At 43.4% G+C, this 72,089-nt stretch overlaps 2 protein-coding genes across 2 annotated transcripts in view; one reads left to right on the top strand and one right to left on the bottom strand.

Annotated features, from left to right (window-relative positions):
- Window positions 1–18,143: 18,143 nt before the first annotated feature.
- On the top strand, window positions 18,144–41,659 carry aadac (arylacetamide deacetylase). The gene is made up of 5 exons (XM_036965261.1): window positions 18,144–18,612; window positions 31,077–31,305; window positions 35,757–35,826; window positions 39,549–39,720; window positions 40,014–41,659. Exons 1-5 carry the CDS (start codon window positions 18,472–18,474, stop codon window positions 40,632–40,634), a joined length of 1,233 nt encoding a protein of 410 aa, XP_036821156.1. The 5' UTR covers window positions 18,144–18,471; the 3' UTR covers window positions 40,635–41,659.
- A 20,027-nt stretch (window positions 41,660–61,686) lies between these two features.
- LOC110507284 (succinate receptor 1) overlaps window positions 61,687–72,089 on the bottom strand; it is a 10,645-nt gene continuing 242 nt past the window's right edge. Inside the window, exon 2 of the mRNA XM_021587167.2 lies at window positions 61,687–62,876. Within this exon, the coding sequence (XP_021442842.2) occupies window positions 61,923–62,876 (954 nt within the window). The 3' untranslated portion in view covers window positions 61,687–61,922. The remainder of the gene's footprint in view (window positions 62,877–72,089) is intronic.

Raw genomic sequence — 72,089 nt, 5'->3', positions numbered from 1 at the left:
TGAGAGGTATTTGGTCTCCAGGGTTGTTTTGACTGTACTATGTGAGAGGTATTTGGTCGCCAGGGGTGTTTTGACTGTACTATGTGGGAGGTATTTGGTCTCCAGGGGTGTTTTGACTGTACTATGTGGGAGGTATTTGGTCTCCAGGGGTGTTTTGACTGTACTATGTGGGAGGTATTTGGTCTCCAGGGTTGTTTTGACTGTACTATGTGGGAGGTATTTGGTCTCAGGGGTGTTTTGACTGTACTATGTGGGAGGTATTTAGTCTCCAGGGGTGTTTTGACTGTACTATGTGGGAGGTATTTGGTCTCCAGGGTTGTTTTGACTACTATGTGGGAGGTATTTGGTCTCCAGGGGTGTTTTGACTGTACTATGTGGGAGGTATTTCGTCTCCAGGGTGTTTTGACTGTACTATGTGGGAGGTATTTGGTCGCCAGGGCTGTTTTGACTGTACTATGTGGGAGGTATTTCGTCTCCAGGGTGTTTTGACTGTACTATGTGGGAGGTATTTGGTCGCCAGGGGTGTTTTGACGGATCTTGATGAACTCACAGATGTTGTTTCAGACTAAGTAAACTTCTGTGTTGAGTCAGTAGAATCTTCCTTAACAATATGCCTTGGCTATCAAAACATCTAAAATCACTACTTGATAGGAAGAAGGCAGTTTATGCTGAGGGTGATAGACAGACTTTAAAAGATGTACAATGTGAGATCAGTTTATGCAGAGGGTGATAGACAGACTTTAAAAGATGTACAACGTGAGATCAGTTCATGCTGAGGGTGATAGACAGACTTTAAGAGATGTACAACGTGAGATCAGTTCATGCTGAGGGTGATAGACAGGCTTTAAGAGATGTACAACGTGAGATCAGTTTATGCAGAGGGTGATAGACAGACTTTAAGAGATGTACAACGTGAGATCAAAAGACAGATACTGGTGGACAAGGAGCCATACAAGAGTGGAGAGGAGCCTCTCCTCAGGAAACACAAGGGTGGCCTGGCAAAGGATTAAATCCATGGCTAGTATCCCCCACATAGGCAGGGGAAAACCAGTGCTGACCTTGGGAGATATGATGGCCAGAACATGGCTAATGAACTGAACGTTTTCTTCTCAAGATTTGAATCAGACAACTTTGTGTCGGAGGTAAAACAATTGGAAGCATGATTACAAATGTTTGAGGGAGTTGTTGTTCAACAGTCTGATGTTCTTCAGTTGTTCAGGAGATGTAACACATACAAAAGCCCAGACTAAATATTTGGAACTGTGCTAAAGCTGTGCTGAACAATTGGCTGGTGTTTTAACAGACATTTTTCAATCCGCACTCAACCAGCAACATGTGCCAGTATTGTAGAAAAAAATCAATAATTATATCAATTCCTAAAGCATCTAATCCCTTTGTGTTGAATGACTATCGCCCTGTCGCCTTGACATCCTTAGTAATGAAATTCCTTGAGAAACTTGTGCAAAGTCATATTCTCAGCATCACCCAGAACCTTCCTGACCCATTTCAGTTTGCCTATCAGCCAAGCAGAGGAGTTGATGATACCATTGTTACCCTCCTTAACATGGTCTATAGACATCTAGAGGGGGCCAAATCCCATGTTAGGGTTCTGTTGGTTGACTTTTCTTCTGCCTTCAACACAATCCAGCCCTACATTCTGGCACAGAGACTCATTCGGGACTTCTCCTTAGATGGGGGGCTGGTTTTGTGGCTGTTCGCTCACAGAAAGTACGCTCACAGAAAGTCAAAATAGGTCCCCACGTGTCGGACATACGCCATACCAACACAGGCTTTCCTCAGGGATGTGTTTTGTCCCCACTCCTGTACATCTTGTACACTAATAGTTGTACTAGTTCCCATTCTGACAGACACCTCGTTAAGTTTGCTGATGACACTACCTTGATCAACCTGTTTCATGATGATGAGGAACACCATGGCCCGGACCTAGATGACTTTGTAGAGTGGTGTGAGGAATCACACTTGGTCCTCAATACCAACAAGACGAAAGAGATGTGCATAGATTTCAGGAAGTGTACAACACCTACCTCTGCAACATCTATCAGAGGTCAGAATAAAGAGACTGTAGAGGAATACAAGTACCTGGGTGTCCTCTTGGACAATAAGCTTCAGTGGAGTAAATGTACAGACCTGATCTACAGAAAGAGCCAACAAAGACTGTACTTTCTCAACAAGCTGGGATCTTTTAATGTAGACTGTACTATACTGACTCTGTTTTACAAATCTCCATTAAGAGTATTTAAACTTGTTGTATTGTTTGTTGGTTTGGCAATGCCACTGTCAGCAGAGAAATATGCCGAGAAGGATTATCACCACAGTGTCATGTCTTTGGCTATGCCGGATTAAGTGATATGACATGCTATTCTAAGATAATTATTTCTCTGTAATTAATATTACCTGATTAAGCTAATCAGGTAAATGTAATTAACTAGAAAGTCGGGGCACCACGAAAGATTGTTTATAGAGCTGTTTTCTTCTGAACCTAAGACCTAGGAATCTTTTACATCAGTAGCAGTCAATATTTAATCATCACTTTATTCAATCTCATCTGAAAGTTGTAAATTCTTGGTTATCTTCACGAACCCTGGCTAACAAGTTGAATCAGCAATACAAATGTTGGTTTAATTATTTATTTACTAAATACCGAAATAATCACACAGAATTACATCTACACAGAATGGATCATACATTGATTACAAATGATGTCATAAAGGAAAACGTCCCTGGCGGACGGAACAGATATGACGGCTGATTACACAAAGAAAGGGGGTTGGGTTTTGAATGAAAGAGCGGGAAGACTGAGGAACAAAAATATTTTGTGTCTCTATCTTGCCGTAGGCAGCTATGCTATCGTAAATAAAGTATCTCATGCATTCTAAATAACCGCCCATTTGAAAAAGGAAAATGCAATAAATATTTACTGTGAGCTGCACTTCGGTAGATTGGTTGTAGATAGAAGGCCGGGTTGTCCAGCATGGATCTCTTGTCCTCTGAAGAATGTCTAATGGTGAACTGGAGCGTGGTAGAATACATACTCTGTCTGTCCTCTCCTAGCCCAAGTTTACAGTTGCTGTTGCTAACACAACGGCTAGGAGATATCACTTCTTTAGTGAATAAGAATTCAAAGTTCATACCAAGTTGCCATACTTTAAGCTCATGCTATATTCTGGCTGGTATAGTCGAAATTCATCCTTTCGGTGTGTTGATCGTCATCTTCACGTTGAAATTCGATGCTAATTTAGGTTATTTTCGTTCAACCAGAGCTCACGTTGAGGTTGGCTTAGTTCTGTTGGTGAGCTTGTCCTTTTAACCTGGGGACCGCCGTCATCTTGTCCTTGGAAAAGAAAGTTGAATTTTCGTTAACAGGTTTATATAGTTGTGAAAGAAGGGCGTGTTTCATAGTTTACAACCAATGTCTGTTCACTTGGGCGGGGCCTCTGAGTGAGCAGAGTTTCTCTACAACAACCAATTCTCTCCTTTAGAAGCTAAAATTACATTTCATTATTTTCACAAAATAGTTTCATATTTAAACATTTAAATTGCACAACAATTCCATGTGAATCTGATAACTAGAATGTGTAGACTTTCCAAGATACAGTTTATGTCATCCTGTCATTAGTAATATTGTCTCGGACAACAACTGATCTGAGATCATATTCATTAAGTTCCAACGCATATTTTCAACTGGTTGGATGACCGAAATATGGTTCTGTTTCCCACCTTTTGATGTTACCAGACTCTCTATGTTAACAAATGGATTTTCAATAGTCACATCGGTAGAGTAGAGAGAGGAAAAAGGGGAAAGGTATTTATGGGGGTCATAAACCTCCCCAAATGGCCAACGTCATGACAACAGCAAGCAACGTACTTGGAGTCAAACAGACAGGCCTGGATGAGGTCATTAACGTCTGGGCCTCCACAAGGCTCAAAAAATAATTTTTTGAGCCTTAAAGTGGCGTTTAAATACCCAGTATTTAAACGCCACTTTAAAAGTGTACAAGACACTGCAACAAAATTTCCCCATGGGGACAATGAAGTCATTAAGTAAGTAAGTAATACAGGATTAGTCTCCTGCTCCTTGAAAGCGGCAGCTGTAGTCTTCAGCTCGGTGCGGATGTTGCCTGTAATCCATGGCTTCTGGTTGGGATATGTACGTACGGTCACTGTGGTATACTCCTCAAAGACATTGAATGAATCTCGGAATATATTACAGTCTGTGCTACCAAAATAGTCCTGTAGCATCTGTGTCATCTGACAATTTCCATATTGAGCGAGTCACTGGTACTTCCTGATTTAGTTTTTGCTTGTATGCAGGAATCAGGAGGATATAATTATGGTCAGATTTGCTAAATGGATGGCGAGGGAGAGACTCTGTGTGTGGAGTAAAAGTAGTCTAGATTATAATATTTTTTTGTTGCCCATGTGACACAAACCAGGGCGCCTGGCACCTACTACCATACCCCGTTCAATTTTTTGTGTCTTTTCCATTCACCCTCTGAATGGCACACATACACAATCCATGTTTCAATTGTCTCAAGGCTTTTTTAAACCAGTCTCCTTGTAACGACGTTCGTCTGTAGAAGGAGAAGCGGACCAAAAAGCAGCGTGGTGGTTACTCATGTTCTTTAATGGAAAATGAACGATACATGAAATAACTTAAATCTACAAAACAACAAACGGAACGTGAAAAACCTATACAGCCTATCCTGTGACAACAAACACAGGGACAGAATCACCCACCAACCAAGGACCAAGCGGCGTGGTAAAAAACAGCGACGGCAGCAGCAGCAACAACAACAGCGGCCGGCTTCACAGGACTACACAACTCGGGAGGAGGTAGACAGATGGGCCATCGACCCAGGGAGAGTGCCGGAGCCCGCCTGGGATTCGATGGAGCAGTGCAAGGAAGGTTACAGGAGAATGAGGTTGGCGAAGGCAGCAGGGCAGTGCGACAGGTACGAGAGACAGCCCCAATTTTTTGGGGGCGGGGGCACACGAGGGGTGGAGCTAAGCCAGGTAGCAGACCTGCGCTCACTCCTCGTGCTTATTATAAGCAGCGCGATACTGGGCAGGCACCGTGTTATGCGGTTAAGCGCACGGTGTCGCCAGTACGTGTCCATAGCCCGGTGCGCTATAGGACAGCCCCGCAAGAGTGTCATGCGAGCGCGGGCATCGAGCCAGGGCGTATGGTGCCTGCTCAGCGAGTCTGGTCGCCGGTACGCAGTTTTTGGTCCAGGGTATCCTGCGCCGGCTCTGCGTGCTGTGTCTCCGGGGCGCTGGGAGGATGCAGTGCGTCCTCTGCCTGCGCTCCGCTCGTACCGGGCGACTGTGGGAATGGAGCCTAAGGGAGAGGTGCGTGTAGTAAGCACTAGATCTCCCGTGCTTACCCACAGCCCGGTTCAACCTGTGCCTGCACTCTGGAGGGTCCGGGCTAGAGTGGTTATCCAGCCTGGGGAAGTGGTGCCAAGGTTGGGCACCAGAGCTCCAGTGCTCTCCCACAGCCCGGTCCTTCAGGTGCCTCCTCCTAACCCCAAGCCTCCTGAAGGTCTCCCCAGCCTGGTGGTTCCTGTGGCAGCCCCACGCACCAGGCTGTCTCTCTGTCTCCTCCCTGCAGGTGGTCCTGTCTGTCCGGCGCTGCTGCCGGAGTCTCCCGCCTGTCCGGCGCCTCTGCCGGAGCCTCCCGCCTGTCCGGCGCCGCTGCCGGAACCTCCCGCCTGTCCGGCGCCTCTGCCGGAGTCTCCCGCCTATCCGGCGCCTCTGCCGGAGCCTCCCGCCTGTCCGGCGCCGCTGCCGGAACCTCCCGCCTGTCCGGCGCCGCTGCTGGAGCCCCTCTGCCCAGAGCAGCTGCCCCACCTCTGTCCCGAGCTGTCCCTCTGTCCCGAGCAGCTGCCCCACCTCTGTCCCGAGCTGTCCCTCTGTCCCGAGCAGCTGCCCCACCTCTGTCCCGAGCAGCTGCCCCACCTCTGTCCCGAGCTGTCCCTCTGTCCCGAGCAGCTGCCCCACCTCTGTCCCGAGCAGCTGCCCCACCTCTGTCCCGAGCTGTCCCTCTGTCCCGAGCAGCTGCCCCACCTCTGTCCCGAGCAGCTGCCCCACCTCTGTCCCGAGCTGTCCCTCTGTCCCGAGCAGCTGCCCCACCTCTGTCCCGAGCAGCTGCCCCACCTCTGTCCCGAGCTGTCCCTCTGTCCCGAGCAGCTGCCCCACCTCTGTCCCGAGCAGCTGCCCCACCTCTGTCCCGAGCTGTCCCTCTGTCCCGAGCAGCTGCCCCACCTCTGTCCCGAGCTGTCCCTCTGTCCCGAGCAGCTGCCCCACCTCTGTCCCGAGCTGCCCCTCTGTCCCAAGCAGCCCCTCTGTCCAGTGGGGTCATTGAGTAGGGTGGCCATGGTGAGGAAGCCACGGAGGCGGACAGTAAGGCGGACTAAGACAATGATGAAGTGGAGTCCGCGTCCCGCGCCAGAGCCGCCACCGCGGACAGACGCCCACCCAGACCCTCCCCTATAGGTCAAGGTTTTGCGGCCGGAGTCCGCATCTTTGGGGGGGGGGGGGGGGGGGGGTACTGTCACGTTCTGACCTTTATTTCCGTTGTTTTGTATTTATTTAGTATGGTCAGGGCGTGAGTTGGGTGGGCAGTCTATGTTTGTTTTTCTATGTTTTGGGGCATTTCTATGTTTTCGGCCTAGTATGGTTCTCAATCAGAGGCAGGTGTCATTAGTTGTCTCTGATTGAGAATCATACTTAGGTAGCCTGGGTTGTGGGTGATTGTCTATGTTGATGGCTTGTTTCAGCACAGTCCATATGATTAGCTTCACGGTTGTTATTTTGTTTACTGGTTTTGTATAGTGTTCAGTGTTCACTACTTTCTTTATTAAAGATTGACCATGGACACTTACCACGCCGCGGATTGGTCCTCAGATCCTTTTCGCCTCTCCTCTTCAGATGAAGAGGAGGACGACCGTGACACTCCTACCCTGCATCTACAATGATTGACACCAATAAGGGATCATAGCTTTCACCTGGATTCACCTGGTCAGTCTATGTCATGGAAAGACGTTTAGGGACTACGAAGAGACCTTTAGTTGCATGCCTTGTGAAATATTAATGTCTGTCAGAGCCTCCTGTGTCCTGCACTGCTGCCCAGCTGCTCTAGTTGTAGGTCTTTCCAAAAGCATTTGAAGCTCAGCGGATGAGTGCTGACTGAGGCCGATAGATAACCTGCTAATTATACTGACTCTGCTTGTCTGGATGTGAGTCAGATACACACTCACTCAGCAGGAGACTCTCTGTCTGTGGGAGTCAAACGCACTGACTCACTCAGCAGGAGACTCTCGCTCGCTCGCTCTCTCTCGCTCTCGCACGCTCTCTCTCGCTCTCGCACGCTCTCTCTCGCTTTCTCTCTCTCTTTCTTTCTCTCTCTCTTTCTTTCTCTCTCTCTCTCTTTGTCTGTGGCACTCAGAAAGTCTCAAGGATTATTTTCTCATCTTGCCAAACATTCAGACACTTTTCGTTTTTCTGCCTGAGTCATTGTGTTACGTACACACACACACCCAAAAATAAACACAGGGTGTCGAGCCTCGTGTCGCAGCCTAAATAGAGTTACTAGCCCGGCAGATTTACACACTGACAGGTCCCCTGCTGACAAGGCGCAGGAGGAAGAGAGAGTGGAGAAGGTACATAAAAATATAACACCCTACGGTCAACATCTATTTAGCATAATACAAATATCCCCATAAAAATCGTTCCATTTAAGCTCTCAATCCGCTGTATCCGCCCGCCTATGTTGTACTTCCACATCTGCAGTGAAAGGTGACAGAGCCAGGGCGGTGTTTGTCAGACCATGAGCCTATGTTGTACTTCCACATCTGCAGTGAAAGGTGACAAAGCTAGGGTGGTGTTTGTCAGACCATGAGACATCCCGAAAATTGGTCTTCTCACAAAATCGTCTGACCAGTCTACAAACTATTTAAGACTTCCCTTATGAGACTCTCACGAACATGGCGGTGTTCTCCGTTTTGCTCTACGACCCCCCCAAATGCGTCTTGGGATTCGTCTGAAGTCGGTACAGCCGATCTGTCAACTTCTGTCTGTACTGTAGCATCCGAAGAGTTTGAGCTACACACTTATATGACTCCTCTGTGGAAATGTCAGTTTTCTTCCTCCACGGGGCTCATAAGACTCATCTGACGTTGTATGTTTCGTGATCTTTCTTACATCTATCAGATACAGACACTTTAGAATAAAAATCCTTTAGATTTCTGTTATGGGGACTACCTGTTGTTCCATGTAGTGAATGAATCTGTTATTCAATGTGTTTGTATGGACAAAGAAAAATCAAAGATCATCAAACAATTTATTTTTAATTTTTTTGATACTTCAAGGGGTCTTAACTGTCAAAATCAAATACCAAAATGATCCTTGGTCTGACCTTCTGAAAACAATTCCATATAGCTTGGTAGAACCCTCCACCGGCTTAGACAGGGCTAAATAGGTTTCTGTGAAGAAGCAGAGACAGACAGCATGTAAGGGGCGTTCCGAGCAGACAGAATCATTCGTTTCTGAGACAGCGGTTTCACCAAAGATGTGCTGTATTTATTATTGTACTGTATGGTGTAGGTCCTTTTTTAAAGGTGCATTTATAACGCAATACAAGCTCAATACATTTTTCAACAAAAAATGTCAATTCTAACTGTAACCATGCCCGTTTGCATGACAATGTATTGTACCCCAAAATTCCGTAATGGACACAGCCCCCTCCTACTCTCCCTGCCCCACCCTCCTCCTCTCCTAGTGGTTGAGCAAGGCTTGATCTCTGATGGCAGCAGGCACGTCCCTTCTCCCCCGCACCGTCCAATTACTGACTCCTACTCTGGGTAAGATGGAGAACAGCGAGTAGGGAAGAACACTCTCCGGGCGCCAACCTTCACACATGTCCAATTATAGTACGATTTGACACACACAGACAGAAGCATACCCACGCCAAGAGACAGTCAGACTCAAACATTAAAACACACACACACAGACAGAAGCATAGCCACGCCAAGAGACAGTCAGACTCAAACATTAAAACAAACACACGATCCAGATGGGAACCAAACGATTGTAAAAGACGGATGCAAAACATGTAAAATCCTTAAGAATAACTGATGTGCACAATTTGTTACATAGTAAATTCAGGTATCCATGAAAATATGTGAGTGTGTTCTCTAGTGGATCAGTAAGTAGCTTACTGCTTGACTGCAAGGACTTATCAGGCCTCACAGTAATGCAATTCCACTGGTATGTACACATGGACTGAGGGAGCGGGACCATAGGGCTGGGACAAAGGTCAAAGTTCAAGTTGAATGGCATGCATAAGGACAAATAGTCCTTCAAACAACAGAAGTTGTCTGTGACAAACTGTAGAAAGTGTGAAAAAAAACCATGAAGGATGATATTTTGGTTTCAAAAATAATATGCTGTCTGGGATAAATTAATGTCCATGAAGATTTCATCTGAGATTGTCCCTTTAGGTTTTGAAAGTTTATAAGTTAAAATACACTATGTATAAATTTGTATGTGGACACCCCTTCAAATGAGTGGATTCGGCAATTTCAGCCAAACCCATTCCTGACAGGTGTTTAAAATCGAGCACACCACCATGCAATCTCCATAGACAAACATTGGCAGTAGAATGGCCCTACCGAAGAGCTCAGTGACTTTTAACGTGGCACCGTCATAAGATGCCACCTTTCCATCAAGTCAGTTTGTCAAATTTCTGCCCTGAGCTGCACCGGTTCACTGCAAGTGCTGTTATTGTGAAGTGGAAATGTCTAGGAGCAACAGCTGCTCAGCTGCAAATTTGAAGGCCACACAAGCTCACAGAACGGGACCGTGGAGTACTGAAGCACTGTTCGTCATGAGCTTCAGGAAATGGGGTTCCATGGCCGTGTAGCCGCACAGAAGCCTAAGATCACCTTGCGCAATGCCAAACGTTGGCTGGAGTGGTGTAAAACTCGCCGCCATTGGACTCTGGAGCAGTGGAAACACGTTCTCTGGAGTGATGAATCACGTTTCACCATCTGGCAGCCCAACGGATGAATCTGGGTTTGGAGGATGCCAGGATAATGCTACCTGCCCCAATGCATTGTACCAACGGTAAACTTTGGTGGAGGAGGAACAATGGTCTGGTACCAACGGTAAACTTTGGTGGAGGAGGAACAATGGTCTTTGGTGGAGGAGGAACAACAGCCGTTTTTCATGGTTCGGGCCCCTTAGTTTCAATGAAGGGAAATGTTAATGCTACAGGATACATTGACATTCAAGATGATTCTGTGCTTCCGACTTTGTGTCAACAGTTTGAGGAAGGCCCTTTCCTGTTAAAGCCTGACAATGCCTCGGTGCAGAAAGCGAGGTCCATACAGAAATGGTTTGTCGAGATCGGTGTGGAAGAACTTGACTGGCCCGTATGAATTCCTAACCTCAACCCCATCGAACAACTTTGGGATGAATTGGAAGGCCGACTGCGAGCCAGGCCTATTCGCCTGACCTCACTTGTGACTGAATGGAAGCAAGGCACCGCAGCAACGTTCCAACATCTTCTGGAAAGCCTTCACAGAAGAGTTGAGCAACAAAGGAGGGACCAACTCCATTTTAATGATTGAATGATTTTGAAATGAGATGTTTGAGCAGGTGTCCAAAAACTTTTGGTCATGTAGTGTATTTTAAATGGGGAAATAGGATGACTGTGCAGGACATTCATTTCTTTGGACTAATACATTAATGATACGTGCACATTGATTATTACAGAATATAACTTAAAAATGCCTCGTGAGCTTAGTTCAACTGTTGGACACCATCAGAACCCAAAATATAAGCTTGTTTTACTCCAAATGTTTGTAAACAACATACATGTAAACAAACACCGTACAGCCTCAAAACATGGTTACAACTGTAATGTTGTTTTACCTTTATTTAACCAGGCAAGTCAGTTTGAACTTGCAACCTTCCGGTTACTAGTCCAACATTCTAACCACTAGGCTACCCTGCCGATATCATGGATGGGCAATCTTTCCATCCATAGGCATTAATTTGAGAGGTCATATCTCTCCAGCCCTAAGACTTATAGCGAAATAGGGGCAGGAAAAAAACTTTGTTGTTTGTTTCAATTAAAAGGTTCTCGTTTTAACAAAAACATTCAAACAAAACATTTAAGAATAAACATCAAGCATTATACAGATAATCATATATCAATGCAAAAAAATAACAAGTATATTATAGGGTTATATTTGTTGTGTGTGTGTGTGAAGGGAGAGAGAGAGTGAAGGATCAGAGAAATGCTCAACCAGGATAGGTTTCTACTAGTAAATCTTCCCCATTTAGCCTGGACAAGTTTCCTGAAGCCAGAGGCAGCAGGCCAAGTCACTCTCTCTCTCTCCCCATCTGCCTTTTTGCTTATGTAGGCTTCATAGTCTCGATAACCTGACCCTAGGCAACAGTGACTAGGCAACAGTGACTAGGCAACAGTGACTTAGGGTCTGGTTTCAATGACAGACTCTTTTGGCAACTTCGACAAGAAAATAAAAAAGATTAAGGTGGTTCCTCTTCAGACAGAAGTAAAAAAAAATCAAGCAGCCTGGCCTCAGAGCCATACGAAATATACTTTATGTATTTCTGAGCACCACCAAGACATATTTTACCTACTAACGGTTGATTGGCGAGGATGGGTGGGTGTAATCTGCGACAGTCTAGCAATCCGAAGGTGGCATGTTCAATGTCGCGTCTGGGACAACTGAAGCATTTTAGTTTACGTACAGAATAATACTAATTGTCCTGAGACCACGTTGAATCACGAGGTAGACATGCCAGAACGTTGTAATTTGAAACCAAAGTTTGCAGGCAAAACCTTTGCTGTGGTTATAGTGAAGGAAGTTGATGCAAACTAGGCACTATCGAAATGCACTCATTTAAAATAACCTCTGTGAGTTCCATTTCGCTAGCTACTATTTTGTATTGTTGTTTGTGGTCTGTTGGGTTGACTAGCCTCTTCAGTAGTCTCACCAGAGTTAGCTCAACTTATCCAGCTACTGTACCCTAGCTAAATGTCTGCTTTTACTGTAGCTGAATGACTGTTCTTCCATCAACTCCTCGTTGGTGGATGGTGTGGGAAGAAGGCCACAACCTTGCAAATGTAGCTAATGCAACGCAGAAATTGACTAGCTCCAGCATAGAACTGCAGGTTATATGCTTTACAGTGGAACTGACTGCATTTTAACTACTTTGCAGATACGAAAAACAAACAGACAATCATAATATCAGTGAAAAACACAACATTCCCAGTTTATGCTTCAAAACCAACTGTATAAAAGGTTTTAAAAATAGGTTCTATATGACTCAAAATTCTATGACATAGAGTAAGCCATTGTTGTCAGAATAGATGGATGCAGTTCAATGCATGATTTAATATATCTAATGAACAAATACATTTCTTGGTGGTTTAACAAATATTGCTATCAGGCTGTAAATCACAGCTGGCCTGGTACATTATTTACTGCCTCCATTCGGGATGCACTGTTTCAGTTTCAATGATTCGATATTTTGGATAAAAACGGACTAATGTAACTAAGGCTGGGAATGTCAATTACAATCAAACTAGCAAGGGGCAATGATCACAAGTCAGTCATAACGTGGCTAATATGCTAGCTTATCAATTTATGTAGCTACTTATTTTTGTAAGCAAAAAACATGGAGTCTAACGTCAGCTAGCTAACTAACTAGCTACTGTGACGACGTCATGTCATTGGACGAGTGTGTAAGTGGCCAACTTCTTTCCCCTATATCGTTTTTTAGTGGCTACTGCTAAAGTTACAGGTGTCATTTGGTTAGCTGGAAATAAATGTGAATCACTTTGCTAGCTAGCTATGCTAAACTTGAACAACAATCCACAGTTAACACATTTCTTAGTTGTCAATCAAATTGACGGCCAACTACAAACTGAAAACGAATATGGCTCCCGAGTGGCGCAGCGGTCTAAGGCACTGCATCTAAGTGCATGATGCGTTACTGCAATCCTTGGTTCGAATCAAGGCTGCATCACATCTGGCTGTGATTGGGCGGCGTACAATTTGCCCAGCGTCGTCTGGCTTTGGCAGGGATAGGCTGTCATTGTAAATAAGATTGTTTTCGTAACTGATTTACCTGGTTTAATTAAAAAAATAAAATATGCACATATTTGAATAAGATCAGATTTCATATGGCTAAAATGCTGCCAGTTCCACTTTAAACTGAGTCTACACAGCTGTCAAAAAGGCAAAGGGTGACTATTTTGAAGAATCTCAAATATATTTTGATTTGTTTAACACTTTTTTGGTTACTACATGATTCCACATGTGTTTCATAGTTTTAATGTATTCACTATTATTCTACAATGTAGAAAAGAGTAAAATGTAAAACACTGGAATAAGTAGGTGTGTCCAAAACTTTTGACGGGTACTGTAAGCATCCATACCCTTGACTCAGTACTTTATTGAAGCACCTTTGGCAGCGATTACAGCCACAAGTCTTCTTGGGTATAACGCTATAAGCTTGCCACACCTGTATTTGGGGAGTTTCTCCCACTCTTCTCTGCAGATCCTCTCAAGCTCTGTCAGGTTGGATGGGAAGCTTCGCTGTACAGCTATTTTCAGGTCTCTCCAGAGATGTTTGATCGGGTTCAAGTCCGGGCTCTGGCAGGGCCACTCAAGGTTATTCAGAGACTTGTCCCGAAGCCACTCCTGCATTGTCTTGGCTGTGTGCTTAGGGTCATTGTCCAGTTGGAAGGTGAACCTTAACCCCAGTCTGTGGTCCTGAGTTCTCTGGAGCAGGTTTTCATGAAGGATCTCTCCGTACTCTGCTCCGTTCATCTTTCCCTCGATCCTGACAAGTCTCTCAGTCCCTGTCGCTCAAAAACATCCCCACAGCATGATGCTGCCACCACCATGCTTCACCGTAGGGATGGTGCTACCATCACCATGCTTCACTGTAGGGATGGTGCCACCACCACCATGCTTCACTGTAGGGATGGTGCCAGGTTTCCTCCAGACGTGACGCTTGGCATTCAGGCCAAAGAGTTCAATCCTGGATTTATCAGACCAGGGAATCTTGTTTACCACGGTCTGAGAGTCCTTTAGGTGCTTTTTGGCAAACTCCAAGCTGGCTGTCATGTGCCTTTAAAACCTCTTAAGGATCAGATTCATTTTTCTTTTTACGCCTAAAATGACTTACCCAAATCTAAGTGCCTGTAGCTCAGGACCTGAAGCAAGGATATGCATATTTTTGATACCATTTGAAAGGAAACACATTAAAGTTTGTGTAAATGTGAAACTAATGTAGGAGAATATAACACATTAGATCTGGTAATAGATTAATGCAAAGAAAAATACATGAATAGGCGCAATTCAGATTTCGGCCAGCAGTGTATGTGCAAAGTTTTAGACTTATCCAATGAACCATTGTATTTCTGTTCAAAATGTTGTATCAAGTCTGACCAAATGTGCCTAATTGGTTAATTAATACATTTTCAAGTTCATAACTGTGCACTCTCCACAAACAATAGCATGGTATTCCTTCACTGTAATAGCTACAGCAAATTGGACAGTGCAGTTAGATCAACAATAATTTAAGCTTTCTGCCCATATCATATGTCTATGTCCTGCGAAATGTTCTTGTTACTTACAACCTCATGCTAATCACATTAGCGCACATTAGCTCAACCATCCCACGTGGGAGGACACCAATCCAGTAACTGAGGAGTGGCTTCTGTTTGGCCACTCTACCATAAAGGCCTGATTGGTGGAGTGCTGCAGAGATGATTGTCCTTCTGGAAGGTTCTCCCACCTCCACAGAGGAACTCCGGAGCTTCTTCGTTATCTCCCTGACCAAGGCCTTTCTCCTCTGATTGCTACGTTTGGCCGGGCGGCCAGCTCTGGGAAGAGTCTTGGTGGTTCCAAACTTCTTCTATTTAAGAATGACGGAAGCCACTGTGTTCTTGGGGACCTTCAATGCTGCAGAAATGTTTTGGTACCCTTCCCCAGATCAGTGCCTCGACACAATTAATTCAACCTCATGGCTTGTTTTTTGCTCTGACATGCGCTATCAACTGTGGGACTTTATATAGACAGGTGTGTGACTTTCCAAATCATGTCCAATCAGTTGAATATACCACAGTTGGACTCCAATCAATTTGTAGAAACATTCTTAAAGATGATCAATGGAAACAGGATGCACCTGAGCTCAATTTCCAGTCTCATGGAAAAGCGTCTGAATACTAATATATTTGTATTTTAAAACATTTGCTAAAATGTCTTAAATCTTCGTCATTATGGGTTATTGTGTGTAGATTTACGAGGAAAACATTTAATGGCATCCATTTTAGAATAAGTCTAACATAACAAAATGTTGAAACGGGTCTGAACTTTCGGAATACACCGTAGATCAAATGTGTTTACAACTTATATGTGACGACTGAGCAACTCCACAAATGTAACCCAGTCATTGGTATGCCTAGTCCTACTCCCAGTCTCAGTTCAGTGACAGTTCAGTGACAACACTTTCCCATGCCGTGCTCCATCGCCACACCAGTGTTAGGGGTTATCCCGAGGTTCTCTCAGTCTCAGAGGAGGTTATATATAAGATGTCACCCCGGCAGACCACTCTTCCCTGAGTGCTGCAGCAAAGAAATGCTGATGTGCTGCTCCCAATGATGTATATAAACCCTGAATTGCTGATGCTATGCATTGGCCAATGAGAGTCTTTGAAACCACCAGTCGGCCATATTGGCACTACCCAGAAGAAGCAGTCCTCTGTAGGATGAATTGAACCCTGTTAAATGTTAGGATAAGATTACATGTATTTAACTTGTTTAAATTTGTACATTTATTTATTATTATTATTTTTTTTTTTTACCCCAATTTCTCCCCAATGTCGTGGTATCCAATTGTTAGTAGTTACTATCTTGTCTCATCTCTACAACTCCCGTATGGGCTCAGGAAAGACGAAGGTCGAAAGTCATGCGTCCTCCGAAACACAACACAACTGCTTCTTAACACAGCGCGCATCCAACTCGGAAATCCAGCGCACCAATGTGCCAGAGGAAACACCGTGCACCTGGCGACCTTGGTTAGCGTGCACTGCGCCCGGTCCGCCAGAGGAGTCGCTGGTGCGTGATGAGACAAGCCAAACCCTCCCTAACCCAGACGACGCTAGGCCATATTGTGCGTTGCCCCATGGACCTCCCGGTCGCGGCCGGTTGCGACAGAGCCTGGGCGCGAACCCAGAGTCTCTGGTGGCCTTGCGCCATCCGGGAGGCAACTTTTTTTTTTAATTGTGGTATACTTTAAGGTCCAATGCAGCAGTTTTTTTTTCTCAAATATCAAATTATTTCTGGGTAACAATTAGGTACCTTTAAACAATGTGATTGTTTCAATTCATATGGTAAAAAAATAAACAAAAAATAACTATTTCTCAAGTAATGATTTTTCTAGCACAGTCTGGTAGTGGTCTGAGTTGGGAGGGGCAAACTGAAAAATAGCTGTTATTGGCAGAGAGGTTTGGATCTCTCTTTCTGGGTCATTAAGGACCCACCTCAGAGGAAGTTGCAGCACCTATTTACAGCTATTCCTGTCCTAGATAGGAAATTCTCATTTAGGTTCCACTGCCGAAGACTGAAGCAGACTGCTGATATATATTCAGGAATTGGGGGTGGGAAGGACGTGGTGATTTCCAAGGGTATCAGAAAAATAATAACAAATTGATCACTGACTGACAGCTGTCAGTGTAACTATTTAGCATGCTAAGTCAACCGTAGCCAACTAATGAAAGTTCTTTGAGCACCATTTCAGTTAGGACAGGCATACCGTAAATCAGGTGAACATTTTTATTTCAGAAAAAGAATACCTCAGCTGAACCCTGTCTGTACTAGCTGTGGTCTTGTTGAGGGTTGATGTTTGTCTGACTCTTGCCATTTGATAATTCCAGTGAAACCGTGTCGGATTCCAGACATTGTTCATATTTGGACATGCACACGGACATTATCAAATGGCTATATTTTTAGTTCTCTCTGTTATATACATCACTGCATAGATTACATAGATTACACAGAGATATATTAATGCATTATCTAAATTGTTCAGTGATATATTAATGCATTATCTAAATTGTTCAGTGATATATTAATGCATTATCTAAATTGTTCAGTGATATATTAATGCATTATCTAAGGTGTTCAGTAATATATTAATGCATTATCTAAAGTGTTCAGTGATGTATTCATGCATTATCTAAAGTGTTCAGTGATATATTAATGCATTATCTAAATTGTTCCGTGATATATTAATGCATTATCTAAAGTGTTCAGTGATATATTAATGCATTATCTATAGTGTTCAGTGATATATTAATGCATTATCTAAAGTGTTCAGTGATATATTAATGCATTATCTATAGTGTTCAGTGATATATTAATGCATGATAGAAAGAATGTTGAACGGTTTAGACTGAAATGTATTGAATTACATTGTTGTAAAACATCATGGTTCTGGCCATCATCTTTCAGCTCAAAAAAAAGGATTTCTACTTGTGTGGGCGTTTAAGGAAAATGTTTATAATTATATACACATCTTTTTTTCTTTGTTTAGCTCACATAATGCATACTTTAAAATTATATTAAGTTGTCATAAAATAGTAATAAACATGGAAAAAAACAAAATGTAGACATCAATAAATGCATTTCCATAGCTTCCAAAATATGTTTTATGATGTGGGGGAGGGCCAAGATGGAGGCGCGGCGGCTTCAAAACAGCGTCCCGTGTATCTCACCTAGCGTACATAAATTGTTGGCTGCGTCCATCTCGCCTGGGTGGAGAGTGCTGACACCACATGTTGTGCTTCGGGTTGAAGAATATGAATAATTGTGAAATTATTGTCCACCAGTCGGAATCCTTAACACTTTGCAAACTACGCCGATATAATAACCTGCAACCTGCGAACAAATATAGAGGGCGCCGCAGTGGTGAAAGTTGCGCCGTCGCAGCAAGTTTTCTGGCTCATGTTTCTCACTCCGCTGGGGACCAAGTGGAGTGAGGGAGGGGGGAGGGGAGGGGAGGGGGGTGCTATAACCCTTCAGTTCTATCGTTTCAACTCACTGGGGCACTTCAACCCACCGGCGCGCGTTAACACATTGTTCTATTTCCATGGGTGTGAAGGACAGGGAATCATACGACACAGCCGCCTGCTGCGCGCAGGCAGTGATAGTCACGGTGAAAAGCTATGATCATGCTCGCTTTTAATGATCAGATAACTCTTGCACGTGCTTTCATATCTGGCTGTCTCAGTTCCAAAATTAATACAAGATTACGCTTTGCTCAGACTTAAGTGACTTGATCATAAACAAAACTGACATAGTTTCTTTCTGCACCCTGCCATCAATAGTTGCGGACTCCTCGTAAAATGCAGTTGAAAGGCATATTTTTACTCCTGTCTTTAGGAGCGTTCACCTCTTATTATGTTTACCAGCCCATTCCAGACAAGATAGAGGAGAGATGGAAACTCATGTTGACCGACTGTTTCTTCAGAAGTCTCAGCCACCTGGTAAGAATAATGCAAGAATGGATTTTACAATGAGCTAGAATATTAGTTTTCTATTCAGAAAACATTTGATGCAGACTTATGCTGTTGTTGTGTTTTAAATATTGTTGTGAAGTTACTATTATAGACGGTTCGTACTCAAAACTGCGCATCTCGGGTGTGCGCCAGGGATTCATGCCTAAATATATATTTATTGGCATAATTACATGTATGGTTTTAAGATGTTATTTTTTGACTAGAATGACGTGGTTATTGGCCAGTCCTTTGGCACGGTAAATAGACTTGGTAAATAGCCTAGTAGGCTATAGCCTAGAAATGGATTCCGCTGAGATCGATGTGTACATGCAGACATGCTGAATGACAGTTACAGCAGATTATGTCAAACGGTAATCCAGGTATTGTAGTCTTGCTCACCTGTTCTAATTATAGACCCTATTAAGAAAAGCGATGGTGTATTTATGAACGGAAGAACACCAGACTGTTTATACCCCAGCATTCATGACACCAGAGGTGTTTATCGATTTAGATATGATATAATTCAACATCGTATTTATTATTTCAGATGATAAAATATAAAAAATGTGTTAAACCAGGCTAATTTCCTTCTAACTAGAATTATTCATTATTATTGTTCATTATAATTGCTCAATGTCCCCATTGTAACTGCTTATAAAGCAGACAATATTTCACTCAGTCCAAGTTAAGTGAGAGAAGTGAAACAAATTTATTTTGATCATGGGGGTCAAGGGGTGAACTTCCCCTGGTATTCAGTCACCTATTGTTATTCAATTTTGACAATTTAATTATCCACGATCATGCCTGTCTCTGTCCAAGAGCAAGGAACATGCCTTTTCTGGTGCATATTTGTCCGGTGCATGGCACGCATATAAATACAGTACCAACAGGCAGTGACGGATTTAGGTATAGGCGACATGGGCAGCCACCCAGGGCGGCATCTTGCCGGGGACAGCATGGGCCACCCAGGGCGGCATCTTGCCGGGGACAGCATGGGGCACCCAGGGCGGCATCTTGCCGGGGACAGCATGGGCCACCCAGGGCGGCATCTTGCCGGGGACAGCATGGGGCACCCAGGGCGGCATCTTGCCGGGGACAGCATGGGGCGCCCGCACAAAAAAAAACATCGGAATGGTGATATTTATGTGATCGGTTCTCTATCACTTATTTGCACGTCAGGTCAATGATATCATGTCACCGTGTGGGATTGTGGGTCAATTAACCTTGTCGGAGTGGGCGTTGTGATTCCAGTTTGTGAGCTAGGCAGGCTACTGCCTGGGAAGGTCTCCCGGAACTCAGAAGTATGAGATGGGGATGGGCGCGGGGGTAGGTTGACCTTGGGCCTCCCCACTGGAAGCCCGAGGTAGGGGGAGTGGGGGAATCTATCAAATAGCGCACCTCTAACTTTGTACAGTACAAATGCAATTAGTCAAATCAGTCACACTACAAAATGCTACCAAATGAACCACAATTCATTCATAATACTGTGAATATATAGTTTCACAGACATATTGCTGCATTTTTTTCTGGTTTGTGTGAAATGGTTAAGAATAGTATAAAACCAGTCTGCACACCACCAAGGTGAATTGGTTTAGTCTTGACTCTTGGTTGACAGTATTGGGGGATGGGTAATGTAGTCTTGACTCTTGGTTGACAGTATTGGGGGATGGGTAATGTAGTCTTGACTCTTGGTTGACAGTGTTGGGGGATGGGTAATGTAGTCTTGACTCTTGGTTGACAGTATTGGGGGATGGGTAATGTAGTCTTGACTCTTGGTTGACAGTGTTGGGGGATGGGTAATGTAGTCTTGACTCTTGGTTGACAGTGTTGGGGGATGGGTAATGTAGTCTTGACTCTTGGTTGACAGTATTGGGGGATGGGTAATGTATTGATGCTAGAATACCAAATCAACACATTTGTTTCTATTTGTATTTTTTTACTTCTTTTTGATATTTATATTTATATAGTTTAAAATGTTATGATCATTTATTTCTGTTGTTCCAAATGTCTGAATAAAAATGACAGTTATTTATTTTTTTGGTGGAGGGGGCGCTGGAGGGGGGCGTTTGCCCAGGGAGCCATACAAGCTAGAACCGCCACTGCCAACAGGGAACATTGATTGAATGGATTTATGAGGAAAAGTAGTGTAAAAACTCAGAAAATGCCAACGTCATTTTAAATCATCTACCCAGGTTTACTGGGACCTGGTTGCACGGATAGACACGCAAGACCCTTTCTCCTCCTGTACAAGCTCAGAGCAGAATAGGTCAGCTCTGAGACACCCTCTGGCTAGAAAGGTACAACATTATGCTAGACACAGAGCTAGCAGCTTACCCTCCCCAAACCCTTATACATAAGGAGGTACCACAACACTTTAAGATCAGTGGATTTAGGGGCGATATCATTCTACTTCTGGAGAGCACAGGGAGTGGATGAGGAGATCTCAGTAGTCAGCTGATTGGCCCCAGTCAACCCCTGGCCATTTTTCTATTGGTATTGGAATCATAAAGGATCCTATAAGACAAAACCATAAAGGATAAAATCTCATAGAGTCCAATGGGACTGGTTCCAAAATCTGGATTCTAATTGTAATCAAATTGGATTTTTGTTTCGGAATCCTATAGGTTCCTATCAGATGTCAATAGTTTTTTTTCTCCTATAGGATTTCTATTAACGTTGTCAATGGGAATCGTATAGATATTTACATTATATTCTAAGGGATTTATCTTCTAAACTTGGCTATACATTATAGTTAACTTGGCTGCTTAAAATATGAAGAACCCACCCTCCAAACCTCTTAGACAATTATTTATGAAGGTGAAACTTGAACTATAATAACATCATAAGCAACCAATATTGTACTGCCACCCTTGCCACTTGTGATGGTGACCATATTAGTGGGGAACCGCCGGCAATGTCCCCTCTACCATCCCCCCAAGGTCCAGAGTGGAGGCAGGTGGGGAGGGAGACGGGGTGTTACAATCCTGGAAGGGAGGAAGGGAGTGGGGGACGGATGGGGAGGAGGCGGGTAGGGCGGGAGACGAGTCAAGGTAACATTCTCTGTTCCTCTCCCTACATAAAGAGAGTCAAGGTAACATTCTCTGTTCCTCTCCCTACATAAAGAGAGTCAAGGTAACATTCTCTGGTCCTCTCCCTACATAAAGAGAGTCAAGGTAACATTCTCTGTTCCTCTCCCTACATAAAGAGAGTCAAGGTAACATTCTCTGTTCCTCTCCCTACATAAAGAGAGTCAAGGTAACATTCTCTGTTCCTCTCCCTACATAAAGAGAGTCAAGGTAACATTTTCTGTTCCTCTCCCTACACAAAGAGAGTCAAGGTAACATTCTCTCTTCCTCTCCCTATTCATCCCCCCTCCATTTGTTTTCTACACTGCTGCTACTCACTGTTTATCTTCTATGCATAGTCACTAAGGCCCTACCTACATGTACAAATGACTCTTCTTGAACTGCACTGTTGATTAAGGGCTTGTAAGTAAGCATTTCACGGTAAGGTCTACGCTTGTTGTATTCAGCATTTCACGGTAAGGTCTACGCTTGTTGTATTTTAGCGCATGTGACAAATACAGTTTGATTTTATTATCCTAACATAAAGATGGTAAAGAGGACATTCTCTTGTTTTGTATGCATAGTTTACTATTATATATTACATTAAATACATGTCTATATCTTTGTTTTACCGTACCTAAAAACATATTTAGTTATAGGCAATGTAAAGATGCTGTGCATTCAAAATATTGTGTTTTTTTTAACATTGATTCCGTTGAGATTGATGTGTACATGCAGACATGCTGAATGACAGTTACAGCAGATTATGTCAAACGGTAATCCAGGTATTGTAATCCTGCTGATCTGTTCTAATTATAGACCCTATTAAGAAAATCGATGCTGTATTTATGAACGGAAGACCACCAAATTAGACGACTGTTTATCCGCCAGCATGACACCAGAGATGTTTTAGTTATGTAGACACGATATACAGTGATACATTTAACACTTTCTGACGTGACCATCTCAAATCGTGTTTAAAAAAATAACACTTTTCATAGTGTTGATAAACTAACCCCCAAGAGTGTTGGGTCCCTAACGCCGTAAATTCCAACTTAAATGAACACTTTAGAGTTGATGCAATTCCACTTCCTCATACCACTGTGTTAGGGTAAAACTGGGATGTTGAAGTACGAGGTTGTCAACAAAAAAAGCTATGTATTTAAAAACAAAAAAAAAAACGTTTTATGATAAAACGTTCACTTAGGCAGGCAGTCACTTAGTGAAGGCTACAGGACTGAAAGCCATTGAATGTAACAATTATGTCTCTGTCACTATCAAACACAGCCATGGGCGGTACTGGCACCTCGGAAAATGGTGGTACTGGCACCTCGGAAAATGGTGGTACTGGCACCTCGGAAAATGGTGGTACTGGCACCTCGGAAAATGGTGGTACTGGCACCTCGGAAAATGGTGGTACTGGCACCTTGGAAAATGGTGGTACTGGCACCCTTTTAAATACATATGCTAATAAGGCTTTACACGCTACGGTGTTAAACAATACCCCTGAAAAACAAATTACTGTAACACCACAGGTGTTAATTCCCTAACACTGAAATCTGCAAGTCACAATATGCTGGCTTGCAAAGTGTTATGTAATTCCTATTGGAATCCAGCCAGAGATAGGATAGCCAACAATTTCAACTTTTAATCAACCCCAACTGCAGTTAGAGTGACTGCCAAGGTAGGGAAGGTTAATAAATGAAACGTCTTACCCATCTAAACTGGAACAATCATTTCATTAACGTGTGGAAAAAGTCCAACCATTTGCAGATAGGATCAGTTTAGAAAAATGTATACTATTTATCATTGTGTATTATAATATCAATGAATCGATGTGCATGCAGAAACCTATATATTAAAACCAACTGTTGTAAAAAGCAACCTGCAACAAAAGATGCTAGAGAAATATGTTACTGAGGCCTCTCCGATGTCTTTTTCACTCTGAGTTAACGGGAAATTAATTCAACACAGTCGAGTAACAACAACACCAGTCAGTGGTGATTCCACTGTGATTCAAATAACACTTAATTTATTCACCGCAGTTGGTGTAAATTACTATCCAATTGGTGTTAATCCAACTAGACTCAACACTCGGATATGACACTGGTGTTAATCCAACTAGAGTCAACACTCAGATATGACACTGGTGTTAATCCAACTAGACTCAACAATCAGATATGACACTGGTGTGAACCACACTAGACTCAACACTCAGATATGACACTGGTGTGAACCCCACTAGACTCAACACTCAGATATGACACTGGTGTGAACCCCACTAGACTCAACACTCGGATATGACACTGGTGTTAACCCCACTAGACTCAACACTCAGATATGACACTGGTGTGAACCCCACTAGACTCAACACTCAGATATGACACTGGTGTGAACCCCACTAGACTCAACACTCAGATATGACACTGGTGTTAATCCAACTAGACTCAACACTCGGATATGACACTGGTGTTATTCCAACTAGACTCAACACTCAGATATGACACTGGTGTTAATCCAACTAGAGTCAACACTCGGATATGACACTGGTGTGAACCCCACTAGACTCAACACTCAGATATGACACTGGTGTGAACCCCACTAGACTCAACACTCAGATATGACACTGGTGTGAACCCCACTAGACTCAACACTCAGATATGACACTGGTGTTAATCCAACTAGAGTCAACACTCGGATATGACACTGGTGTGAACCCCACTAGACTCAACACTCGGATATGACACTGGTGTGAACCCCACTAGACTCAACACTCAGATATGACACCGGTGTGAACCCCACTAGACTCAACACTCAGATATGACACTGGTGTTAATCCAACTAGACTCAACACTCAGATATAACACTGGTGTGAACCACACTAGACTCAACACTCAGATATGACACTGGTGTTAATCCAACTAGACTCAACACTCGGATATGACACTGGTGTTATTCCAACTAGACTCAACACTCAGATATGACACTGGTGTTAATCCAACTAGAGTCAACACTCGGATATGACACTGGTGTGAACCCCACTAGACTCAACACTCGGATATGACACTGGTGTGAACCCCACTAGACTCAACACTCGGATATGACACTGGTGTGAACCCCACTAGACTCAACACTCAGATATGACACTGGTGTTAATCCAACTAGACTCAACACTCAGATATAACACTGGTGTGAACCCCACTAGACTCAATACTCAGATATGACACTGGTGTGAACCACACTAGACTCAACACTCAGATATGACACTGGTGTGAACCCCACTAGACTCAACACTCAGATATGACACTGGTGTGAACCCCACTAGACTCAACACTCAGATATGACACCGGTGTGAACCCCGCTAGACTCAACACTCAGATATGACACCGGTGTGAACCCCACTAGACTCAACACTCAGATATGACACCGGTGTGAACCCCACTAGACTCAACACTCAGATATGACACTGGTGTTAATCCAACTAGACTCAACACTCAGATATGAGACTGGTGTGAACCCCACTAGACTTAACACTCAGATATGACACTGGTGTGAACCCCACTAGACTCAACACTCAGATATAACACTCATAATACTTTTTACCTCAACACTGAGATTTTAACACCCGCAAATTTGCTTAAGGAGGAGAAAGGGTCTGTGCCACGTGGTTTGGGTTGATGATTTCAAATGACTTAAAACATTTTTTTTAGTTCTTGCGCTACCTTTCCAAGTGCTGAGCGATTAACCAACATTTCTGTTATTTTTCATTTTTTTAAACAACTAATTGACCATGTCGGTTAAATGATTGGAATTCCATTTCATTCTGTTTTTTTCTTTGATCTCTGTACGCTGTTTCTCTAGAGATAAATCGGATCAAGGCCGAACTGTTCAATGTAGTTGGGAGTTGTAGTTTCCAACAGGCCAATGTTCTACATAGTTTAGCTCAGAAAATGTGGTAATTAACTACAATGGCCATAATCCATCCTACTTGTCCGGTCTGTATGCGGTAGACCAGCGAGGGAGATAAGAACTCATGATCAAGAGGGATAGAGAGGAATTGCTTTGCGAAGTCTCTCTACCTGACAATACATGATCTAAGTGACTGATCGGTGATATTCAGCAGTCATAAATGCCTTATTTACATTGAAGAACAACAAAAATAGTGGTTTTGTCAGACGGCAGAGAGCAGCTTTATAGAGATCAGATGATGACTTGGAATGAAAAATAAAGTAATCAAATAAAACAACTTTAATTTACACAAGACTGATATATTGAATTAAAGTAAAGTAATGATGGTTAATGATGGTTAATAAGTGATCAGCAGTAATCGTCAGTCACTACTTGTAACGCTCGTCTGTGGTGGAAGAAGGTGAGGACCAATGTGCAGCGTGGTAAGTGTTCATATTTTTAATAACGTAATGAACACTGAACAATAAACAAATAAAATGACAAACGAACAGTTCTGTATTGTGCTGAAAAAAAAACACTGAACAGAAAATAAGGCTACCTAAGTATGATTCTCAATCAGAGACAACCAACGACACCTGCCTCTGATTGAGAACCATACCAGGTCAAACACAAAAACACCACATAGAAAAAGGAACCAAGACAACCCACCCAACTCACGCCCTGTCTGACCATACTAAAACAAAGACATAACAAAAGAACTAAGGTCAGAACGTGACACTACCATCATGGGACTTGTATTAATTGATCTATTCTGTGCTGTAAAAGCATTCAACATAATAGTAATTTAATTTAATAATGGAACTGAAACGGGCCCGACTTCAAAAAGCATAAATTGTCAACGTTTCTTCCAAAATCAACCCAATCAACATTCTCTGTTGATATTTATATGGGTGCCATTCACCGGCCAAAAGGTTTCAGAAAAGGCTTGACCTTTTGCGAGACAGGCATGACCGTGGGTAATGAAGATTTAATACAAATCGCTGACTGAATACCTGAGGAAGTTTACCCCATGGTACACATGATAAAACATGACCGTGGGTAATGAAGATTTAATACAAATCGCTGACTGAATACCTGAGGAAGTTTACCCCATGGTACACATGATAAAACATGACCGTGGGTAATGAAGATGTAATACAAATCGCTGACTGAATACCTGAGGAAGTTTACCCCATGGTACACATGATAAAACATGACCGTGGGTAATGAAGATGTAATACAAATCGCTGACTGAATACCTGAGGAAGTTTACCCCATGGTACACATGATAAAACATGACCGTGGGTAATGAAGATGTAATACAAATCGCTGACTGAATACCTGAGGAAGTTTACCCCATGGTACACATGATAAAACATGACCGTGGGTAATGAAGATGTAATACAAATCGCTGACTGAATACCTGAGGAAGTTTACCCCATGGTACACATGATAAAACATGACCGTGGGTAATGAAGATGTAATACAAATCGCTGACTGAATACCTGAGGAAGTTTACCCCATGGTACACATGATAAAACATGACCGTGGGTAATGAAGATGTAATACAAATCGCTGACTGAATACCTGGGGAAGTTTACCCCATGGTACACATGATAAAACATGACCGTGGGTAATGAAGATGTAATACAAATCGCTGACTGAATACCTGAGGAAGTTTACCCCATGGTACACATGATAAAACATGACCGTGGGTAATGAAGATGTAATACAAATCGCTGACTGAATACCTGAGGAAGTTTACCCCATGGTACACATGATAAAACATGACCGTGGGTAATGAAGATGTAATACAAATCGCTGACTGAATACCTGAGGAAGTTTACCCCAATGGTACACATGATAAAACATGACCGTGGGTAATAAAGATGTAATACAAATCGCTGACTGAATACCTGAGGAAGTTTACCCCATGGTACACATGATAAAACATGACCGTGGGTAATGAAGATGTAATACAAATCGCTGACTGAATACCTGAGGAAGTTTACCCCATGGTACACATGATAAAACATGACCGTGGGTAATGAAGATGTAATACAAATCGCTGACTGAATACCTGAGGAAGTTTACCCCATGGTACACATGATAAAACATGACCGTGGGTAATGAAGATGTAATACAAATCGCTGACTGAATACCTGGGGAAGTTTACCCCATGGTACACATGATAAAACATGACCGTGGGTAATGAAGATGGAATACAAATCGCTGACTGAATACCTGAGGAAGTTTACCCCATGGTACACATGATAAAACATGACCGTGGGTAATGAAGATGTAATACAAATCGCTGACTGAATACCTGAGGAAGTTTACCCCATGGTACACATGATAAAACATGACCGTGGGTAATGAAGATGTAATACAAATCGCTGACTGAATACCTGAGGAAGTTTACCCCATGGTACACATGATAAAACATGACCGTGGGTAATGAAGATGTAATACAAATCGCTGACTGAATACCTGAGGAAGTTTACCCCATGGTACACATGATAAAACATGACCGTGGGTAATGAAGATGTAATACAAATCGCTGACTGAATACCTGGGGAAGTTTACCCCATGGTACACATGATAAAACATGACCGTGGGTAATGAAGATGTAATACAAATCGGTGACTGAATACCTGAGGAAGTTTACCCCATGGTACACATGATAAAACATGACCGTGGGTAATGAAGATGTAATACAAATTGCTGACTGAATACCTGAGGAAGTTTACCCCATGGTACACATGATAAAACATGACCGTGGGTAATGAAGATGTAATACAAATCGCTGACTGAATACCTGGGGAAGTTCACCCCATGGTACACATGATAAAACATGACCGTGGGTAATGAAGATGTAATACAAATCGCTGACTGAATACCTGAAGAAGTTTACCCCAATGGTACACATGATAAAACATGACCGTGGGTAATGAAGATGTAATACAAATCGCTGACTGAATACCTGAGGAAGTTTACCCCATGGTACACATGATAAAACATGACCGTGGGTAATGAAGATGTAATACAAATCGCTGACTGAATACCTGGGGAAGTTTACCCCATGGTACACATGATAAAACATGACCGTGGGTAATGAAGATGTAATACAAATCGCTGACTGAATACCTGAGGAAGTTTACCCCATGGTACACATGATAAAACATGACCGTGGGTAATGAAGATGTAATACAAATCGCTGACTGAATACCTGGGGAAGTTTACCCCATGGTACACATGATAAAACATGACGTGGGTAATGAAGATGTAATACAAATCGCTGACTGAATACCTGAGGAAGTTTACCCCATGGTACACATGATAAAACATGACCGTGGGTAATGAAGATGTAATACAAATTGCTGACTGAATACCTGAGGAAGTTTACCCCATGGTACACATGATAAAACATGTATTTAGGTTCACTCAGGACAGAGTGAAATATTGTCTGCTTTATAAACGATTTATACTGTATAATAATTTGGAGATAATATTTTTGTTGATTTTTCTAGACTGGACAAAATTTTTATCTGGACCCAGTTCAATGGGGATATTGAGCATTAAATAATTTATAATAATGATTAATAATTCTAGTTGCAAGCTTACAGCAGAATAGGTCAGCTCTGAGACATCCTCTGTCTAGAAAGTTACAACGTTATGCTAGACACGGAGCTAGCAGCTTACCCTCCCCAAACCCTTATACATAAGGAGGTAACACAACACTTTAAGATCAGTGGATTTAGGGGCGATATAATTCTACTTCTGGAGAGCACAGGGAGTGGATGAGGAGATCTCAGTAGTCAGCTGATTGGCCCCAGTCAACTCCTTGCCAAGCCCTGAGCCCAGTTGAATAACACAGCTTAACTGTTTCTCTTAAGGTTTAACCTTAAGTAATAATTATCCCTTACCTAAGAGAATACAGTAGTTTAAAGACATTTTATGCAACTGTGTCCTTAGCCTCCCCACCACAGCATGTGATGACTGGGCCTCTGGTGGACAGCTGGGGCTTCTGTTGGACAGCTGGGGCCTCTGTTGGACAACTGGGGCGCTCTGGTGGACAGATGGGGCGCTCTGGTGGATAGCTGGGTCCCTCTGGTAGACAGCTGAGGCCCTCTGGTGGACAGCTGGGTTCCTCTACTGTAGATTCTCTCTGGTGGACAGCTGGAACCCTCTACTGTAGATTCTCTCTGGTGGACAGCTGGGTTCCTCTACTGTAGATTCTCTCTGGTGGACAGCTGGAACCCTCTACTGTAGATTCTCTCTGGTGGACAGCTGGGGCCCTCTACTGTAGATTCTCTCTGGTGGATAGCTGGAACCCTCTAGTGTAGATTCTCTCTGTTGGACAGCTGGGGCCCTCTACTGTAGATTTTCTCTGGTGGACAGCTGGAACCCTCTACTGTAGATTCTCGCTGGTGGACAGCTGGGACCCTCTTCTGTAGATTCTCTCTGGTGTACAGCTGGGGCCATCTACTGTAGATTCTCTCTGGTGGACAGCTGGAACCCTTTACTGTAAATTCTCTCTGGTGGACAGCTGGAACCCTCTACTGTAGATTCTCTCTGGTGGACAGATGGGGCCCTCTACTGTAGATTCTCTCTGGTGGACAGCTGGAACCCTCTACTGTAGATTATCTCTGGTGGACAGCTGGGACCCTCTACTGTAGATTCTCTCTGGTGGACAGCTGGAACCCTCTACTGTAGATTCTCTCTGGTGGACAGCTGGTGCCCTCTACTGTAGATTCTCTCTGGTGGACAGCTGGAACCCTCTACTGTAGATTCTCTCTGGTGGACAGCTGGGACCCTCTACTGTAGATTCTCTTTGGTGGACAGCTGGGACCCTCTACTGTAAATTCTCTCTGGTGGACAGCTGAGGCCCTCTACTGTAGATTACCTCTGGTGGACAGCTGGTTTCCTCTACTGTTGATTCTCTCTGGTGGACACCTGGAACCCTCTATTGTAGATTCTCTCTGGTGGACAGCTAGAACCCTCTACTGTAGATTCTCTCTGGTGGACAGCTGGGACCCTCTACTGTAGATTCTCTCTGTTGGACAGCTGGGACCATCTACTGTAGATTGTCTCTGGTGGACAGCTGGGACCATCTACTGTAGATTCTCTCTGGTGGACAGTTGGGACCCTCTACTGTAGATTCTCTCTGAAGCTCACATGACTCAGGGGAAAGCCCTTTAATCCCCTGCTTGTTCCTCTCCTGTTTAGATTGTATCGTTACGTAATGATCATCTGATTCCCTCAGATTTCAAACAGACTCATTTTTCTTTATTTTTATCGACCCATATCCCTCTTTCTCGCTCTCCCTCTGTTTTTGTCCACCCTCACAGCATCCCACATAACTGTGTGCATTTCTCTCTATCCCTGCATCTCTCTCTACCTCTCTGCTCCAACATGCCTCTTCATCTCTCTCTGCAGGCAGACTTCAGTGAGCTGCTGGGGTTGAAGGACTACATGGGGGTGATGATGTTCATCACGTTTGCTGAGCGGGTGGTGCCCGTGTCAGACCAACGTGTGCACGTCACAGAGGAGCTGTTTGATGGGGTGGAGGTGGTGGTGTACCAGCCCAAACTGCAGGGCGGCGACACTGAGCTGAGGAGAGCAGTCATATACCTGCATGGAGGAGGATGGTGCTTGGGCAGCGCCAGTGAGTAGCAGTTAGGTGCTTGGTAATTGATTCATCTACCAAGCAAGCAATTAGTCAAGGCGTATACAGTATATTTATCCATCCATCCACTGATCCATTCACCCACATTCATCCATCCACTGATCCATTCACCCACATTCATCCATCCACTGATCCATTCACCCACATTCATCCATCCACTCATTGCTGTGTGTGATTATTTGATCCACCTCTACGCAGACGACACCATTCTGTATACTTCTGGCCCTTCTTTGGACACGGTGTTAACAAACCTCCAGACGAGCTTCAATGCCATACAACTCTCCTTCCGTGGTCTCCAACTGCTTTTAAATGCTAGTAAAACGAAATGCATGCTCTTCAACCAATCACTGCCCTCACCCGCTCACCTGCCCGCCTAGCATCACTACTCTGGACGGTTCTGACTAAGAATATGTGGACAACTACAAACACCTAGGTGTCTGGTTAGACTGTAAACTCTCCTTCCAGACTCACATTAAGCCTCCTTCACTCATGCTGCCAAATACCCTCATAAAGCTGACTATCCTACCGATCCTTGACCTCGGCAATGTAATTTACAAAATAGCCTCCAACACTCTACTCAGCAAATTGGATTCAGTCTATCACAGTGCCATCTGTTTTGTCACCAAAGCCCCATATACTACCCACCACTACGACCTGTATGCTCTCGTTGGCTGGTCCTCGCTACATATTCGTCCACAAACCCACTGGCTCCAGGTCATCTATAAGTCTTTGCTAGTTAAAGCTCCGCCTAATCTCAGCTCACTGGTCACCATAGCAACTACCACCCGTAGCACGTGCTCCAGCAGGTATATTTCACTGGTCATCCCCAAAGCCATCACCTACTTTGGCCGCCTTTCCTTCCAGTCCGAAATGAAATGAAAAAGTCACTGAAGCTGGAGACTGATATCTCCCTCACTAACTTTAAGCATCAGCTGTCAGAGCAGCTTACCAATCGCTGCAGCTGTACATAGCCCATCTGTAAATAGCCCATCCAACCATCTATTTCATCCCCATATTTGTATTTTTTCTGCTCTTTTGCAAACCAGTATTTATACTTACACATCCTCATCTGCACATCTATCACTCCAGTGTTCATTTGCTAAATTGTAATTACTTCGCCACTATGGCCTATTTATTGCCTTACCTCCTTACTTCATTTGCACACACTGTATACAGATTTTTCTATTGTGTTATTGACTGAATGTTTGTTTATCCCATGTGTAACTCTGTTGTTTTTGTCGCACTGCTTTGCTTTATCTTGGCCAGGTTGCAGTTGTAAATGACAACTTGTTCTCAACTGGCCTACCTGGTTAAATAAAAGTGAAATAAAAAATTAATAAAACAACTAATCCATCCATGCATCCACCCGTCCACAATGGAATGTGGGAGAGGTTCAGTTGGCTGAATGTCAGCTGGGAATCCAGACAAGAAATAACCAGAGGCCCAAGCGACATGGGGGAGGGGCTATAGGGTACATGCAAATTAAAGCTTCTATATGTCACTTTTTGGGCGACCTGACTGAATTCAGATAGAAATGTAAGTTATAGATCTGTCACTCTTATTGAAAGCAAGTCTAAGAAGTGGTAAATCTGTCTTATGTGCTCTATTAGCACCACGCCGGTAGCCATGGAGTGCATTGAAAGGCGGGTCATGGCTCACATCAACACCATCATCCCGGAAACCCTAGACTCACTCCAATTCGCATTCCGCCCCCAACAGATCCACAGATGACGCAATCTCAATCGCACTCCACACTACCATTTCCCACCTGGACAAAAGGAACACCTACAGTATGTGAGAATGCTGTTCATTGACTACAGCTCAGTGTTCAACACCATAGTGTCCTCAAAGCTCACGGGCCGCCCCCAGGTGGTGAAGGTAGGCAACAACACATCTGCTAAGCTGATCCTCAACACGGGGGCCCCTAAGGGGTGCGTGCTTAGTCCCCTCCTGTATTCCCTGTTCACCCACGACTGCGTGGCCAAGCACGACTCCAACACCATCATTAAGTTTGCTGACGACACAACAGTGGTAGGCCTGATCACCGACAACGATGAGACAGCCTATAGGGAGGAGGTCAGAGACATGGCAGTGTGGGGCCAGGACAACAACCTCTCACTCAAAGTGAGCAAGGCAAACTAGGTGATCGTGGACTACAGGAAAAGGAGGGCCGAACAGGCCCCCATTCACATCGACAGGGCTGTAGTGGAGCGTGTCGAGAGATTTAAGTTCCTTGGTGTCCACATCACCAACAAACTATCATGATCCAAACACACCAAGACAGTCATGAAAAGGGCATGACAACACCTTTTCCCCCTCAGGAGACTGAAAATATTTGGCATGAGTTCCATAATCCTCAAAGAGTTTTACAGCTGCACAATCGGGAGCATCCTGATCGGTTGCATCCCCGCCTGGTATGGCAACTGCAAGGCATCTGACCATAAGGCGCTACAGAGGGTACTGCATACGGCCCAGTACATCACTAGGGACAAGCTTCCTGACATCCAGGACCTTTATACTAGGCGGTGTCAGAGGAAGGCCCCAAAATTTGTAGAAGACTCCAGTTACCCAAGTCATAGACTGTTCTCTCTGCTGCCACACGGCAAGCGGTACCGGGGTGCCAATCTCCAAAAAGCGACTTAACAGATTCAACCACCAAGCCATAAAATTGCTGAACAATTAATCACATGGCCACCAGAACTATTTGCATTGACCCCCCCCCACCCATTTGTTTTGTACTCTGCTGCTACTTGATGTTTATTATCTGTGCATAGTTACTTCACCCCTACATACATGTACAAATGACCTCGACTAACCAACCGGTCCCCAGCACATTGACTCGGTACCGGTACCCCTTGTATATAGCCTCCACACTGACTCGGTACCGGTACCCCCTGTATATAGCCTCCACAGTGACTCGGTACCGGTACCCCCTGTATATAGCCTCCACACTGACTCGGTACCGGTACCCCCTGTATATAGCCTCCACACTGACTCGGTACCGGTACCCCCTGTATATAGCCTCCACATTGACTCTGTACAGTTACCCCCTGTAAATAGCCTCCACACTGACTCAGTACCGGTACCGCCTGTATATAGCCTCCACATTGACTCTGTACCGGTACCCCCTGTATATAGCCTCCACATTGACTCGGTACCGGTACCCCCTGTATATAGCCTCCACATTGACTCTGTACCGTAATACCCTGTATATAGCCTCCACACTGACTCGGTACCGGTACCCCCTGTATATAGCCTCCACATTGACTCTGCACCGGTACCCCCTGTATATAGCCTACACACTGACTCGGTACAGGTACCCCCTGTATATAGTCTCCACACTGACTCTGTACCGTAATACCCTGTATATAGCCTCCACATTGATTCTGTACCGTAATACCCTGTATATAGCCTCCACATTGACTCGGTACCGGTACCCCCTGTGTATAGCCTCCACATTGACTCGGTACCAGTACCCCCTGTATATAGCCTCCACACTGACTCTGTACCGTAATACCCTGTATATAGCCTCCACATTGACTCTGTACAGTTACCCTCTGTATATAGCCTCCACACTGACTCTGTACCGTAATACCCTGTATATAGCCTCCACATTGACTCTGTACCGTAATACCCTGTATATAGCCTCCACACTGACTGTACCGTAATACCCTGTATATAGCCTCCACACTGACTCTGTACCGTAATACCCTGTATATAGCCTCCACACTGACTCTGTACCGTAACACCCTGTATATAGTCTCCACATTGACTCTGTACCGTTACCCCCTGTATATAGCCTCCACATTGACTCTGTACCGGTACCCCCTGTATATAGCCTCCACACTGACTCTGTACCTTGTTTTGTCACATAAACGGAAATTAGGCAAACGATTCACATTTTAGCAACCAGGAAATGGCAAAGCGATTTCTGCATAGTGCATCTTTAAACACTGTAGTATTTACTATAGTTCAAATGAAATATTTTTGCGGACATTACTGTAGTATTTACAACAATGTTTTTTTGCAGATATTATTTACTATAGCATTCTACACTATACTACAGTTTACTGTTGAATTCATATACACGCTGTTCACCCTCCACCTCTCCTGAGGAACATACACTCTGCTCAAGCTGTTCAACACAGAGACCGTGGTATCCCCCTGGTAACCAAAAGCAATTATTTGACATGCGACAAGTGTCATGTTGTGCCTGCAATCTGCTGTGTGTGTGTGTGTGTGTGTGTGTGTGTGTGTGTGTGTGTGTGTGTGTCTGTGTGACTTGTCATGACTACAAGCCTATTGAGCATGAGATGCGCAAGATACTGCTCAAGATACTATTGAGTACTTTGTAGCTATGTTGACGATGTAAGATGCTATTAGATAATATTGTCTCTGATGGCTCTCTCTTCTCTCTCCTCTCTGTGTAGGAATGGGACCGTACGACCTCCTAGCTAGGCAGATGGTCATTGATCTTAACTCTGTGGTCGTGTCTGTAGAGTGAGTATATATTTGATGTACTGTATATCTGACATACGTCTGGTATCAGTGTTCCGTATGTTATACTGTATATTTTGTCTAACAGGTTGCTTTGAAAGGACAGTTGGGCAAAAGATGAACGTCTGGTTGTTTACATTTTGTAAAAGTGTGAAAAGGCAGTTCTCTTTTTATTTGGAACACATACAGTGCCTCCAGAAAGCGTTCGTACTCCATGATGTATTACGTTGTTGTTGTGTTAGAGCCTGAATTCAAAATGCATTTATTTTCTCGCCCATCTACACACAATACCTCATAATGACAAAGTGAAAACATGTTTTTATACATATTTGCAAATTCATTGAAAATGAAATAGAGAAATATCTAATTTTACACAAGTATTCCCATCCCGAGTCCATACTTTCTAGAAGCATTCTTCAGGCTCTGTCAAGTTGATTGTTGATCATTGCTAGACAGCCATTTTCAAGTCTTGCCATAGGCCACTCAAGAACATTCAATGTCATCTTGGTAACCAACTCCAGTGTATATTTGGCCTTGTGTTTTAGGTTATTGTCCTGCTGGAAGGTGAATTTGTCTCCCAGTTGTCCTTTGGAAAGCAGACTGAACCAGGTTTTCCTTAAGGATTATGCCTGTGCTTATAGCTGTATTACGTTTCTCTTTATCAGAAACAATACAACTGAATGTATTCAATTGAAATGTGTCTTCCACATTTAAGCCAACCCCTCTGAATCAGAGAGGTGTGGGGGGCTGCCATAATTGACATCCACGTCTTCGGCGCCCGGGGAACAGTGGGTTAGCTGCCTTGCTCAGGGGCAGAATGACATATTTTTACCTTGTCAGCCCGGGGATTAGATCCAGCAACCTTTCGATTACTGGCCCAATGCTCTAACCACTGAAGAGTAGTACTCAGTGATGTGTTGGATTTGGCCCAAAACATTACGTTTTGTACAAGCATTTCACTACCCCACAAGCATTTCGCTACATCCGCAATAACATCTGCTAAATATGTGTATGTGACCAATACAATTTGATTTGATGAAATTAAATTTGATCTGATTTGTATTCAGGACAAAAGTGTATTTATTTGCCACACTTTTGGCAGTATTACTTAAGTGCCTTGAATGCTTGTTTTGGAATATTTTGTATTCTATACAGGCTTCCTTATTTTCACTCTGTCAATTAGGTTAGTATTGTGGAGTAACTACAATGTTGTTGCACCATCCTCAGTTTTGTCATATCACAACCATTAAACTCTGTAACTGTTTTAAAATCACCATTGGCCTGAGCGGTTTCCTTCCTCTCCGGCAACTGAGTTAGGAAGGATGCCTGTTTCTTTGTAGTGTCTGGGTGTATTGACAAACCATCCAAAGCCTAATTAATAACTTCACCATCCTCAAAGGAATATTCAGCATCTGCTTTTTATTTTATTTACACAGTCAGTACCCTTTTTTTGTGAAGCATTGAAAAGCTTCCCTGGTCGTTGTGGTTGATTCTGTGCTTGAAATTCACTACTTGATTGAGGGACCTTACGATTTTCTGTATGAGTGGGGTACAGTCAATAAGTGGGGTACAGTCAATAAAAAATCATGTTAACCAGTATTATTGAACACAGCAACCTACCTAAATATGATCCCCAATCAGAGGCAACGTTAAACAGCTGCCTCTAATTGGGAACCATATCAGCACCCACATAGAAATATCTATACTAGATCACCCCCCTAGTCACGCCCTGACCTACTACACCATAGAGAACTAAGGGATCTCCATGGTAAGGGCGTGACAAATTGATAATTTTTCTACAAACAAAATTCCACTTTGATATTTTGGGGGGATTTTGTGTAGATCATTGATACAACATACATACAACATATCAATTTAATTAATTTTAAATTCAGGCTGTAACACAACAAATGTGGAAAAAGTAAAGGGGTGAAGGCCCTGTAAATGCACTCATGCAAGAATATATACATATTTTATTACTGTCTCACCAGGTTTTTATCATTGTCTCACCAGGCTTTTATTACTGTCTCACCAGGCTTGTATTACTGTCTCACCAGGCTTTTATTACTGTCTCACCAGGCTTTTATTACTGTCTCACCAGGCTTGTATTACTGTCTCACCAGGCTTTTATTACTGTCTCACCAGGCTTTTATTATTGTCTCACCAGGCTTTTATTACTTTCTCACCAGGCTTTTATTTCTGTCTCACCAGGCTTTAATTACTGTCTCACCAGGCTTTTATTACTGTCTCACCAGGCTTTTATTACTGTCTCACCAGGCTTGTATTACTGTCTCACCAGGCTTTAATTACTGTCTCACCAGGCTTTTATTGCTGTCTCACCAGGCTTTTATTACTGTCTCATCAGGCTTTTATTACTGTCTCACCAGGCTTTTATTACTGTCTCACCAGGCTTTTATTACTGTCTCACCAGGCTTTTATTACTGTCTCACCAGGCTTTAATTACTGTCTCACCAGGCTTTTATTACTGTCTCACCAGGCTTTTATTACTGTCTCATCAGGCTTTTATTACTGTCTCACCAGGCTTTTATTACTGTCTCACCAGGCTTTTATTACTGTCTCACCAGGCTTTTATTACTGTCTCATCAGGCTTTTATCACTGTCTCACCAGGCTTTTATTACTGTCTCACCAGGCTTTTATTACTGTCTCACCAGGCTTTTATTTCTGTCTCACCAGGCTTTTTCTGTCAAATCAACGACTTCACCCACAGTAGCAGCACTGTCACATCTTTATTTCTCCATCTCGCTCTCATCTACCCCCTATTTCTCTTTCATAACCTTTTCCTATCCCCTTTTATCTTTTTCAAGCACCTCTCTCTCACTCTCTCGCTCTCTCGCTTTCTCAAAATGAGAGAGAAGAAGCACTTTGTACACCACATTACATCTGTGATTCCCTCTGTGAGGGTGTGGCTGCGTGTGTGTAGGGGTACTGTATGTGTGCAAACTGCAAGCCAAATTTCTGCCAACAATATGTCGATGTTCCAATGCTAAAATGTGTTCGGCTCCAAACTGTTTTCATATGTTTCTTTGATAACGTTAATGGGCTGAGTCATATGACTGTATTATGCAGTATCATTATATGACTTACCTTTCATTTCTAAACCAGCTAATGAAAACAATGCTCTTGTATCAGCTAGCCTTTGGTCCCTGATTAGATAGATCCCATAAAGTACACTGATCATACCGGATTAGGATGTTTTGCATTAGTGATGTCAACACAACACGACAGGTTAGAAGTCCTGTCGTGAAGTTAACACCTGGGCCGTAACCAGTGAGTCAGAGCTGCTTTACAGCTATACTAGTAGTTTGTATAGAGATTAGTAATATGTCCTTATTGTTGAGTTTGTATAGAGATGAGTCAATATGTCCTTATTGTTGAGTTTGTATAGAAAATAGTCAATATGTCCTTATTGTTGTTGTTTGTATAGAGATTAGTCAGTATGTCCTTATTGTTGAGTTTGTATAGAGATTAGTCAATATGTCCTTATTGTTGAGTTTGCATAGAGATTAGTCACTATGTCCTTATTCTTCCACCCCCAGTTGGCTTAGGTACATATTGACTTCCATAGTGTACATGACATTAATAGATTTGCATATTGTTATCATTTAACTGTAGCTACCTCAGCTGGTACAGACACTAGTTCGCAGTTGAGAGGACCTGAATTCTAGCTGAGTTGACCTCTGACCCCTCCCTTGTGTCCACCCAGGTACCGCCTGGCCCCAGAGCACCACTTCCCTGTCCCATATGAGGATGTGTACCGGGTGGTGAAGCACTTCCTCCAGAGGGTGGTTCTGGCCCAGTACACTGTAGACCCAGGACGTATCGCTGTGTCCGGGGACAGCGCCGGGGGAAACCTGGCTGCTGCCGTGTCCCAGCAGGTTAGCTCTTAGTATGTGTGTGTGTGTGTGTGTGTGTGTGTGTGTGTGTGTGTGTGTGTGTGTGTGTGTGTGTCCCAGCAGGTTAGCTGTTAGTGTGTGTGTGTGTGTTAGCGGCAGTATTATCTATCCACTGTTGTTTTAATTAGCTGAGATTAGGAGGAGCAGTCCAAGACTGCAGTACAGTACAGAACAGTAAGTCTTAAGGTCCTGTGTGTGTGTGTGTGTGTGTGTGTGTGTGTGTGTGTCTGTGTGTGTGTGTCTGTGTGTGTGTGTGTGTGTGTGTGTCTCTACAGCTGCAGCAGGATCCAGAACAGCAGTTGCAGCTGAAGGTCCAGGCCCTGCTCTACCCTGTGCTGCAGGCTCTGGATCTCAATACCCCGTCCTACCAGCAGAACCAGAACATGCCTATCCTGCCCCGTACCCTAATGGTGCGCTTCTGGAGCGAGTACTTCACCAGCGACAAGACCTTCTTCAGGGCTATGATGACCAACACTCACAACAGCCCAGAGTCCGCTGCTCTGCTCAAATTCGTCAACTGGAGTGCCTTCCTGCCAGAGTCCTACCGGGGCAAGTATAACTACAGCGCTCCGGTCGTGGCGTTGTCGGCTGGAGGGGCAGGGTCGGACGGGCCATCGCGCTCCATCGCTGACCCCCGGGCCTCGCCCCTTCTGGTCCCAGACGCTGCTTTACGCTCGCTACCCAAGGCCTACGTTCTGACGTGTGAGTACGACGTGCTGCGGGACGACGGGGTGATGTACGCCGCGCGCCTGCGCCGCGCCGGTGTGGAGGTGACGCACGAACACTACGCCAGTGGTTTCCACGGCGCCCTCATGTTCACGGTGTGGCCAACCGACTTCCTGATTGGACGCACGATGACGGAAAACTTCATCAAATGGCTGCAGCATAACTTGTAGAAAACTGAAGAAAAGATACGATCGTTCAATGTTCCTTCCTGTTTCCCCTAGCAACTCAATAGCCGTTGTTTAGGTGCTGCTTAGATTTTTGTCTGTTTGGTTGTTTATTCAGTGACAGACAGTGTTTTTGTTTATGCTTGCAAACTGAGGGGTTTTCCTCTCTATGGCACTGTGTCCCAACAACAATACCAGATACCAGTCAAAAACAGGTTTGTCTGGATTTTCTAATCACCAAGGCAACCAATGAGGCAGAACATGAGGCTAAGCAACTGATACCAGATACAAGACATTTGATGAAGCCAAGTGTTTCTCCATTTGATTTCTGACACATCCATCTGATACTGCAGCTGATTCTCATCACGTTTCAAAGTGTTTAAGGTTAAGTTTTGTCATTCACTTCCTGGTGGCGTGATGCTTGCAACACCCGGGTTGTGTGTTTGATTACTATGGGGGACCAGTATGAAAATGTATGTGTTCATTACTTCATTACTGTTTATTACTTACTGTAAGTTGCTCTGGATAAAAGCATCTGCTAAAATAATAGAACATATAATATTTAAAAAATAATGTACATCTTAAGGTTAGGTCGTTGACTCCTAAGGTTTAGGATAGGCTTAAAATGAAAATCTCAAAAACAACTATCTATCACTGGATTCAAAGTTGCAACCTTTGGAATCAGAGGCAGATGCTTGTGCCCATCTGCAGTCCCTGTCCACAACACTCGAGCATAACTGAAACCTACTCGAAGGTAACAGTGCTCAATGTTGGCCTTAGTGGCCAGTGTCCGGTTTCCTCGAATACTGACTTGTAGTATCACTTGTTATTTAGTTGTGTAAAGTACTTCAGTAAAAATGCTCTAAAGTACTATCTAAGTAGTTTTTTTTCTCAACTTTTACTTTTACTTCACTACATTCCAAAGGAAAATAATGTATTTTTTACTGCATACCTTTTCCCTGACACCCAAAAGTACTCATTACATTTTGAATGATTAGCAAGACAGGAAAATGGTTCATATTCACGCACTTATCAAGAGAACATCCCTGGTCATCCCTACTGCTTCTGATCTGGCGTATTCACTTAAACACAAATGCATCGTTTGTAAATGATGTCTGAGTATTGGATTGGTCCCCTGGCTATCCATAAATAAATAAAATTACAAGAAAATTGTGTTGTTTTCTTTGCATAATAAAATAGTGAAAAAGTACTTGAGAAAAAGTCTAAAAGCATTTGGTTTTAAATATACTTAAGAATAAAACGTAAATGTATTGCTAAAATGTACTTAAGTATCAAAAGAAAAAGTATAAATCATTTTAGGAAATTTAAATTATTTATACTTTTACTTTTGATACTTAAGTACATTTTTGCAATACATTTACGTTTTATACTTAAGTATATTTAAAACCAAATACTTTTAGACTTTTTCTCAAGTAGTACTATACTATTTTACTTTCACTTTTAATTAAGTCATTTTCTAGTAAGGTATCTTTACTTTTACTCATACTTTAAGTATGAGATTTGGGTACTTTTTCTCCACTGCTGTTATTGAGGACCAGTAAAGAGTACTTGTGTTCTTCAGTTTAGTTCTCATCCCATACAGGCGCTGTAGGCCCAGTCATCATGTGTGGTGTACTGAGCCTCTTCACGTGTCTCCCCACCCACCCAACCTCTCTCTCTCGCTCTCTTTCTCTCTTTCTTTCTTTCTCTCTTTCTCTCTCTCTCTCTCTCTCTTGCTCTCTTTCTCTCTCTCTCTCTCTCTCTCTTTCTTTCTTTCTTTCTTTCTTTCTTTCTTTCTTTCTTTCTTTCTTTCTCTCTCTCTCTCTCTTTCTCGCTTTCTTTCTTTCTTTCTCTTTCTCTCTTTCTCTCTCTCTCTCTCACTCTCTCTCTCTCTCTTTCTCTCTCTTTCTCTCTCTCTCTCTCTCTCTCTCTCTCTTTCTTTCTTTCTTTCTTTCTTTCTTTCTTCCTTTCTCTCTTTTTTTCTTTCTCTTTCTCTTTCTCTCTGTCTAACTGGGTCTTAATCCACCTGCCTTGTGACATGGAAGGCCCAACATGAGGAGGGGAGGGACAAAGGGTGAAACCCCTACAGTATGTCAGGTTTGGAGTGTTTCTAGTCTGAGCGTGTAGCTGTTATTTTCCGGCTTTGAGGTTTAACAGAGCTGCAGTCAATTGAGTGCAGTTTAAAGTAGTAGCTTTGATCTTACTATAGAGCTAATGGTCTCCCTACCGGTCTCCCTATGTTTCCTTAGAAAGCCTCCCCAGCTCAGCTGACACCCCTCACCACCATTTGCATATTTGTTACAGAATAATGTTGTTGGGGGAAATATAGCTCAGTGTTCATTGTCATGGGATTAGCGTTTTTCTGAGAAAGTGTTTTGATGTCTTTGATGACTGATAATCTAATCTATTTCATTTTTGATTCAGTATTCTCCTTACAAATCCTTGTAAATATCATGGCTTGTTGTTTTTCATGTGAAATACAGAGAATTGAAGACATGCGTCATTTTGTTATGTTTTCTCACAATAAAATGAACCCACATTTGACCGTCTGCTGCCCATTCTGTCCCAGATAATGACTGTCTGGATAATGTGTGTGTGTGTGTGTGTGTGTGCACGCGTGCATGCGTGTGTGTGTGTGTGTGTGTGCGCGCGTGCGTGCGTGCGTGTGTGCGTGCGTGTGCGCGTGTGTGTGTGTAACAATGATTTGTCACATCAATCCTGAAAGATTGAGAGAGGGAAAGAGATAGTGAGATGAATAGAGGGAAAGAGAGAGATAGATGGAGAGAGAGATATTGCTTCTGAGAAGTCATAGCTGCTTGACTGAAGCATTTCCTGTGGGATCAGGAGTTATGGGGTCAGGGAGAGGAGAGAGAGAGCTGGAGGGTGAAAAGGAGAGAGAGCAGGAGGGAGAGAAGGTAAGAGAAAGCAGGAGGGTGAGAAGTAGAGAGGGAGAGGAGGAGGGAGAGGAGAGAGCAGAAGGGAGAGGAGAGAGAGAGCTGGAGGGAGATAAGGAGAGAAAGCAGGAGGGAGAGAAGGAGAGAGTTGGAGAGAGAGAAGGAGAGAGGCGAGAGAGAAAAGTTGGAGGGAGGAGAGAGGAGAAAGAAAGCAGGAGGGTGAGAAGTAGAGAGGGAGAGGAGAGCGAGAGAGGAGGAGGGAGAGGAGAGAGCAGAAGGGAGAGGAGAGAGAGAGAGCTGGAGGGAGATAAGGAGAGAAAGCAGGAGGGAGAGAAGGAGAGAGTTGGAGAGAGAGAAGGAGAGAGGCGAGAGAGAAAAGTTGGAGGGGAGAGGAGAGAGGAGAAAGAAAGCAGGAGGGAGAGAAGAAGAGAGGAGAAAGAGAGAAAGCAGAAGGGAGAGAAGGAGAGAGAGCAGAAGGGAGATAGCAGGAGGGCCAGAAGGAGAGAGTGTTTGTGTGTGCGTGCGTGTTTGTGTGTGTGTGTGCCTGAAAACCATAGTGATTTTTGATTAGAAGCCAAAAGAAAAACGGTCAAATAATGTGTCAATGTGGAACGCATTACCAAATTAAACACCTGTTGAGATTCATATTAACAGGCCAGAGAATCAAGGTGTTCCTATTTTCCTGTAAATCACAGCAAACCGCTCCAGACAACCAGCAGAGATGATGATTAATTACTCCATGCCCGTCATCTTTACGGAATGTCTCCTTCGACCTCCATTTTCACAGAAATGGGTCATCTCCCTAAGGGGACTTCCAGAAATGCACAGCCCAGCCTAGACCATGTCCTCCTGGGCATAGCATGGACTACTTTCTCTCTATCCTTGGAGAGGTAAAGGTTTCACAAAACAGAATTTGTCCACCTGGTTCTTTCCCCTGCTGACTATGACTACTAAAACACTTGGACCCGGCAGGCAGCGGCTCGGAATAAACTACTCCATTCAGTGGTAGGTGTGTGTGTGTGTGTGTGTATGTGTGTGTGTGTGTGTGTGTGTGTGTGTTGCACAAGTTCTTTGCCAGACATTTTCCTCTGTTTCTGCACATCAACAACAATCCCTTAAGAAAACTTGTTCTGAGATTGTTCCCATTTTATGGATGGTTAATGAAAGCAATGTGATTTGGAAAACACTTGATAAACTCCGGGATTTTCACAGAATGAATCATAGACAACCCTAAGCCAGTGTACTCACATACAGGACACACACACACACACACACACACACACAAACAAACACACAGGCCAGTGTATTGATTTTTACAGAGAGGAGAAAGATGGCCTTTGTCTGGAAAAAAACTTGTCTGAGAAGGCTTTTGTCATGTGCAGTACACAATTATGCAGACAGTGCATTTTAATCACAGATAAAGACAGTAGGTTACTGAAGACAAACAATAGGGGTGAGGTTGGTCGGGGTGGTCACATGAAGCAACCGTCTAAGCAGCCCAAACATTGTGTTGTTCGAATCACGTCATAGACAACTCTTGCATTTGAACAACTTAGCAACAAGTTATTATGTTTGAACTACTTTGCTAGCTATAATCCTAACCTTAAAACCCTTTATCAACTTACTTAGTATGTTAGTTTATTTGTCACGTGCACCAAATACAACAGGTGAACCTTACAGGTGACCTTACAGGCTCTAACCAATAGTGCGGAGAAAAAAAAATCATGTGTGTGTAGGTAAGTAAATAAAACAACCTTAAAAAGACACTTGAAAAAAAGAGTAGCGAGGCTATATACAGACACCTGTTAGTCCGGCTTATTGAGGTAGTATGTACATGTAGCTATATACAGACACCTGTTAGTCCGGCTTATTGAGGTAGTATGTACATGTAGCTATATACAGACACCTGTTAGTCCGGCTTATTGAGGTAGTATGTACATGTAGCTATATACAGACACCTGTTAGTCAGGCTTATTGAGGTAGTATGTACATGTAGCTATATACAGACACCTGTTAGTCAGGCTTATTGAGGTAGTATGTACATGTAGCTATATACAGACACCTGTTAGTCAGGCTTATTGAGGTAGTATGTACATGTAGCTATATACAGACACCTGTTAGTCAGGCTTATTGAGGTAGTATGTACATGTAGCTATATACAGACACCTGTTAGTCAGGCTTATTGAGGTAGTATGTACATGTAGCTATATACAGACACCTGTTAGTCCGGCTTATTGAGGTAGTATGTACATGTAGCTATATACAGACACCTGTTAGTCCGGCTTATTGAGGTAGTATGTACATGTAGCTATATACAGACACCTGTTAGTCAGGCTTATTGAGGTAGTATGTACATGTAGCTATATACAGACACCTGTTAGTCAGGCTTATTGAGGTAGTATGTACATGTAGCTATATACAGACACCTGTTAGTCAGGCTTATTGAGGTAGTATGTACATGTAGCTATATACAGACACCTGTTAGTCCGGCTTATTGAGGTAGTATGTACATGTAGCTATATACAGACACCTGTTAGTCCGGCTGATTGAGGTAGTATGTACATGTAGCTATATACAGACACCTGTTAGTCCGGCTGATTGAGGTAGTATGTACATGTAGCTATATACAGACACCTGTTAGTCAGGCTTATTGAGGTAGTATGTACATGTAGCTATATACAGACACCTGTTAGTCAGGCTTATTGAGGTAGTATGTACATGTAGCTATATACAGACACCTGTTAGTCCGGCTTATTGAGGTAGTATGTACATGTAGCTATATACAGACACCTGTTAGTCCGGCTTATTGAGGTAGTATGTACATGTAGCTATATACAGACACCTGTTAGTCCGGCTTATTGAGGTAGTATGTACATGTAGCTATATACAGACACCTGTTAGTCAGGCTTATTGAGGTAGTATGTACATGTAGCTATATACAGACACCTGTTAGTCAGGCTTATTGAGGTAGTATGTACATGTAGCTATATACAGACACCTGTTAGTCCGGCTTATTGAGGTAGTATGTACATGTAGCTATATACAGACACCTGTTAGTCCGGCTTATTGAGGTAGTATGTACATGTAGCTATATACAGACACCTGTTAGTCAGGCTTATTGAGGTAGTATGTACATGTAGCTATATACAGACACCTGTTAGTCCGGCTTATTGAGGTAGTATGTACATGTAGCTATATACAGACACCTGTTAGTCTGGCTTATTGAGGTAGTATGTACATGTAGCTATATACAGACACCTGTTAGTCAGGCTTATTGAGGTAGTATGTACATGTAGCTATATACAGACACCTGTTAGTCCGGCCTATTGAGGTAGTATGTACATGTAGCTATATACAGACACCTGTTAGTCAGGCTTATTGAGGTAGTATGTACATGTAGCTATATACAGACACCTGTTAGTCCGGCTTATTGAGGTAGTATGTACATGTAGCTATATACAGACACCTGTTAGTCAGGCTTATTGAGGTAGTATGTACATGTAGCTATATACAGACACCTGTTAGTCAGGCTGATTGAGGTAGTATGTACATGTAGCTATATACAGACACCTGTTAGTCCGGCTTATTGAGGTAGTATGTACATGTAGCTATATACAGACACCTGTTAGTCAGGCTTATTGAGGTAGTATGTACATGTAGCTATATACAGACACCTGTTAGTCCGGCTTATTGAGGTAGTATGTACATGTAGCTATATACAGACACCTGTTAGTCCGGCTTATTGAGGTAGTATGTACATGTAGCTATATACAGACACCTGTTAGTCCGGCTGATTGAGGTAGTATGTACATGTAGCTATATACAGACACCTGTTAGTCCGGCTGATTGAGGTAGTATGTACATGTAGCTATATACAGACACCTGTTAGTCCGGCTTATTGAGGTAGTATGTACATGTAGATATATACAGACACCTGTTAGTCCGGCTGATTGAGGTAGTATGTACATGTAGCTATATACAGACACCTGTTAGTCCGGCTGATTGAGGTAGTATGTACATGTAGCTATATACAGACACCTGTTAGTCCGGCTGATTGAGGTAGTATGTACATGTAGCTATATACAGACACCTGTTAGTCCGGCTTATTGAGGTAGTATGTACATGTAGCTATATACAGACACCTGTTAGTCCGGCTGATTGAGGTAGTATGTACATGTAGCTATATACAGACACCTGTTAGTCTGGCTTATTGAGGTAGTATGTACATGTAGCTATATACAGACACCTGTTAGTCCGGCTTATTGAGGTAGTATGTACATGTAGCTATATACAGACACCTGTTAGTCCGGCTTATTGAGGTAGTATGTACATGTAGCTATATACAGACACCTGTTAGTCCGGCTTATTGAGGTAGTATGTACATGTAGCTATATACAGACACCTGTTAGTCCGGCTGATTGAGGTAGTATGTACATGTAGCTATATACAGACACCTGTTAGTCCGGCTTATTGAGGTAGTATGTACATGTAGCTATATACAGACACCTGTTAGTCCGGCTGATTGAGGTAGTATGTACATGTAGCTATATACAGACACCTGTTAGTCCGGCTGATTGAGGTAGTATGTACATGTAGCTATATACAGACACCTGTTAGTCCGGCTTATTGAGGTAGTATGTACATGTAGCTATATACAGACACCTGTTAGTACGGCTTATTGAGGTAGTATGTACATGTAGCTATATACAGACACCTGTTAGTCCGGCTGATTGAGGTAGTATGTACATGTAGCTATATACAGACACCTGTTAGTCCGGCTTATTGAGGTAGTATGTACATGTAGCTATATACAGACACCTGTTAGTCCGGCTGATTGAGGTAGTATGTACATGTAGCTATATACAGACACCTGTTAGTCCGGCTTATTGAGGTAGTATGTACATGTAGCTATATACAGACACCTGTTAGTCCGGCTTATTGAGGTAGTATGTACATGTAGCTATATACAGACACCTGTTAGTCCGGCTGATTGAGGTAGTATGTACATGTAGCTATATACAGACACCTGTTAGTCCGGCTTATTGAGGTAGTATGTACATGTAGCTATATACAGACACCTGTTAGTCCGGCTTATTGAGGTAGTATGTACATGTAGCTATATACAGACACCTGTTAGTCCGGCTGATTGAGGTAGTATGTACATGTAGCTATATACAGACACCTGTTAGTCCGGCTGATTGAGGTAGTATGTACATGTAGCTATAAACAGACACCTGTTAGTCCGGCTTATTGAGGTAGTATGTACATGTAGATATATACAGACACCTGTTAGTCCGGCTGATTGAGGTAGTATGTACATGTAGCTATATACAGACACCTGTTAGTCCGGCTGATTGAGGTAGTATGTACATGTAGCTATATACAGACACCTGTTAGTACGGCTTATTGAGGTAGTATGTACATGTAGCTATATACAGACACCTGTTAGTCCGGCTTATTGAGGTAGTATGTACATGTAGCTATATACAGACACCTGTTAGTCCGGCTGATTGAGGTAGTATGTACATGTAGCTATATACAGACACCTGTTAGTCCGGCTGATTGAGGTAGTATGTACATGTAGCTATATACAGACACCTGTTAGTCCGGCTTATTGAGGTAGTATGTACATGTAGCTATATACAGACACCTGTTAGTCCGGCTTATTGAGGTAGTATGTACATGTAGCTATATACAGACACCTGTTAGTCCGGCTGATTGAGGTAGTATGTACATGTAGCTATATACAGACACCTGTTAGTCCGGCTTATTGAGGTAGTATGTACATGTAGATACATACAGACACCTGTTAGTCCGGCTGATTGAGGTAGTATGTACATGTAGCTATATACAGACACCTGTTAGTCCGGCTGATTGAGGTAGTATGTACATGTAGCTATATACAGACACCTGTTAGTCCGGCTTATTGAGGTAGTATGTACATGTAGCTATATACAGACACCTGTTAGTCCGGCTTATTGAGGTAGTATGTACATGTAGCTATATACAGACACCTGTTAGTCCGGCTGATTGAGGTAGTATGTACATGTAGCTATATACAGACACCTGTTAGTCCGGCTGATTGAGGTAGTATGTACATGTAGCTATATACAGACACCTGTTAGTCCGGCTTATTGAGGTAGTATGTACATGTAGCTATATACAGACACCTGTTAGTCCGGCTGATTGAGGTAGTATGTACATGTAGCTATATACAGACACCTGTTAGTCCGGCTGATTGAGGTAGTATGTACATGTAGCTATATACAGACACCTGTTAGTCCGGCTTATTGAGGTAGTATGTACATGTAGCTATATACAGACACCTGTTAGTCCGGCTTATTGAGGTAGTATGTACATGTAGCTATATACAGACACCTGTTAGTCCGGCTTATTGAGGTAGTATGTACATGTAGCTATATACAGACACCTGTTAGTCCGGCTGATTGAGGTAGTATGTACATGTAGCTATATACAGACACCTGTTAGTCCGGCTTATTGAGGTAGTATGTCCATGTAGCTATATACAGACACCTGTTAGTCCGGCTTATTGAGGTAGTATGTACATGTAGCTATATACAGACACCTGTTAGTCCGGCTGATTGAGGTAGTATGTACATGTAGCTATATACAGACACCTGTTAGTCCGGCTTATTGAGGTAGTATGTACATGTAGCTATATACAGACACCTGTTAGTCCGGCTGATTGAGGTAGTATGTACATGTAGCTATATACAGACACCTGTTAGTCCGGCTGATTGAGGTAGTATGTACATGTAGCTATATACAGACACCTGTTAGTCCGGCTGATTGAGGTAGTATGTACATGTAGCTATATACAGACACCTGTTAGTCTGGCTGATTGAGGTAGTATGTACATGTAGCTATATACAGACACCTGTTAGTCCGGCTGATTGAGGTAGTATGTACATGTAGCTATATACAGACACCTGTTAGTCCGGCTGATTGAGGTAGTATGTACATGTAGCTATATACAGACACCTGTTAGTCCGGCTTATTGAGGTAGTATGTACATGTAGCTATATACAGACACCTGTTAGTCCGGCTTATTGAGGTAGTATGTACATGTAGATATATACAGACACCTGTTAGTCCGGCTTATTGAGGTAGTATGTACATGTAGCTATATACAGACACCTGTTAGTCCGGCTTATTGAGGTAGTATGTACATGTAGCTATATACAGACACCTGTTAGTCCGGCTTATTGAGGTAGTATGTACATGTAGCTATATACAGACACCTGTTAGTCCGGCTGATTGAGGTAGTATGTACATGTAGCTATATACAGACACCTGTTAGTCCGGCTTATTGAGGTAGTATGTACATGTAGGTATAGTTAAAGTGACTATGCATATATGATGAACAGAGAGTAGCAGTAGCGTAAAAAGAGGGATTGGTGGGTGGTGGGACACAATGCAGATAGCACGGTTAGCTAATGTGCGGGAGCACTGGTTGGTCGGGCCAATTGAGGTAATATGTACATGTAGGTATAGTTTAAAGTGACTATGCATATATGATAAACAGAGAGTAGCAGCGTAAAAGAGGGGTTGAGGGGGCCACACAATGCAAATAGTCCAGGTAACCATTTCAGGACCTGTTCAGGAGTCTTATGGCTTGGGGGTAAAGACTGTTGAGAAGACTTTTTGTCCTATACTTGGCACTCTGGTACCGCTTGCCATGCGGTAGTAGAGAGAACGGTCTTTGACTGGTGTGGCTGGGGTCTTTGACAATTTTCAGGGCCTTCCTCTGACACCGCCTGGTGTAGAGGTCCTGGATGGCAGGCAGCTTTGCCCCAGTGATGTACTGGGCCGTATGCATTACCCTCTGAAGTGCCTTGCGGTCGGAGGCCGAGCAAATGCCGTACCAGGCAGTGATGCAAACGGTCAGGATGCTCTCGATGTTGCAGCTGTAGAACCTTTTGAGGATCTCAGAACCCATGACAAATCTTTTTAGAATCCTGAGGGGGAATAGGCTTTGTTCGTGCCCTCTTCATGACTGTCTTGGTGTGTTTGGACCATTCTAGTTTGTTGTTGATGTGGACACCAAGGAATTTGAAGCTCTCAACCTGCTCCACTACAGCCCCGTCGATGAGAATGGGGACGTGCTCGGTGCTCCTTTTCCTGTGGTCCACAATCATCTCCTTGATCTTAGTTACGTTGAGGGATAGGTTGTTATTCTGGCACCACCCGGCCAGGTCTCTGACCTCCTTCCTATAGGCTGTCTCGTCGTTGTTGGTGATCAGGCCTACCACTGTTGTATCATCAGCAAATTGAATGATGGTGTTGGAGTCGTGCCTGGCCATGCAGTCGTGGGTGCACAGGGAGTAATGGAGAGGACTGAGCACGCACCCCTGGGGATCTCCAGTGTTGAGGATCAGCGTGGCAGATGTGTTGTTGCCTACCCTCACCACCTGGGCCCGGCCCATCAGGAAGTCCAGGATCCAGTTTGAGAGGGAGGTCTTTAGTCCCAGGTTCCTTACCTAACCTTAGCTATAACCTTAACCTCTAACCCCGAACCTAACACTAACCTTAACCCCTAAGCCTAACCTTAACCTTTACCCTAGCTAACTTTAGCCACCAGCTCACCTAGCTAACATTAGCCAAATTGGAATTTGTGTAATCTAGGTTCTGAAGAAAGAAAACCATGTAATACACACAAAATGAGAGAGCTTCAAGTTCCTATGTGTCCACATCACTAAGGACCTATCATGGTCCAAACACACCAACACAGTCGTGAAGAGGGAAGGACAATGCCTCTTGGAGGCTGAAAGAATTTGGACTGGGTCCTCAGTTCCTCAAAAGGTTATACAGCTGCACCATCGAGAGTACCTTGACTGGCTACAACATCGCTTGCTATGGCAAATGCTTGGCAGACTGTAAGGCGCTACAGAGGGTGTTGCGTTCAGCCCAGTACATCACTGGGGTTGAGCTACCTGCCATCCGGGTCCTCTATACCTGGCAGTGTCATTGACTGCCCTTTCTTTATTTAGCCCATTTCTTCTTTCTTTTAAACTCTGCATTGTTGGAAAAGGGCTCACAAGTAAGAATTTCACTGTAAAGTCTACGCCTGTTGCATTCGGCGCATGTGACAAATTACATTTGATTTGATTGATTTGATTTGAAATGCATAATGAATACATGTATCTTTCGTGTGCCTGTCACTATTTTCAAATATATAGTTTGTTTCTACTGTATTTCACAATGAGCTGTGATAGTGTGTTGAGACGGGAACAGCTGAACAGGGAAACAGCCTGAGTCGTATAAAATAGAACATACAGGTTCATGAATTAAACGTTTCAAGTTTATGCCGCAAGTTGTTGGTAGACGGTAACAGATGGTGGTAAATTGCGTCATTCTGTCATTGTGCCACATTATCCCAAGAGGGAGTTATAACGTTGATCTATCGGTAGTCTAAACTGTGGCACAAATTGGGGGATTTTTCACACCTAGACCAGACTATCCATTTGTAAATTAATGGAGGTGTGAATGTTTCAGTCCCAGAGTCTCTTTCCTCTTGCACTAGAGTCCTACATCAGGCAACAACAACAAAAAATCAGCTGGCAGATGGTCCCGGAATTGAGAGAGAACTTGGTTAAATTCAATGGAGCAATTACACTTGACATGTGGACTGACCATTTTCAAAAAATAGGATACTTGTGCCTTGCAGTCCATTACATAAAGGAAGAGTGGGTGTTATCCACCACTGAGTGGGACAGTGCAGCTCAAAACTGCAGATAACATCAGGCCAGCTACTGTCTGTGATTTATTTAGAATTCAAGGCACACTAACCAGCATGGGTACCACAGCGATCTGCAGCAATTCTCCATCCCGTCTGTTTTTTTCCTTAGTGCGACATTACATTGTTTTTCAACAGGACAATGACCCAACACACCTCCATGCTGTGTAAGGGCTATTTGACCAAGCAGGAGAGTGATGGAGTTCTGCATCAGATGAACTGGCCTCCACAATCACCCGACTTCAACCTAAATGAGATGGTTTGGGATGAGTTGGACCGCAGAGTGAAGGAAAAGCAGCCAACATGTACTCAGTATATGTGGGAACTCCTTCAAGACTGTTGGAAAAGCATTACAGGTGAAGCTGGATGAGAGAATGCCAAGAGTGTGCAAATCTGTCATAAAGGCAAAGGGTGACTGCTTTGAAGAATCTCAAATGTAAAACATGTATTTTACTTGTTTAACAATTTTTGGGTTAATACATGAATCCCTATGTGTTATTTCATAGTTCAAACCCTCAAATGAGTAGGTGTGTCCAAAATGTTGACTTGTACTGTATATCACTGAATGACCAAAAATATTGGAATAAAGTAGGCTACTGAAATTGAAGGTATCCAAATGTTGCTTACTGAAACATCCAAAGTCATCCAACTGTTATAACAGGATTTGAGACAAGCATTGGGACTGGTCTTTGTAAGTCAATGGGATTTTTATTTTCACTGGATCTCGTTTGGATATTGGTTAGACTACAATTAGGCTGTGGAACTGTTGTGATAATTTTGCTCCCTACTTGCAGTCGCTAAGTAGCCTAGGTCCACTACTGACCGGTCACGTTGTACAGCGCCATATTTTCCTAATGGAAATCCTGAGGCCTAAATAGGATACTGTAAAATGCATTTGAGTTTTTCGTGGAATAGAAACACCATAATATTAATCAATTGAATTAAGCTCCATTTCTAACAGTACAAACAGCACAACAAATACAATAATAATTTACAGACAAATTACTATAAATCCAATATAGTCTCTAGTACAGCTAATGTTAAAAACCCTCAAATGCATTTGTGAATACAATAGTTTAGACTTACAGCTCCATGTCATTTCAATAACTTAATTTCAATAAAAACCTTGAACCCACCTGTCCCTGACTTTTCCTAAATATCTGTATTTTACACTCTAGCAGTACATGAAGATACATATCATAAAATACACGTATTTTCTGAGTATTTCATCCTCAAAGCACCATGTGCTATAATAGCTGAAGCTTTGGCTACACCATGTATGAAAATAACTTGTTCATTAGCAGACATCACATGCTTATATTCCCCAGCCTTTTACAATATAAATATATGTTGGACTATAACAGAATACAATGGCTATTTGTTTATTGTCGTTAGTAGACATGGAGTTGTGGTTATTCTAGGAAAACATATTTTGAAAGAGAGACCATCTGTAAAATGTTTTCTGTCTGAAAGTATGTTAACTAAAAACCTTAGAATATGCTATTTTGGATAGGGTATAGCAATCAAAATGTCTGACCTGCATGGGCCTCTAGGATTATTTGGAAAAGTAAGCAAGCACCAACAAGCTTCATAAAGATGCCCTCAAAGATGCCCTCTGGTGGTCAAAACTAGCATTAAAAGCAACAATGGCTCACAGTAAAATACTATGACATCATGCACTCAAACATGCCAAAACATTACACAGCATCTCGCAAGCTGTGCTGCAGTATGACTCTACTTTAAAATGACTCTACTTTAAAATGACTCTACTTTAAAATGACTCTACTTTAAAATGACTACTTTAAAATGACTCTACTTTAAATTACCCACTGTAATTTTGCCGATTAAGTTCTAAATCACACAATTTCATGTGTATAACATCTTAAGGTTTGCATCAATATACTGAGAGCGTCTCCGTTTCTAAAAGGACGGGGTGTTTATGTTTTTTTTCAGAGCCCCCGTACTGCACAATGAGGATGAGGAAGTGAATAGAGATTTTGTTGAAAGAAAGCTAACTTTAAGATAGCTAGGTAAGACAACCACCACAGGCGGCCGGCCGGTGGCACCGTCACTGGGGAGGCCGGGCTCATAGTAATGGCTGGAACGGAATCAATGGAATTGTACCGAACCCATCAAACGTATGTTTCCCATTCATTTCACACCATTCCATTTACTCCATTCCAGCCATTGTTATGAGCCATCCTCCCCTCAGCAGCCTCCTGTGACAGCCACATTTCACAGTCAAAGTAAGTCCATTTTTTTCCTGACCCTGAGGAGGGGTTGAACAGGAAGATGGTGGATGGTCCGCTGAGATCACCATCAGGGCCAAGGAGACTGGTGACATACAGCAGACAGTGTAGGATAGTCCAATGATTTTCAGAACTGTCTCTGGGGACCCTCAGATGTTTCAGAATTTTGAATTAGCTCACCTGATTCACCAATCACAGGCTTGATGATTAGTTGAGAAGCTGAATCAGGTGAATCAGTGAATCAGTATTAAACACATCTACTTTGAAACCAAAGTCTAAAAAAGAAGACACCTGTAGCATTTCAGATGTAGAGTTGAAATGAATTCAATTTTGAGTTTGCATCCCAATATTACACTTTATATACATCACAGAATACTGAAATATAACAACATAATTTGACATAGAAACATTTGATTTGATTTGATTCATTATGAAATTACAAAAAATATTAATAACATTTAACTCATGAGGCCACTAGGGGGCGCTTTGGTCTTTCGTCTGCAGGAAAGCGGTATGAGCATTGCTTGCCAGCTACACTGTGAAAATTATTAACAAAATTGAATTGCACTGTGAAGTCATCATCCCAGCAATTGATGTGTTTCACTGCACCATCATTTAGGACAACTGCATTTTCTCTAATGGGGAAATAGCCTGGAGAGGGCAAAAGTCAAGCAGGAATGCTGGGCTGTGGGGGAATAGCCTGGAGAGGGCTGAAGCCAAGCAGGAATGCTGGGCTGTGGGGGAATAGCCTGGAGAGGGCTGAAGCCAAGCAGGAATGCTGGGCTGTGGAGGAATAGTCTGGAGTGGGCTGAAGCCAAGCAGGAATGCTGGGCTGTGGGGGAATCGCCTGGAGAGGGCTGAAGCCAAGCAGGAATGCTGGGCTGTGGGGGAATAGCCTGGAGAGGGCTGAAGCCAAGCAGGAATGCTGGGCTGTGGGGGAATAGCCTGGAGAGGGCTGAAGCCAAGCAGGAATATTGGGCTGTGGGGGAATAGCCTGGAGAGGGCTGAAGCCAAGCAGGAATGCTGGGCTGTGGGGGAATAGCCTGGAGAGTGCTGAAGCCAAGCAGGAATGCTGGGCTGTGGGGGAATAGCCTGGAGAGGGCTGAAGCCAAGCAGGAATATTGGGCTGTGGGGGAATAGCCTGGAGAGGGCTGAAGCCAAGCAGGAATGCTGGGCTGTGGGGGAATAGCCTGGAGAGGGCTGAAGCCAAGCAGGAATGCTGGGCTGTGGGGGAATAGCCTGGAGAGGGCTGAAGCCAAGCAGGAATATTGGGCTGTGGGGGAATAGCCTGGAGAGGGCTGAAGCCAAGCAGGAATGCTGGGCTGTGGGGGAATAGCCTGGAGAGGGCTGAAGCCAAGCAGGAATGCTGGGCTGTGGGGGAATAGCCTGGAGAGGGCTGAAGCCAAGCAGGAATGCTGGGCTGTGGGGGAATAGCCTGGAGTGGGCTGAAGCCAAGCAGGAATGCTGGGCTGTGGGGGAATCGCCTGGAGAGGGCTGAAGCCAAGCAGGAATGCTGGGCTGTGGGGGAATAGCCTGGAGAGGGCTGAAGCCAAGCAGGAATGCTGGGCTGTGGGGGAATAGCCTGGAGAGGGCTGAAGCCAAGCAGGAATATTGGGCTGTGGGGGAATAGCCTGGAGAGGGCTGAAGCCAAGCAGGAATGCTGGGCTGTGGGGGAATAGCCTGGAGAGGGCTGAAGCCAAGCAGGAATGCTGGGCTGTGGGGGAATAGCCTGGAGAGGGCTGAAGCCAAGCAGGAATCCTGGGCTGTGGGGGAATCGCCTGGAGAGGGCTGAAGCCAAGCAGGAATGCTGGGCTGTGGGGGAATAGCCTGGAGAGGGCTGAAGCCAAGCAGGAATATTGGGCTGTGGGGGAATAGCCTGGAGAGGGCTGAAGCCAAGCAGGAATATTGGGCTGTGGGGGAATAGCCTGGAGAGGGCTGAAGCCAAGCAGGAATGCTGGGCTGTGGGGGAGAGAGGAAATTAATATTAATGCTATTAGCTGTCTAGGGTTGGGCTTATGTAAGGCTTATGTTTCAATACCTTTCAAAACAGAAAACAGTGGAAAACAGAGCGATGAAGGACGCAATAAGTTTGTGTGTGTGTGTGTGTGTGTTGGAGTGTAGGAGTGTGCGTGTGTTTGTGTCGATGTGTTTGTGTGGGTTTGTGTGAGTTTGTGTGTGTGAGTGTGTATGTTTGTGTGAGTGAGTGTGTGTGTGTGTGTTTATGTGAGTGTGTGTTTGTGTTTGTGTTTGTGTGTGAGTGTGTTGTGTGAGAAAATAACATGAGGGTTGCAATCTGAGCCCTCTACTCAGCAATATTTACATCAACAAATTGGCCACTATTATAGAAAAATCCTCAACCCCTGGTGTTAGTCTCCACAATTCAGAGGTTAAATGCCTGCTCTTCGCAAATGCCCTATGCCTGCTGTCACCCACAGCACATTGCCTACAGCAGAGGATTTCGCCAAATGGGACAAACACCCTGTTATGTTTGTTCCTTATATAATGACAAACCGGGGCGCAAGTTTAACTACTTTTAATGAACATATACTTCAGCTAGAAAACTCCATGTTTAGCCATGCAAGGCCTTCTTCAACTATCCGCATAGCCTGCTGGGTAACGTAGTCTAAATGTTATTAACACATAACAACAACAACACAACAACACAAAATAAAACTACTTTTCTATGTAACTATACATGTCACATCACATTTGTTTTCTCAACCTGCATAACATGCCATTTTCAATGACACACATTTCTTTCCCCAATTTTTTTTCCTTAAAAATAAAATATTTTTTTCAACTAAATATAGTCTGTCCAACAATACTCTATTGTGGCTCTATTTCTTTTCACAATAACAAAACTTTCAGTCCAGGTGCCCCTTTTTTTATATTTTCTTTTTAGCAATTCTCCAAAGCATTTCAGGGGCTCTGACAGTCCTTTTTGGTCGTTCTGCTGAAGTACTTCCTGAAACAGTTGGACAGCGTTTGTTGTCAGTCAGGGTGTTCTGACTGAATTGTCCATTTCTAAAGGCATTTGAGGCTTCAGCAGTATCCTCCTGGTGATCCTCAGTCCCCTGAGTGAATGGCTGAAGCCTTAGATCCACTCTGTTTCGTCTCAGTTGTGATCCATGCTCCGTTTGGATCTCATAGGATCGCGGTGCAACTTCTCTCTGCACACAACCTTGCTGCATCCAGGTTCCTGTAGTGATGTCTCGGAGTCGTACATGATCTCCAGGTTTCAGTTCAGGTAAGTGTCTTGCACTTTAGTCGGGTCGCTGTTTTTGTTTGTCTTTCTGTCTTTCCTTTGCGAGTTTGACTATGTGAGCACCTCTGGGTGTTAGCAAGTCCTCATGGATGAGTAGGTTGGTTCTGATGCGACGTCCCATCAACATTTGTGCAGGTGAAAGTCCGTTCTGCAGCGGTGAGCCGCGGTAGATCATCAGATTCTTTAGGAAATCCTCCTTTCCATCGTGTGCCTTTTTCATCAGACTTTTGACAATTTTGTAGTAGGGTCTGTTGGGTATTGGATGAGGCATTAGCGGCTCTGCTTGCTGCTTTGGCCTGTAGGTCAAACACAGTTCACATGAAGCAGTGGTATGGCTGATTTCCTGGTTCATTCTTGGCCAGTACATTACTTCTCGTGCTCGTCGTTTGCATTTTCCCCTCGTGTATTTTCTGTAGCATTTCTTTGCGTAGTGTCATGTGAATGACAATCTTGTTGCCTTTGAACACTATGTCATCCACAACGGTGAGCTCTGCTCTGCACATCCAGTAATCCTGTATTCTCCTTGGACAGTTGTTTTTCTGTGCAGGCCATCCTATCAGTGTTGTTTCTTTCAACTCTGTCATTGTTTGGTCAGCTGCGGTCTCTCTTTTGATCTGCTCCATTCTCTCAGAAGACACAGGAAGTGATGCTACGATCCTGTCGACCTAGGCTTGAATCTCAGTGTTTTTCTGTGTGTCGAAGCTCTCCTTGTCGACTGCTCGAGAAAGAGTGTCGGCGGCAAACATTAACTTTCCCGGGGTATAGATCATCTTCACATTATACTTTTGCAGTCTGATCAACATTCTCTGGATTCTCATTGGACAATCATTCAGTGGCTTAGACATGAGTGACACCAATGGTTACCTGCTGGGTAACGTAGTCTAAATGTATGGCTGCATCCCTTTGTTGTCAATTTCCACCTGAAGACATACCCTAATCTAACTGCCTGTAGCTCAGCCCCAGAGGCAAGTATATGCATATTCTTGGTATAATTTGAATGGAAACATTCTGAAGTTTGTGGAAATGTTAATTGAATGTAGGAGAATATAACACAGTAGATCTGGTGGAAGAAAAGAGAAAGAAAGAGCATACGTTTTCTGTTTTTTATTGTTGTAGCATCATCTTTCACATGTACTAGAATTGCCACACAGTCAGATAGGATGCTGGAGATCATTTTGATGGATAACACAAGAGGGTGTGCAAAGTGTCAGACTGATAACTTCAGGAATGGGTGAGCTACATGACATTTAGCATGAAGTCATATTAGAAAATACATATTTTTTAAAAACAGTACACCCTTTGGAAGTCCTCTACACACTATTTTGCTGCCTGTGCCATGTCCCATAGCAGTCTCTTTCTGATGTAAAGCAGAGGCAAACTGAACAAGTGGTGCAACAACGACGCCTCCATGCTGTTCCCTTTTGGCCCTGAGGCCCTGAGGCACAGTCATGCCTGCAGTAATGAACTGTGGCATATAAACACCACTGGGGGCAGAGGTAGAGTGGGCAGCTTGGCACCGTCCAATGATGGTTTGCAGTTACACAAACCACTCCTTGACCCCTACAATACAGAGAGGCTCATTTCTTTTCTGGAGGAACTGCATGATTGACTTGTGCCAGCGGACGAAAGGGGGAAAATAAACTCCCCTAACTTCATTGTTGTGTGAGATAATGTGGCATTCCACCACTCTGCTGCAGTCACAGACTGGTTTGCTGCACATCCCAGGATGTCAGTACTATTCCTGCCTCCATACATCCCCTTCCTAAACCCCAAAGAGGAGTTTTTCTCTGCATGGAGGTGGAAGGTTAATGACCACCATCCACATGACCAGATGTCCTTACTGGATGCCATGAATGTGGGGTGTGGAGACACTTCTCCTGAAGTCTGACAGGGTTATTAGACATTCCAGAAGGTACTTTGCAAGATGCATCGCCAGAGAACACATAGATGTAATTTGAAGAGAACTTCTGGCCAAATGCAGAGGAGAGGAAGAACTAGAACCCTCGCAGCACAGTATGAGTGATTATACTATACATGTGGTTCATGGTTTTTTGGTAATTATTTTTGCAGCCCTGGAATGTCAGGAATTAGTTTTTGTTTCAACTGTTTATTTTTCACAAGTAAATTACTATATGCAAAGATAGAGAAAATATAAAGGCTATTGTAGCAAATTGCTGCATTTCTGATTCATTACATATACTTCAGTACAGTGAAAAGATGTTATTCTAATTCTATAATGAAATACAGATTTATGTGAAATCGTTCAAACTTCAAAGAGGAAAGTTCATAATTTATATAATGCTCCCTGTTAGTGTTTTTTAGGTCAGTGTATTATGAGTGACAATGTATTCTTTCTGAGTGAGAATTGTTGCCAGTGTTATATTCGAACAAGCTTATTTTGAGACATGTAATGAAGTGTTTTGGTGGTTTGAGTGAGTTTGCGGTGAGATTAACTGTTTGGCCAAAATGCATGTTGGTAATGCAGACTGTGTGAAGAGTTTTGAAAAAGTGGCTTCAGTATTGACCGATGCTTGCATAGCAATTAAAAAAAATACGAACAACTGCTCACACAGACTCCAGTCGGATATTCTAAACAGAATATCAACCATTCACACAGATGGGGTTGAACCGCTCACACAGATTCTGACCCTGGCAACTCACACAGATATTGCCCTGTTTTAACACCTATTTTTCTTTTAGGCCTTTCATATGCTTGCGATAAGAAATTCCAGTCTCACCTTTTTATTTCTCTATGTTCGGGATTCCTTGTCCACCCGCTGGATCCCATCCTCGTCAGCAGATTGTCATAAAAACAATTTTATTAAGTGAGAGAGACTTTGTTGTTTTTTCAAACAATCAATATTTATTATCAAGAATTGCAATAATGGAGCTGGTCAAGGACCAATCGTAGGTGACTTGTTGTGAGCCCAATAATACAAGAAATGCTCAGGTCTTATATAGTAGACATAAAAATGCTTAGCGTGGCTGGTTCCACCCCTGCCCTGCAGATCGGGACATCACAACATTGGTTAAATATGCCTACTTGAATAATATTTCAAACATACCATGATATTTTCCCGGACACTGTGTGTGTTTGTTTGTGTGTGTGAGTGAGTGTTCAACAGGATCTCACATTGAGGTCCCTGTCCTCTGTTCTAGCTGTCTCACCAGGACTCTGATCTTGGCCAATAGGAGCTCTCTGAACTTGTCTCCCATGAAGAAGTAGAACACAGGGTTAATAACACTATGGACGAATGCCACCGGCCTGGTCAGGATGTATGCACTCTGTATATATATCTTGTGGCAGTCAGACAGCCCTGCCCAGGGATGCCGCGACGCTATCCTCACATTCCTCATCAAATGATAGGGCAGATACAGTACCAGAAACATGGTCGCTACAGCAGAGACCACACGTACGGGCTTGCGGAACGATGTCCCCGTGCCCTGAATCACTTCCGCCTGGACACGGAGAAGCCGGTTGATGTGGAAGCTGAAGAAGCCAAGCCCCAGCAGAGGCAGCAGGTAGCCAGTCACCGTCAGGCCCAGGCTGTATCCCAGCAAGTTCTCCATAACCCCCAGGCTCCCAAAGTCCTTACATAAGCTCCAGTTCCCTTTCTGCATGTCCTGGACGATGTAGAATATTAGGGGGGCCACCTGCATGTTAACTGCCACCCAGGTCATGAGAGACAAGCAGAGGGCCGCCTTCTTGGTCAACAAGAAGTGAAGTCGTGACGGGTGTCGTACGAGCAGGAAGCGGTCCATGCTGACCCACACCATGAAAAGGATGGAGGAGTAGAGGTTGGTATGGAGGATATAGCGGTTGATGATGCAGCCGAAGCCGTTGTATTCTGATTTGGCGTTGGCGTACAGGTAGGAGAGGTGTGGCAGCGTGCACAGAAAGATGAGATCAGAGACAGCGAGGTTGAACAGGTAAACATTGGTGCTCTTCCACTCTGGCAGGCAGAACACGTAACCCAGGACCACCAGCAGGTTGCTGGGGAAACCCAGGGCAAACTCCAGGGCATAGGCGGGAGTCAGGTAGTACTGCAACAGGAATTCATCTAGCATTGTACAGTTATACACCTGGAGAGGGGAGGAGAAGAGAGGGGGGAGATGAGAGAAGAGGAGTGCTGCCACTAAAATTGCACTCAATGAGCTGTATACCACAGGATTCATCCAATGGCATTGAGGAGTACACCACCTCAGTCATCGGCTATATCAATAATTTCATCTACGACGTCGTCCCCACAGTGACCGTACATACACTACAGTTCAAAAGTTTGGGGTCACATAGAAATGTAAAAAAGAAAAGCACCTTTTTCATCCATTAAAATAACATAAAATTGATCGGAAATACAGTGTAGACATTGCTAATGTTGTAAATGACAATTGTTGCTGGAAACGGCAGATTTTTTTATGGAATATCTACATAGGCAACCAGAGGGCCATTATCAGCAACAATCACTTCTGTATGTCATGTTATGTTAGCTAGTCTCAGTTTATCATTTTAAAAGCTAATTGATCATTAGAAAACCATTTTGCAATTATGCTAGCACAGCTGAAAACTGTTGTTCTGATTAAAGAAGCAGTAAAACTGGCTTTGTTAAGACTAGTTGAGTATCTGAAACATCAGCATTTGTGGGTTTGATTACAGGCTCAAAATGGTCAGAAACAAAGACCTTTCTTCTGAAACTCGTCAGTCTATTGTTGTTCTGAGAAATGAAGGCTATTCAATGTGAGAAAATACCAAGAAACTGAAGATCTTGTACAACACTGTGGACTACTCCCTTCACAGAACAGCGCAAACGGGCTCTAACCAGAATAGAAAGAGAAGTGGGAGGTCCCGGTGCACACCTGAGCAAGAGGACAAGTACATTAGAGTATCTGGTTTGAGAAACAGACTTCTCTCAAGTCCTCAACTGGCAGGTTCATTAAATAGTAAACGCAAAACACTAGTCTCAACGTCAACAGTGAACAGGCACCTCCGGGATGCTGGCCTTCTAGGCAGTGTTCCTCTGTCCAGTGTCTGTGTTATTTTGCCATCTAAATCTTTTCTTTTTATTGGCCAGTCTGAGATATGGCTTTTTCTTTGCAACTTTGCCTAGATGGCCAGCATCTCGGAGTCACCTCTTCACTGTTGACTTTGAGACTGGTGTTTTTTTCATCTACGTAACATTGCAAAAATCAGAAACTGTCTGTTCCATATCTAGGAGACATAAGAAAGCTCAGGAAATATATACAGTATATACATTTTTTTACACATATTATTTAACCCCTAATTTTTGTCGGGACATAGCTAGCTCCATACTTCCATTCATTTGTATGGGTTACCTTCAGATGTGGGTTTAATAATATTTATATATATCTCCATACTTCCTTTAATTTGTATTGGTTACCTTCAATTGAAGGTTTAATATCGATATATATCTCCATACTTCCTTAAATATGTATGGGTTACCTTCAGATGGAGTTTCAATATCGATATATATCTCCATACTTCCTTTAATTTGTATGGGTTACCTTCAATTGAAGGTTTAATATCTATATATATCTCCATACTTCCTTTAATTTGTATGGGTTACCTTCAATTGAAGGTTTAATATCGATATATATCTCCATACTTCCTTAAATATGTATGGGTTACCTTCAGATGGAGTTTCAATATCGATATATATCTCCATACTTCCTTTAATTTGTATGGGTTACCTTCAATTGAAGGTTTAATATCTATATATATCTCCATACTTCCTTAAATATGTATGGGTTACCTTCAGATGGAGTTTCAATATCGATATATATCTCCATACTTCCTTTAATTTGTATTGGTTACCTTCAATTGAAGGTTTAATATCGATATATATCTCCATACTTCCTTAAATATGTATGGGTTACCTTCAGATGGAGTTTCAATATCGATATATATCTCCATACTTCCTTTAATTTGTATGGGTTACCTTCAATTGAAGGTTTAATATCGATATATATCTCCATACTTCCTTAAATATGTATGGGTTACCTTCAATTGAAGGTTTAATATCTATATATATCTCCATACTTCCTTTAATTTGTATGGGTTACCTTCAATTGAAGGTTTAATATCTATATATATCTCCATACTTCCTTTAATTTGTATGGGTTACCTTCAATTGAAGGTTTAATATCGATATATATCTCCATACTTCCTTAAATATGTATGGGTTACCTTCAGATGGAGTTTCAATATCGATATATATCTCCATACTTCCTTTAATTTGTATGGGTTACCTTCAATTGAAGGTTTAATATCTATATATATCTCCATACTTCCTTAAATATGTATGGGTTACCTTCAGATGGAGTTTCAATATCGATATATATCTCCATACTTCCTTTAATTTGTATTGGTTACCTTCAATTGAAGGTTTAATATCGATATATATCTCCATACTTCCTTAAATATGTATGGGTTACCTTCAGATGGAGTTTCAATATCGATATATATCTCCATACTTCCTTTAATTTGTATGGGTTACCTTCAATTGAAGGTTTAATATCGATATATATCTCCATACTTCCTTAAATATGTATGGGTTACCTTCAATTGAAGGTTTAATATCTATATATATCTCCATACTTCCTTTAATTTGTATGGGTTACCTTCAATTGAAGGTTTAATATCTATATATATCTCCATACTTCCTTTAATTTGTATGGGTTACCTTCAATTGAAGGTTTAATATCGAGATATATCTCCATACTTCCTTAAATATGTATGGGTTACCTTCAGTCCCGTGACACTTGTGGGGGTTGTAGAGCAAAAGGTTCCCCCTTAAAGGTTTCCCCTTAAAGGTTTCCCCTTAAAGGTTTCCCCTTACCAAAAGGTGGTTATTTAATGTTGTGTGCTACAGAAGTTCTCATGAGAAGACCTATTTTCGGGATGTCTCATGGTCTTGCAAACACCATTGTGGCTCGGCCACCTTCCACCTCAGATGCAGAAGGCTGACATAAGGGGTCTACACAGTATATGTAAACAAGGCTGACGGATCGTAGCACAGTGTTGCAATGTTGTTTTTCGTCACAAAAGGGGCGGTTTCTTGTAATACGCATTCTACGCACTTTTTTCTTAGCTGGAAATTGAGACCCGACTGGCAGCGTCAGTGGTGTATAGGTGAGGACGGAGTCAAGCGCAGGAAACAGAACTGAGTAAAATAACGTACTTTACTCATTAGAATAAATCCACGTAGGGATAACAAATCCTAACACGCAAGACTAAACATAACAGGAACAATCACGCACCACACATACTGAGAACCAGAGGGTTAAATAGGGAAATAAGAATAACTTAATGGGAACCAGGTGTGTTCACTCAAGACATAACAAATGGAAAACAGAAACATGGATCGGTGGAAGCTAGAAAGCCGGTGACAACGAGCACCAAACGCCACCCGAAAACGAGCGCCAAACGCCACCCAAACAAGGAGAGGCACCAACTTCGGCAGAAGTCGTGACAGTACCGACAGTACCACCCCGTAGTGCCGGAAGACGTGTGTAAACAGGGCCTCCGCAGTCTGTAGGGCCATAGGGAGACCGGACAAAGGAACTTAGAAAACCGATTCACAACAATCAGAATCGTGGTGTTCCCGTGTGGCGGAGGAAGATCCGTCACAAAATCCACCGACAGGTGCGACCACGGCCATTGTGGAACGGGTAGGGGTTGTATTTTCCCTCAGGGTAGGTGTCTAGGTGCCCTGCACTGAGCTCACACTGAGCAGGAGGAGACATACACCCTCAATTCCTTAGCTAAAGTGGGCCACCAGTACTTCCCACTAAGACAGCGCAGTGTCCGATCGATGCCAGGATGACCAGAGGAAGGTGACATGTGAGCCCAACAAATCAATCGATCACGAACATCAGACAGAAAGTACTTAAGTCCAACTGGACACTGGGTAGGTGTGGGCTCCGCACGTAACACCCATTCAATGTCAACCTCCCATACCACCGGTGCCACTAGGCAAGAAGCCGGAAGTATGGGAGTAGGATCCGTGGACCGCTCCTCTGTGTCATACATCCGAGACAGTGCGTCTGCCTTAGCGTTCTGGGAACCTGGTCTGTATGATAGAGTGAACACAAAACGGGTGAAAAACATGGCCCACCTTGCCTAGCAAGGATTCAATCTCCTCGCCGCCCGGATGTACTCCAGATTGCTGTGGTCAGTCAAAATGAGAAAAGGGTGTTCAGCCCCCTCAAGCCAATGCCTCCACGCTTTCAGAGCCCCGACAATAGCCAACAGCTCCCGATCCCCCACATCATAGTTTCGCTCCGCCGGGCTGAGCTTCTTCGAAAAGAACACACAGGGGCGGAGTTTAAGTGGTGTACCCGAGCGCTGAGACAGCACAGCCCCTATCCCAGCCTCGGACGCGTCCGCCTCAACTATGAACGCTAAGGAGTGATCAAGATGAGCCAACACAGGAGCCGAGGTAAACAGCGCCTTCAGTTGACAAAAAGCTCTGATCGCCCATGACACCGATGATCCGTGACACCGACGGATCATTTCTTGCGAAGACTGAGGAGCAGCAGTTAGTGAGTTTTGGAACGGAAGTCCCGCCCCTTTGTCTAATCAAATTTTTTCCAGTATCTCTTCTGGTATAAACACGGAAGAGATGGACGTTCTGCAACTTCGCTTCTACTACTTGCAAGCAATCCCCCCCCCCCACCCAAAAAAAATTTAGGCACTGAGCAAATTTCAGGTCTGCTGAGCACAAACTTGAAAATTGTGAATATTCTGTGCAACTTCACACACACATTTGCTGTGAAAACTGAGGATGTACCTGCTTTAGTTACAGTTTTAACAGTGGCTATATAGGCTAATGTGGCTATTGGATCATAATATAGGCCTACTGTTTCAGAGTGGCCTACCACCAAAAACAATGGAGAAAATGCATCCCATAACATTTTAACATAGAAATAGCTGTTCTATCATTCAGCTTACAGTAGCAGCTAATGTGTGGTGTTCAATGTAAGCCTACATTCCATGAGACTTTTGAAAAAAAAAAACATAGAAGGCTTGACATTACCCTGTTTATCAACATCAGACAAGGAGGGGACTGAACATTAAGTTATTCTGAACAAGACACCACTTAACAGAATAAAATGCATTGTGCAGTACTGGTCAGGCACTGTGTTATGTGGTCAAGCACATGGTGTCGCCAGTACGCGCTCATAGCCCGGTGTGCTATAGGCCAGCTCCCCGCAAGTGCCATGCGAGAGTGGGCATCCAGCCAGGGCGTATTGTGCCGGCCCAGCGTGTTTGGTCTCCGGTACGCCGTTTCAGTCCAGTGTATCCTGCGCCGGCTCTGCGTGCTGTGTCTCCGGGGTGCTGGGAGGGTGCAGTGCGTCCTGTGCCTGCGCTCCGCCCATGCCGGGCGAATGTGGGTATTGAGCCTAAGGGAGAGGTGCGAGCACTTCACTCCGGCGCTGCCAGAGTCGCCCTTCACTCCGGCGCTGCCAGAGTCGCCCTTCACTCCGCCGCTGCCAGAGTCGCCCTTCACTCCGACGCTGCCAGAGCCGCCCTTCACTCCGGCGCTGCCAGAGCCGCCCGTCAGTCAGGAGCTGCCAGAGCCGCCCGTCTGTCTGGAGCTGCCAGAGCCGCCCCTCTGTCCGGAGCTGCCAGACCCGCCCGTCTGTCAGGAGCTGCCAGAGCCGCCCGTCAGTCAGGAGCTGCCAGAGCCGCCCGTCAGTCAGGACCTGCCAGAGCCGACCATCAGTCAGGAGCTGCCAGAGCCGCCCTTCACTTCCGACGCTGCCAGAGTCGCCCTTCTCTCCGGCGCTGCCAGAGCCGCCCGTCAGTCAGGAGCTGCCAGAGCTGCCCGTCTGTCCGGAGCTGCCAGAGCCGCCCGTCTGTCTGGAGCTGCCAGAGCCCCCAGACTGGGATATGTTCCGCGTGGCGTCAGACACTAACATTGATGAATACACTGATTCGGTGAGCAAGTTTACTAGCAAGTGCATTGGTGATGTTGTACCCACAGCGACTATTAAAACCTTCCCCAACCAGAAATCGTGGATTGATGGCAGCATTCGCACAAAACTGAAAGTGCAAACCACTGCTTTTAATTAGGGCAAGGTGACCGGAAACATGACCGAATACAAACAGTGTAGTTATTCCCTCCGCAAGGCAATCAAACAAGCTAAGCGTCAGTATAGAGACAAAGTCTAGTCACAATTCAACGGCTCAGACACAAGAGGTATGTGGCAGGGTCTACAGTCACAAACTACAAAAAGAAAACCAGCACCGTCGCGGACCACGATGTCTTGCTCCCAGACAAACTAAACAACTTCTTTGCTTGCTTTGAAACATTCACATGCAACAACATGGGCTAGAAAAGGTTGTATACATTGGCCATGCTGTCAAGCCAGCATGACTTCTGCCGCGTTCAAAACAACTGGAAACTCGGATCTCATAAATCTCAGACTTCAGTGAGTTCAAGACAACCCGGAAACCCGGAAAACCCGGAAAAAAAACATTTCCGACTGGGAAAATACCTTTTGAACAGTCATCCAACTCAGAATTCCAAGTTGGGAACTCAGGCCTCTGTCACGCCTGCTCCCGCTCGCCTTCTCTGGCGCTTACACACTCCTGCCACCATCAGTACGCACACCTGCCTTTCCCCATCACACGCATCAGCGTATTATTGGACTGACCTGGACTCAATCACCTGTTTATTACCTCCACTATATTTGTTAGTTCCACATCTCTGTTCCCCGCTACTGCAATGATTGTCAAATCTTGTTGTTTTGCCCCATGTGCTGACGCTGTGCCGGTCTTGTTTCATGGTTGGTCCTTTTTAAATGTTGACTTCCCGTACCTGCTTCTCATCTCCGGCGTCGGTTCTTACAGCCTCTTTATAGAGCTCTGACATCAAGATAACTGAAGTCATGATTCGACCTTGTTTATTTCCGAGTTCCCAGTTGTCTTGAAAGCGCCATAAGTCCCGAGAATGCCAGACTTTGATGAGAAAGTTTGATGTCCAAATTTTGCACCCCACCTTCCTGTTCAATTGTCATTAGAAACCACATTTGTTCAAGCAAGTCAGCCATATCAGCTATGTTTTTTTAAAAGGGCAGTAAATGAGGCTGAATGAACTGTTTTGCTGTCAGACAAGGCTCCGCTGATAGCCAGGTTTAGCGGTGGTACGGATTCATTACATGGTGCTGAAAAGAAACAGCTCTGCTGTTGGGACAGCTTTCTGTAGGCCCTAATGTGGGAACCATTTGTAACCGTTATAGTGCAATTCATGTATTATTTAGTGTTGTGTAGTGCCTTTGCTGGCATGCATCAACAACAAAAATGTAGTTTCCACCACCAAGATTTACATGCTAAAATAGCCAGTGAATATTACCTGGACTAGCCTGTACACATTGACTCGGTACCGGTACCCCCTGTGTATACAGCCTCGTTATTGTTACTTTATTATGTCATTTGGAGACTTACATTTCCCTCACTAACTTTAAACATCAGCTATCTGAGCAGCTAACCCCGATGGCTGCAGCTGTACATAGTCCATCTGTAAATAGCCCACCCAATCTACCTACCTCATCCCCATATTGTTTTTATTTACTTTGCTGCTCTTTTGCACACCAGTATTTCTACTTACACACCAGTATCACTACTTACACACCAGTATCACTACTTACACACCAGTATCACTACTTACACACCAGTATCACTACTTACACAACAGTACCACTACTTACACACCATCATCTGCTCATCATCATCTGCTCATCTATCACTCCAGTTTTAATCTGCTAAATTGTAATTACTTTGCTACTATGGTCTATTTATTTCCTTACCTCCTCATGCCATTTGCACACACTGTATATAGACTTTATTTTTTCTATTGTGTTATTGACTGTACCCTTGTTTTACTCCATGTGTAACTCTGTGTTGTTGTTTGTGTCGCACTGCTTTGCTTTATCTTGGTCAGGTCGCAGTTGTAAATGAGAACTTGTTCTCAACTAGCCTACCTGGTTAAATAAAGGTGAAAAAAACAAACATGTTGTTTATTTGGTAAATATTTTATTAACTCTATTTCTTGAACTGCATTGTTGGTTAAGGGCTTGTAAGTAAGCATTTCACGGTAAAGTCTACACCTATTGTATTTGTGACAAGTTGGATTTGGTTTGCTTTTCTTATTCACTCGTTAAGGTGGTGGATCACTAACGTGACTTTTTTACATTGACTCATTTCCTAATTTCCATGTTTATTGCTGTTGACTTTGTGTCTCTTCTCTTCACCACTTGATCTGTGTAATTACATTGTTTTACATTGACTCATTTACTCATTTCCATGTTACTGGTGTTTACTTAGTCTTCTCTTCACCACTTGACCTGTACCAGTACCAGTCAAAAGTTTGGACACACCAACTCATTCAAGGGTTTTTCTTTATTTTTTTTACTATTTTTTACATAAGAGAATGCCAAGAGTGTGCAAAGCTGTCATCATTGGCAAAGGGTGGCTACTTTGAAGAATCTTAATCTTAAATGTAAAACATATTTTGATTTGTTTAACACTTTTTTTGGTTACATGACTCCATATGTGCTATTTCATGTTTTGGATGTCTTCACTATAAGGAAAAATATGAGGGAAAACCCTTGAATGAGTAGGTGTGTCCAAATGTTTGACTGGTATTTGTGTATCTAAAAGCTCTGCAAATGTATTTGTCTGGTTATTTATAAAATATTGCTGTTTTGAATCAGTCACTCAGTAAACTTGTACTGCTTTGTGCATGAGCTATGTATACTGACCAAAACATAAACAAAACATACAACAATTTCAAAATTTTTACTGAGTTACAGTTCATATAACACTTCATATATTTTAACTGTCCCCAGCACAAGGCGCACCTCTGTAATGATCAGTCTGTTTAAGGACTGAATGTTATTTATTACTGAACAAAAATATAAACGACCAAGTGTTGGTCCTATGTTTCATGAGCTGAAATAATGCACAACAAGCTTATTTCTCTCAAATGTGTTTACGTCCCTGTTTGTGAGCATTTCTCCTTTGCCAAGATAATCCATCCACCTGACAGGTGTGGCACATCAAGAAGCTGATTCACCTCGACACTGTTGCTATTTCATTCGCTAACCTTGACTCACTCTTGCGTCTAGCACATCAATAATACAAGTACTGCATTCTATTATGTGTTAGTAGATACATTAGTTGTTGGATACCATAGGCAGTGTACAAACATCAATAAATACAGCCAATCCAACCTTCAACTTTCACAAACTACTCTACCAATCAGTACAGCGGGT

This window comes from Oncorhynchus mykiss, chromosome 27 (genome assembly GCF_013265735.2).
Source record: "Oncorhynchus mykiss isolate Arlee chromosome 27, USDA_OmykA_1.1, whole genome shotgun sequence".
NCBI lineage: Eukaryota > Metazoa > Chordata > Actinopteri > Salmoniformes > Salmonidae > Oncorhynchus > Oncorhynchus mykiss.
The sequence above is the reverse complement of the archived record's forward strand: the minus strand, read 5'-3'. Positions and strand labels throughout refer to the sequence as shown.

Bases quoted from the DNA above. Each gene is read 5' to 3' on its own strand.
- aadac (XM_036965261.1), top strand. From the start codon at position 18,472: ATGCAGTTGAAAGGCATATTTTTACTCCTGTCTTTAGGAGCGTTCACC. The intron at 31,306-35,756 runs GTGAGTAGCAGT...CTCTCTGTGTAG, and splicing joins ATGGTGCTTGGGCAGCGCCA to GAATGGGACCGTACGACCTC. The intron at 39,721-40,013 runs GTTAGCTCTTAG...GTGTCTCTACAG, and splicing joins CTGCTGCCGTGTCCCAGCAG to CTGCAGCAGGATCCAGAACA.